Genomic DNA, 66,750 nt, shown 5'->3' with positions numbered 1-66,750 from the left:
ATAGGACCAGCTGCTTGGGCCGATACTCTTATGACTCTTGGCATTCCGACTGCATCTGAGGACGGGGGAATCGCAGGTATGCATGAGATCTTCTTGTCCCGGTTCTCCTTATTTGTCCAAATTTTCATTTGGCTAATATAAGAGTGTAACTATAGGACCGGCCGTTGGGCCTGATACTACTACAGTTTCCGGGGCTGAAGGTCTGCATAGAAGTGGCGTCTCCCCGCCCTTGCCGAGTGGTATGAGCAATCTGCCTGCAGGGGTTGATATACCCTCCATGACCACTTCTGCCGCTGTCTCAGAGCCTGTCGGACCTCAGCCTGAGGGGACCTCCGTTGGCGTTGGTATGCTCAGAGTTTGCCTTTGAATTTCCTTATCGTATTCGATAATCTACTGAACTTCTATGTTGTTGCTTGTAGGATCTCGATCCTCTCTATATGAGCGTGTCCGCGCCCTTTTGGTCGATACTGATCCTGACAGAGATATTTTTCGTACGGACCTCGGCTTCTTCACTGCCTTTTATAACGGCATGATCGAGAAACTTCTTCATAGAGGATACGGTTTCGATCAGTTCAGGCGTTCCTTTTCTCGCCACATGATGATGATGAGGGAAGAAGGATACCCGGAATTGGCCGATTCCTTCACCGCCGATTTCGCTGTCCTGGAGTCAGAGATCCGAGAGTTGAAGGAATTGGAGATTAATGGGGCTTCTTCTTTCGTGTCCTCTCAGCTGGAGCATAGGCTGGCACAGTGGCGTGACCTGAGATCTTCCATCGGATGCGAGCTTCAGTCACATGAGAGCTCCATTGCGCAGCTAATGGCTAATGTGGCGAGGAAAGATACGGATAGAGCTGAGTTACTCCGCTCTTTGGACTCGAGCCGCGAGGAAGTGACTAGGTTGAAAGAGGCCTTGAAGTGCGTCGAGGAATCTGCTGCTCTTATTGCAGATGACCTGGCTAGACTAGAGCGTTCTCGTGAGCAGGCACTCGAGAAGCTAGGATCCACCCAGGAGAGACTGATGAAGCTGAAGAGTGAAGCCGCGGAGATTTTAAGCAGTTCTGAAGAATCTGCTCGAGCTGATCTGCAGGCAGAACTCGAGCGGAGTTATGTAGATAGACTTTTTAGTTTAAAGTCTCATATCCTCGACCGCCAACTGCCTTCGGGCTAACGAGCTTTTTATTGTATGCTTTTGACTCGATCTATTAATAGAGACTCCGCATTTGCTTCTTTTGTGATCTTTCTGTATTTATTCTGAATGACAAGGTTTATGGGATTTTTGGCAAACCCCCAGCCATCAACGGGTTTGAAATGTCTTTACCGATTACCGTTTGAAATCGGACTAGCATGTGAATTATTAAACCCGTCTCACATGTAACGTTGTGCTAAGAAAATCACTTTTCTTAGACTTGATGCTATGATTTTGAATACATAGACTTAACCATTTCTTATAGGGAAAAGGCACCCTGCACCGCGTATTAGGCGATGACTTACCGTTCCACATGTAACGTTGTGCTAAGAGAATTGCTTTTCTTAGGCTTGATGCTATGATTTTGAATACATAGACTTAACCATTTCTTATAGGGAAAAGGCACCCTGCACCGCGTATTAGGCGATGACTTATCCCTTCTTAGGCTTCGGGATAAAATTCCCCAGGTTTAGACCCTGGTGTCTTTTTCAATCGGCGAAAGATTAAACCGACCATGTGTGTTAGACATAGACTTTGGGATTTTTGGCAAACCCCCAGCCTTCAACGGGTTTGATGTGCCTTTACCGATCACCGTTTGAATCGGGCTAGCATGCGGATTGTCTAAATCCGTTCCGCATGTAACGTTGTGCTGAGAGAGTGAATTCTCTAAGACTTTGTGCTATGATTTCGAATACATAGGCTTTGCCCTTGTTACAGGAATAGGCTACCCGGCAACACGTGTTAGGTGTTGACTCATCCCTACTTAGGCTTCAGGATAAAATTCCCCAAGTTTAGACCTTGGTGTCTTTTTCTTTAATCGGTGAAAGACTAAACCGACAACGCGTGTTAGGCGTTGACTTATCCCTACTTAGGTTTCGGGATAAAATTCCCCAGACTCGGATTCTGGTGTCTTCTTCAATCGGTAAAAGACTAAACCAGCAACGCGTGTTAGGCATTGACTTATCCCTACTTAGGCTTCGGGATAAAATTCCCCGTGCACCAAGTGCCCGGATTGGAAGTTGAGGAATCTTTACTCTCATTTGGACCAGAGAAAAATAAAGTTTTTGTTACCCTCAAATTTGGAGTGTAACTATAGTGAAGGGAAGGTAAGAGAACTTTCAATAGAAAACAATCGTGGAGAAACCATTTTACCTTCTATCTAACTTTTAATAATAAAATGAGTTAATAACATGCAAGGTTCTTTATGTAAGTTTACATATATTCCCTTTTCCTCCCTTCACTTTATTAAACTCCACAAACGAGGTGGAATAAGTTCTCATTGATTTCTATTACTAATTTCACAAACAAGTTTTACATGTTCCCTTACCTTCATATGTTCTCATGACTTCCCTTCACTATGTGCAAATCTAAATAAGCCCTTAAGTGCTAAATCGTCCCTCAAATTTCAACATGTGTTTTTAAGTCCCTCAAAATTGAAATTATCTTGCAAATTTGTCCCTCGTCTAGAGATTCTATTAATTTTCCCAACATCTAAAATTACCCAGATGTCCCTGAGTTTTTCACATGAGATTTTTTTTGACTCTAGTTGGGAATATAATCGTTGGAAAGAGCATTGGGTTGGGTTTGGGGAAGCTTCTAATCATTAGAGAGGACGTTAGTGCATTTTGGTTCTAGTTGGAACAAGTTGCTAGTATAAACCCATTATAAAAATGGGTTGGTAAGGTTTTAAATGGTGGGCTCAATTATGAGTGCGGGTAGTAACAGAAAAAACCTTCTAATTACGTTAAAGTTGGTAGAAGTTCACTCTTATAAATAACATCACCTAACAAGAGGGAAAAAATTGCAAGAAATTTGAAGATTTGACGGATTAATAAGCAAATATTGAGGTTGACTAGACTATTTGATAACTAAAGATGATTTAAGGGACTACTATGCAATTACCCCTTACAAATACTATCTCACATCGGGAAAGAAAATTACAATTATACCTTTCCACCTTTTCTGAAGAAAAAAGAAGCCATTGTGTTAATTTTAGGGGTGAGCAAACATTCAATTCAAACGATGTTAGCAATTTTTAGCTAAATTGAACTGACCCAAAATAAAAATTCAAACCAAACGGGACTAAGCCTCACCAAACGCAAGGCAAACACCGACTACAGCTTATATATATACTAGTGTGAACACCGTGCAAAGCACGACATATTTTTTTTCCCCCGCTACAGTATTTCTGGTTTTAACTGCTACAATATTTTTTGAATTGCTACATTACCCCGCTGCTACAGTATCCCGTGTGCTACAGTAAAATTTTCCAAAAGACTACATTGCCCAGTTCCATGTTGCTGCAGTAATGTTACTGTAGCATTTACTATAGTATGAATAGTGTATATATATACACACACTAGTGGGAACACCGTGCAAAACACGACATATTTTTTTGCGCCGCTATAATAAACCAGGTTTTAACTGCTACAGTTTTTTTAATTTTTGAATTGCTACAGTGTCTTGCCTCTGCTACAGCCCCTCCCCCCGCGCTACAATGATATTTTTCAAAAACAACATCCAATCTCATACGTGCTACAATAATAATGTTATCATAAATGCTATTGTAGTATTTACTGTAGCGTGAATAGTGAATCTTGAATTCTCTCATTTGTATAGAGGAGTGTATATATATATGTGTGTGTACAAATATTTCTTGAAACTCAAGCCTCGTCTAAGGGGGTGTTTTAGTGAAATACCTGACACAATATCGTAATTTAAAGGTTTCTGTATATTTTCTATAAACTGTATTTAGTTCAAAAAAGTTTTATAGAAATATTTTCTATAAAGTATGGGAAAATATCTCATTTTATAGAAATTAACTTCCTCTCAAAATAGAAGAAAATTGGTGAGAAATTTTACAATTCCTATTAAAATAATAATATAACAAGATTTACAAGTTCCGTTAAAACCGATCAAACCGACTCGGTTCGGTGCGGTTTTAAAGTGTGATCGGTTCGGTTCGGGTTCATACAAGTTCAACCCGCATTAACCGATCCCACCGAACTCTCTTCAAACACCGTACCCATTTTATATTACCCCGGCCCGTTCCGTACTCTGCCTAACCCTCTCTTCCAAGTCTCCGCCGCCGCTCCGTCCCTCACCGCCCTCAATTTCTCCTATTGTCAGACAGAATCAATCGCTGGAGATTTCTCAGGCGAGGGAGCTTCTCGAGCGAGGAGACTCCGATGTTGGCTAAGGAAAGATGCTCGAGGTTGGGGTACTTGTCGAAGAGGCTCGTGGTTGGGGATACGATCGCGAGGCAGAAGAAGGTTTCGGCCTGATCTCGATCCTTCGTCTTCAAAAGATTTGATCTTTTATGGAATCTGAATTTGTAATTAGTGATGTGTTGTGTTGTACAGGCGACGATCGTGGCCAAGATTTATCGGGGGGATGCGAGGGAGGAGCCGTGCGAAGCTGTGGGTGACCTGAAGTTGGATTCTTTGGTTATGGGTAGCAGAGGACTCACTACACTCCAGAGGTAATTTGGATTTTTAATGGTTTCAATCATTAGCAGCAGGAAGAAAGAAAAAAAAAACAATACTTTTCGAGTATAGAATAGACCGAGCCGCACCGATCCGAACCGAACCGATTCATTTCGGTGCGGTTTCGGTTGCTGCAAATAATCGGCGCGGTTTTTGTTGCCAAAATTTTGGTCGAAAGCCGACCGGTTGCTCACCCCTTTTCTATTAAAATAATAATACAACTAACCCGTACCCTATTTCACATCCCCATCTCAATTTCCGGCGCCCATTTTTTAGTGGAAAATTTGTTAGGGTTTTTCTCAAACCCCTCGTTCTCAATCCCACCACCAGTTCTCTTCTCCCTCAAAAATTTTGTGACAGGAAAGTGTCTTACTTTTGTAAATATTTGATTACATGACGGGAATTTCACTTCAAGTCTAGATTTACAATTTTTTGTTTGTCGTAGTGTCGAATGCCCATCGCTGGAGACTACTTGTACAGTTGGTGGGTTGCATCTGATGGTAGAATTGCAAAAGCCTATATCTGTAGCTTCTATGAGAGATTCGATTGGAAGTCCTCCAGAGAGTGGAGCAACTATCAAGCTCAAAGCTTCCATTGAGATGCCCGGTAGTTACCGTCTGGTAATGCTCTGATATGTTTCTGAATTAATTCTGATATTGTTACCATTTTTTTAATTTTTAATCTCATTTCATCAGGTTAAGCATTCGAAGTTCTTAACCTCGGTCGAAGCCCAAGACTACTCCAGTGACTCCTCTCACGTTGAACCGAATCCCCGTATTGAGGTTCGTCGCCACATGCATGAAAGCGCCAAATTGGGCAATTTGGATAAAGCTCTAAGAGCTCTGGCTTTCTTGAAACCAAGTATTCTTGATTACAACGGAATGCTTCATTCTTATTTCAAATCCAGTAGCATTTCATTTGAGCGTGTGACTGGAATTTTTCAGAAATTGAAGAGGTTTGGGCCGTCTCCAAACTTTTGGACATTCAGTATAATGTCTAATGGGCTATGCTCATTAGGATTGCTTAAACATTCTTCTTGTGTGGTGGAAGATATGTGCAACCATGGGTTTGTTCCTTCCTTCTATTTGTTGATGAAATTGATGAAGAAATCTTTGAGCTCAGATAGATTTGAAATTTCTATTCGAGTTTTGGAATTGATGCTGAGATTTGATTATACACCAAGTTTGGTAGTGGTGAACAGATTGATTGCTAGACTTAGTAGAGGGAACAGAGTCCATGAGGCGTACCATGTTTTTTTGGTAATGCTTGAGATGGGTTTGGTTCCTGATGCGTATACTTGTAATTCACTGCTCTTTAGTGTTTGTAGGTCCAATTGGTGTTGGCAGACATTGCCTTTGTTTTATAGATTCAGGAAGAGTGGATTTGTTCCTACTGAGTATTCTTATACTTCATTGGTTATGGGGTTTGGAAAAAAAGGTTTGCGGAGAGAAATTGACCTGATTATGGAGGAGATGAGGAGGGATGGATGTTTTCCTACAGTTGTTACTTATACTGTGCTTATTAAGTGTCTTTGTAAGTATAAGTTAGTCGACGAGGCATTGAGAATCCTTATTAAGGATATGAGTAATGAAGGTTGTGAGCCAGATGTGGTTACATACAATGTACTTTTCGGTGCGCTTATTTCCCTTAATAGAGTCAAAGATTCAGACCGACTGTGTTTGGTGATGGAGGAGAATGGTATAATTGCTGATCAGTATACTTACTGTGCAATCGCTACTAGTCTGCTAAAAAATGAACATGTCAGCAAATCACTAGATCTTTTGTACCAAGCAGTGAGGGATAATGTTATGGATATTGTCACATGGAATATTATATTACGTGGTTTGTGTGTAGAAAACAGAGTGAGGGATGCAATAGCAACATTGAGTTGTATGATAAAAAGAGGTTTTGTTCCAAATAATGTGACATGCAATATTGTACTTAAAGGGATTTGCTTGGAGTGTATAGATAAGTCGTATATTTCCTAGATTATTTCAATTGGGGAATAGATGGACCTGACATTGTCTCTTTCAATACAATTCTATCAGTAGCATGCAAGCAGGTAAACGATTATATAATCCAGGCTGTTGTGGATCGTATGAAGTCTGTGGGAGTTGTGCGCGATGTTGTTAGCATGACCTGCTTACTTCAGTATTTTGGTAAGGCTGGAAAGTTGGAGAAATGTTTGAACTTATTCAATTATATGATTGACAATGGATATTGGCCTACAACTGTGACCTATAATGTGCTTCTGAACAATCTTTGCAAGAAAGGGCTGCTGTTAGATGCAGAAAGACTATTCAACAAGCACATCGGGACATTTCCTGATACAACCTCATACAATATTCTCATGCATGCTTATGTTAGAAAGGGGGATTTTCATGTAGTTCAATCCTTGCTGATTGATATGTATAACCGAGGCCTAGTGCCTAATGCCATCACATATTCATTTGAGTTACTTCATCTGCAAAGGGAGAAGTGTAGATGAGAATTTGCAGAACGGATTCTCATACTTTGCTTCCAAGGGACGTTAAGTCTATCAAAAAATTTGAGAATTTGCAAGCCTTGGTAAGTTTTAGTCTAGCTTTTGCAGAGTTTTATTTTATTTTTATCTTTCTGGAATGGCTTTGGATCCTATAAATAATGGTTTTCGTTATTCCTTTTGTATGTTGGGCTACAGACTAGGGCCATCCGCAATGCACGAGCGGAGTATTCTGTGGAGCCAGCAAAATGGATATCTGCATCTATTGTTGCAAGTACCGATGTCCTGTACTATATATCTGTAAGTCTTTCTCAGAAAATTCACTTGATCATGTAAACACTTTGGGTGTTTGGTTCTTCAGAACACGAGAATAATTGAAAGCTAGATATGAGGATCCTCGTTTTCTAAATAGTAAAAAAATATAGGTGTTAAGTTTCTACTCCACTATTTGTGCATTTTCGAACCATTTTCTCTCCTAATATAAATGCGCAAATAATCCTATCTCGAGTGTGTTGGATGTAAATTGAAATGAGCAAAATCCCCTTTATTGTTTACATCATTTTCATTCTTTCTTTATGATGGCAGTCTTATACTTGTCTTGGCCTTCTGGATAAATTTGCAACGCAAGCATGCATGGATATAGGCAACCAGGTATATGATAGCGCAGCTGCCTCTTGATATTTTAAGTTGGTCCATGATTTATGCTTTTAACCTCAAAAAATTGGTATTTGTTGTCGTTGAATTAGCTAGGGTAGCTACAGAAATACATAAGTTTCCCTTATAGTTTGTTTCATTAATTATGCATTGTTGTTTGCGTACTCCTTGTCTGTCTTATCATTATAAATTTGTTTTTGCATATGCATCATTTGAATTATGTCATTCACTTCATTATTTGCCCACTAATGGATTCAGGTCCTAAATGCTTCATTTTTCAGTATAAATAATAATTATTTCTATTTTTCTGTATTTCAGTTATTGGAAAGTAAAAAGATTTGAAAAAAATTATGCTTCTGCTTCTTTCTCTGAAATTACCATTTTGTCATCTGCCCCCTCCTGCCATATCCAGACTCTAAATTGATCATTGTTGACTGTTTTGGAAATACTAGAAGATATTGTTGCTCTCTTTGCGTATGTAAATTTGCTATGAAGAAATACCTCTCTCTTTATCCAGACTCTAAATTAATCATTGGTGATTGTTTGGAAATACTAGAAGAATATTTTTGCACTCTTTGTTTATGGAAATTTGGTATGAAGGAATACCTTCACAGTATGCAAGTGTTTATTGTTTAGCTATGAGCCTATGACTAATAAAGTATCCAGTGCCACCTGGGATTTGTATGCATGGTCTGTATTGAAAATTTACAATGCCTTTTCACTTATGCTTGCTTTCTGGGTGGTTGTAACTTCTATGTATTCTTACTGTTGACAGTGAAAAACAAGTCTTAGGTCTGCTGTCCAGACTAGATCTCCAAGATGTTCATTTCATTGAAACAATCCCAGGTATATTTATTTACATTTCTTCCTTTAACTGTCCAAGTTTGCTAGCTTTCAGCTTTAGAATATGTTTTGAAGCGTATATCAATCTTATTCTCCAGACTACGCAAAACAATCAGTCCATCTTGTGGCTGGAGAAGGTTTGGAAGCATATCTCCCTCTGGCAGATATGGTGGATGTATCAACCAAAGTTCAACGGCTCTCTAAACGCATTCTGAAGATGCAATCAGAATATGATGCTCTCATTGTTCGTCTCAGTTCTCCTAGTGTATGATATTTTTCCTATGCTTGCGTAAATGCAGTTATATTTTGGGTTAATTGCAGTTAGACCCCCTCAACTATCCCCTGGATGAAAATCTGGACCCCCTTGAAAAGGCTCAACAATTTCCACTCAGGAGGCCTCTCTGCAGCCATTGAACTGCAAGGGTAGTAAGTTCAATTTGGCGGTAGTACAAGTGGTCTATCCGCAATTAAACATTCTTTTACTGTTTTTCGTGAATTTGCTCAAAGTTGAGCTACAACATAGAGGCCGCACATGAACATCGCATGGTGCACATGCATGCACTGGCAACCGTGCGCAGGGGGGGGTGGTATGTCATTTACAAAAATGGATAATTCTGTAGTGAGTTACAATCTGAGTAGTTGGAAACAGATTAAGGAAATAGCTACATATAGTTAGAGAAATTCATTTCATAAAAGCTTACTATTCGAAGGTCAGATGTGCGCTACATGAAAAACATGCAAAATGAATTCTGAAATTTTAATTTTATATGATAACGGTAAAAGCAACTAGTATGGGATATCTTGTAATCTACCTGAATGTTCTTTTTGTTTGAGAGGGGTTTTTGCATATACATACCCCAAATTACTCTAGAAATACATCTTTTTTGATTTGTAAGTAGAGAATGCAGCTTAAATACATCATTATGAAAATATTGAAGCATCCAATTAATTATTGAGGAATTATAGCTAAAGGCTACTACATACCATACAAATCATGTTTTTGATGCCATCAACAATCATGCAACTATTTCAAAAATTGACAAATCATTGGGGTGGTTTGCAAATGTCATTTTCAAGAAAAATTAAATGTCATTTTCAAGATAAATGTTTTCGCTTGTTTGGAAGCTGCCTGCGTTAATTCTGACAGTACTTTTGGAGTGGGGAGTAATTTTTTCTTTTTTAAAAAAAGTCATTTCATAGATGATAATATTTGGTTGAGTTTTTCGATTTTGAGGCCCTATTCTCTCTTTCAAAAAATTCTTGATATTATTAAATGCGACTTTTGATATAATTGTTTTAGTATGTTTGAGACAAGGGCCAAAACTGCCCCTCAAACTTTCTGGCTAGTCCACTGTGTGCACGTGTGTGCAACTTTATTTGCTAGGATGTTACATAAATGGAAGTCGTAGATATATATTAGGATTCGTACGTTGGTGTCAACTAGACAAGGATGAACAACGTCACATGATTATCTTTCATGCTGCAGTTTGTAGAGAAGGCACCTGAAGAGGTGGTTCGTGGAGTTAGGGAAAAAGCAATCGAGGCAGAGGAGAAGTTGAAGCTGACAAAGAACCGCCTTTCCTTGCTTGAATCATCGGTTTCTGTACGGGGCTAAATGATTTTGTACTTCCTTTGAGTTTTTCATATGAGGCTTTCTTTTCCTCCCAATTTGGAGGTTAATTGCTGCCAATATCACCACGTTTGCTCCTCCGGCCATATTGATCAAAAATGCAACAGCCAAATGATTGCATTCAAGGAATTAGGTGTTCTTGAGCACAGACTATTCTTGAGCTATTTGCAGATTTGTTCATCTGCCTGTTTTTGTACTACGGGTGTACCTTGATAGAATTCATCTTTTGATTATTATTATGATACTGTCTTATACCAAATTCTTGTATACGAAACGAGCATGACATTTTTCCTCACTCGATAGAATTGAGGTGCTATTTTATTGTGCCGGTCTATGAAGCACGGACACACATAACATGAAGTCGTGTCGTGTCGTGTCCGTGTCGAACACACGTGTCGAACACACGTATCCTATGTATTTTTTAGGATTTGCCTCGTGTCGGTGTGTCGGATGGCCGTGTCGGATCTGTGTCCGTGCTACATAGGTGCCGGTCTTTCCTCTAAATCCTTTTGTTTTCTGATCATTTGCCATGACGTTGCCTTTGTGAGAGAGCGTGTTCGTTACTTGCTTTGAAGTGTGTAGTACGGAGGAATGATTGTCATTTTTCTAAAAAAATCACTGTTGCAATATTTTTTTTCTTTCTGCTGGGATGTCTGTTTTAAAGACGAAGCATAAATTGGTCGCTGTGAGGACGTCTTTTCTGTTCCTGGCGAATAGCGAGGCTATAAATTGTGTTTGTTTTATTGTTCGCGGAAAATTCCTAGAGGGCCCACTAAGGAAAATAATAATGGAAGGAGATCCCCCAAACAACTGTTACGTCATATATTCTGAACTTGGTGATATTGTATCTGATACAATATTTGGATCGTATGGATACGATACCCAAGATCGTACTGTATGCTTTTCTATAGAGGATTTTTTACCGAAGCTATTTTTGGGGGGTAAATGGGTAAATTCTCATTATACCACTGAAGTATAACTACAGAGCAGACGCTCAAACTATAAGCTGCACAGGATGAACAAAAGCTAGCAAAAACTATCCATGATATCTATATATATAATGATAAGGAATTTTCAGGGGCTGTTTGGTTGGTTTCTTGTTGTCAGTTTTGCCAGCTTTCTTGCCAAAACATCCTTTTTAGTGGCGTTTTGACAAGAAAGCTGCAAAAAAAGCTGTCAGCTTTGGCAGAATCAGGGGCAAAAGAAGCAAAACAAACAGCCCTTCACTCCCGCTCGAAGTTTTTTTTCACCGTCAGTGAGGTTTTTTTTTTTATAACTAAATTGTCGGATTAGCTTTTTTTCCTTTTTCGTAATGAAAAATCGAGATTAGATCTCCGATTGCTGCATGGGCAGTGAGCACTTTAGAGTTGCTGTCCTGGATTCTTAAGGAAACAAAGCTCCTATTTCACTATCATAATTAATAAGGACATATCAAGGAAGATGAGATATCATGAGCTTGGTCTTAATTTGTGTCGGATATTTTGTTTTCTCTAAAAATTCTTACAGATATCATATCCAGCAAGAAAATTGATGCAGCCTGCTGTTGCTGGGGACGAGTCTGCCGAGGAAGTTAGGTCGTCTTTGCGCGCGCTGGCTACAGTGGGAACCAATAAATAAATAAAAACCATTTATATGATTATCAACTTCATCCTGAACATTTTTGCACTTCTCTACAGTTGTCATTTTCTGGGATGTATAACTCGATAAACAATATCTCAAGCTTCTTTCTGAATTACTGTTTAATCTCTCTACTTTAGTGGGGCTATTAAAAAAATCTTAATTTTCCCACAGTGATTGAAATAGACAAGTGTGTGTATATCAATATAGGGGGAGAACTCTCTCTATAGAAAATCGCATAGAAAAGAAAGAGATCATGCAATGATACAAAGTACATGTACAACTAGAATATTTTATCAGAACAATAATGTATATTGTATCATTGCAATCAGATTATTGGTATTGCATCAATGTAATTACCAACTTTGAAAAATATATTGCCACACATTTCCCGGTTTGCATTTTGGCAAGAATATGAATGTGGAAATATGCTCTAAAGAAAACGGCAACAATGCTCTTACCTTTAAATTCCTTAAACACCCCATTTTAAGGCGAGCAAAAGTACTAAGCATAGAATATCCACGACAATGCCTGATAGCAAACAAACATAAATCTAAATTTGCATGTTATTCCTTTGAAAACATTACATAATACATGCATGTGAATCAATAGTTTAAAGGAGATGGTAATGATGGTTGCTGCTACTGTTTACTGTAAAATGACTTTTCCTCAGCATCTTCAAAAGGAATAAAGAAGTCCAATCATGCACTTAATATTGTATTCATCTTTTTTTTTTCTTTTTTGTGTGTGGGTGGGGGGGTGTTGTTTAGCTGAGAAGAAGCATCAACAACAAACACATCAAAGCTACTTTCTTCTTTATTGGAACAGAACCAAAAAAAAATGGAAGAAAGCATCTCATTTCCAACAATAGAATACAAAGGAAATCCCCTCCTCCATGCCAACGCATTAGATTAATCTTAGATTCTTCTCTCAATCATATGATAACAAGACATCAACTAGTACGGCTTCAACTAGAAAATAATAATAGTAATAACAACAACAAACACAAAGCTAAGGGCTATGACGAGCCCAACAAACATCAACAAAAATGAAAACAGAGCGATGAGAAGAACTATGATAAGGTTTGGGATTACTGCCAGTTCTTTCTTCTTCTCATCAATAGTAAGAAGCAGAAGCAGAGTCAGGCAGTTCTAGAGCACTACCATCATGCGCCTCTTTCTCGTAAACCCTCGATGGGATGCGAAACCCTGAGAAGTCAAGGGTGCCGGATCCAAAACTGATGTCCTGGATCGACGGCGATAGCAGATGAAACAGAGAATTACTGGACTGAAGGGGTTCCCTCTGAGTGTAGAACTGGCTTTGAGCATAGAACTGGCCACTGCCACAATCAGCACTATCTGCCATATTCCACGGCGTCACAGAATTTCCATCAAAACCCAGATGCCCAGAATTACTGAAGATACTAGGATTTGGGTCTTGAAGAGATTGGAGAGAGAGGTGGAGATCTTGAGCTTGGGGAGAATTATTGACTTCAACAACATGAGGTTGTTTTTGGGTATCTGTTGAAGTGTTGGGATGCCAAGGGGGGAGTTCAGCGAGCTGATCTATGGCAGCCTTGGCATTCTTGATGAGCCAGTCGACGGCCTTGCTTGGCCTGTCATACCCGAGACGATCTTGAACATCGTAGAACTGGATGGCAGTGTGAGCAGATAAGCGCACACGGCGATCTCTCAGGCCTTTTGCAGTGCAGACTTTGCTGTGCCGATCCTTTCGACCGGTGGCTCGCACAATGTGGCCGCCTTGGAAGGGCACGATCTGCCCGGAGATTCTTGATTGTTTCTTGGTTGGCGGTTGAGATTGCTGATTTTGCTGCTGATACTTCAAGTCATGGATGTGGTGTAGTAGAAAGCTCTGGATTTGGGCTTCTTCATCTTGATTTCTTCCTCCCTCGCCGTTTCTTGGAACGGGATGGAAGTGAGTCTTCCAGGGATCCAGACTCCTGAGCCTCTTCTTCTTCTCCTCTTCCAGCTTTGGATTTGGTGGAATTATCACTGAGGGGTTTTCTTTTGCATTCACAAGGCTTGGCCATAAAACTCCCTTAATCCTACTGTTCCATTACTAGAAGCCTAGCTACAACACAAGACCCATAATTAATTTGTGCTGGCAATGAGTAGGTATAGGATAACAGGGGATGAGAGAGGCTCAGGGCTATAGAGGAGCTGGATGATGTAGGTTGGTACTGATTGATAAGGGGACAGGGATTAAAGACTCATCATCAGGTAATAGCAAAGTGCATCAGATGAAAAAGAGAGAGAAAAGCACTTCCTCTATCTTTGATACCTCCTCTCTCCTCTCGAAATCTCTGTGTTTCTGAGCCAGGACGGTGACTGTATAAAGCTTTTGGCTTCACTCTCTCCTTTATTGCTGTGGCTTTGCTAAAAGTAGGATCACATTTCCCCCCTTGGGTTTTGCCAAATTACGCGCCTATCAAGTCCTTATCCTTCTCATTTACTCAAGACAGTTTTCAATTGAATAATGAGGCTCAGCTGACATATTTGTTTGGATTCAACCCAATAACAACAAACAAGACATACTTGGAATATGTGGCATAAATGCAAGAATCAGACCTTCAGCCGACAATCACATATGAACATTTGTCTTTGGGAAGGCTAAGATAGCTTGACCTTAAACTTATTTGGTGCTAATAATATAGCTCAGGTGGAACCCACACCGATATATGCATGCTTTATTCCCATGTGACATGTATTTGTATGTGATTTTTTTGGGTTTTCAACATATGATATTTACTGATCAAGAATCAAATTTCAACGAAAAAAACGGCTGTTTATTTGACATCATCTTCAAAACCTCATCATTTGGAAAGAAATTCTGATGATGGATTTTACTGATGTGGTAGCAAAATCCAACTACGTTTTCTAATTTTCTTTCAAAGGTCCCTTCCACTGTAGCAAGACTCCGAAGTTATGATGTGGGATGAGGGTTATAATTCTGTATTCTAACATACATCCGCAAGTTAAGAGGCTTTTTATGGACGAAATCTAGACTCAACGGTGTCTTTTTTAATTTGCTTTAGAAATTTTTGGCCATCAAGATTCGGACATATGTTGCTCTGCTAACATGTCAAAGGACCCAGCCACTATACAAAAACTCCAGAATTATGGTGGGGGCTGATGATTAAAATTTTACATAACACCTTCAAAACAAAAAAAAAAATATTTGACATATGAATTTGGTTCTCCTTAAAGTATTAGTTGGCCATTAGCATGTCAGAGCATTTTGAGCCCCCAAAACTTAGGATTTCAAATTGAATTGGCCTAAATATTAAAGACAACCAATTCGACCAACTTGTTGAGGTTAGATTAGATGGATCGAGATCTTCACCAAAGCTGTTAGAAGGTGAAAATTAATGGAGCATGGACCTACCAATTATTGCCAAAATAAAGTGCTAAAGACAACAGGGAGGATTATTGATCACATGGAAGAACAAGTCCAAATCCAAGGCTAATGCATGCGAGATACTTTAACTTTCCAAATGTGTCAGTAACCACTTGGAAGCTATAGTGGGGTCGCCGATAACGGCCTCAGTCTTCGTCAATCTCGAGGCAGTGACAGCAAAGATGCAGCTGGTGAGCTAGATAATTTGCTGAAGCTGTGGTCAGAGCTTCACAAAGTTTCTCTAGTGCCACCGGTACAGCTGACTGCTCAACTAGGTTTAGTGATTGATGGATCATGAACGGTATTTTATGAAGAAGTATGACAATTTACATGTGACATATCTCATATCAGCAATCATGGGGGAAAGGGGAAGTAGAATACAAACCGAGGACTCATCTGACTAGAATGAACTGGTAATCAACAAAATACATGTGCACACTTAATCCTGAAAAGATGAATGAAATTGGTGTGGCTTTTGCATTAACATGTCTTATTTCAGAAAATCATTTTCAGATAGCTGTGTAGAAAGGACATAAAGCAAGCCATTCTCGGTGCATTGGTGAAGATAAAAAATTATGACCAAAAGGGACACTAAGGTGCACTTCTATATAAAATGATCAAAAAACTTAGAATAAGGAAAAATGAAAAAAAGTTTTTCACATACACATACGCTAGAGCTATTAATTCATAAAGCTAGCATAACCTATGGATGTCATAGAATCATGTTCTTTGATTATTATAAATGGGTCATCTACAAATCGACATAGAGTAGTGCCATAACTCCCTTTCCAATTATGTCACAAGTTAAAATCTCTTCAGGTTCAATGAACTGGATTTTATCCCAATAAAATTTACTGCATATTTACTATGCAAAGATTGGTATTATAATTATAAAGACTAGTGTGAACACCATGCAAAGCACGACATATCTTTTTTTTCACTACAGTAATCCCGGTTTTAAATGCTACGCTATTTTTTAAACTTTTTTGAATTGCTACAATATCCCGCTCTGTTACAGTGATTTTAAAAAATGCTATCTTGTTCCTGTACGGCACAGTAATTTTTCAAAAAATGCTGCATACCAGTTTCCTGATTACTACAGTAATAGTACTACAGTAAATAATTCTGTATTGTTTACTGTAGCATGAATAGTGAATCTTAGGTTCTCCCATTTGTATAGAGTAATAGATGTATTGCTTATCTTATAGAATAAATGCAGTATATGTTCATATTTGTACTTTCTGAATCAATTAGAATTCACAGAATTAAGTTGAGGGTGAAGATGACAAGATGCATAATTTAGCTACAGGAACGAAAAGATTAAAGGGAAAAGAGACATAAAGAAAATTCCAAGAACATGACTGAACTTGCAGTTAAAAGCAAAAGGTTTCTGTATGTGGTGAGAACGAGAAGTCAGCTGGAAATCTAGCGTTGAAAACAATGGGTGTCTATTATGTGGTTTGGAGTTTTTGCAAGTGGGAGGCAATACAATGAAGCTGATGTGTTTGTTCAAAGGAGTGATATTGGTGGATCTTATGAGGAAAGAAAGCTGCTGCAGTGATTCCGAAGAAAGTGGAGAAGCATAGAGTAAAAAAGAGGACAGAATGAAAGAGGCCTTAGCTCCTTTTACGTAGTTGGCATGGACAAGGTGCTTATCTGAATGAAATGCTCAAATTTCTGGAGAAACACTAAAATGTAATTAAGAATAATCCATCATTCATAACAAAAATAAATTAACTAGTTTCTGCATAAATGTATTCATGAATTAGGCAGAACTATACCATATTATGTCACTGTCTGCAATGAATACTGGTGTCGAGTGCATTACTTGTTTAGTGGTGTAATTTCTTAAATGTATAATTTTAATTAAGGGAATCCTGGTTGAATTCTATCTTAGTTCAATATCTTTGTTTTCACCTTTTAAATAAACAATTACCATCCCACTTTGTTTTGGAGCTAGGTCTGGCAAAAAGACAAACTGGTGGAAATGACTGTCGAAAGAGAATGTGCCTGCCAAGAGTAAAGGGGCTTAAGCAGTGCAAAGTTTGGCTTGATGCCTTAGTTTTGTTATTAAGTTCCTGGGCAAGAAGTGAAATGGGTGCTTAAGCACTGAAAATAATGGTGGAGAATGACGAGCTTAAAATAAATAAATGAAAGTAATAAATAATATAAGGTAGTAAAGGATGGTCCTTTAGATTTTCTAAAAGTATAAAATTTTCAAACTTGTGAATGTTGGCTAAAAGGTAAGATGACTAAATTACCTTTTTCGGAAAAACGTGCTAGAGCTGAAGCTACTCTTGACATTATACATTCTGATGTGTGCAGTTCTATAAATGTTAAAACAAGAGGCAGATATTCATCATATTTTGTAATATTTACAGATGATGCATCTTGATGTGGCAAACGGATGTGAAGATAGCTTTCTTGAATGGATATCTTAAAGAAGATATTTACACGCAACAACCGGAATGTTATGTATGTAAAGGTCAAGAGAAAGTATGGTTTGCAAATTGAATTGGTCAGTTTATGAACTTAAACAAGCTTCAAGGTGTTGGAATATTCGTTTTGATGAAACGATTAAGGAATTTGATTTTATCCAAAATCCTGAAGAGTCTTGCGTGTATAAGAAACAACAAAATAATTCCACTGTGTTCCTTAATTCAGAAACTAGGAGAGCTTGTATAGATATTTGATCAAGTTACATTATCCTATCCAACATCAAGTCTACATCTTGGCAAAGGACATGGATGAAAACAAGACGAAGAGGGTTTAATGGTGAATGCAAGTGTCACACGCTCGCGCGCACACACTTAAGACTCTTTAGTGATTAGCACTTATTAGTTCACTCCTCCATGAAAACTCTTGGCCTGAGAAAGAGAGACAGACCCTATCACAGACTCATTGATTTGGAAATTAGGTTCAAATATTTAACTCACGTCTATATCTAATAATCATAGTTTGAAGTGTAAGTGTCGGCTTTTACGAAGCTCTCCTCCTCAAACTTTACATGTAAATCTCCTCTGAGCGTCTACTAAAGTTGTCAATTTTGGGGTAAGATGAATTCTTACTCTATTAGACATTTCAACATACAGCTAGTGGGCATCAACTCATTTTTCTTTTCTTATCTCGTCTACTTTCATCTACTGTAATTTTTTCCACTTAGTAAAGTGAGATCATTGGGACTGGGCTTAGATCAATCATTTCTATCCAACTTTTGTGGGTCATTCATATCAATAAAACATATGGACTATGATTTTATCAGCAAATACTCAACCAAGGAATTAATTTTCTTCATGTATATGCACAAAAATATATGTAAATGAGAGGGTAAATACATAAATGTACCTTGGAGAGGAAGATTATTGGCTGCCGTTGATGAGAGTGTGAGTTACAAACGCTGGTGATGTGGTCGATCAAACTCTTATCTTTCTCTGATGGGGAAAAAGAAAATTCTATTCTTGGCGCGAATTTGGAAAGGTTACTTTTTTTTTTCTCCCACCCCCTTCGAAATTTCCTCTTCGATCGAGTTCGCCGTTATGTGTAGTAATTGGGCCGGGTCTAGCTTGGTTAGAACTGGGCCTCTGATTTTTTGTAAACATTTTGGTTTTTTGGTCAGAGAGTTTTCGTAAAGTTATTGCTATGTGCGTGCTATTGAAATCTGAGGTGAATTTTCTAGGCTTAATTGCACTTAAATACCTTATTGTTTTCCCTACGTTGAACTTATATATCCTCGCTTGTTTTTACAGCACTGAAGTTTTTGAAAAATTCATCTACATACTCTCACTTGTTTTCGACAGTATTTATATACTTTACGACAACAACAATAACAACAATAACGAAGCCTTTATCTTAAATGTTTGGGATCTGTTACATGGATCATATTTTTACATTCTATTCTATTATGGGTCATTTCATCTATTAAGTTAACCATTAACATATCCTTCTTAATTGCTCCCAATCAAGTTTTTTTGTGTCTATCTTTAAATCTCTTTGTCTTATTAACTATAATATTATCACTTTTTCTAGTATTTGTACACCATGAAGTCTTTAAAATTTCCACTTAACTATCCTAAATTTTTTAAAATATTCACTTAAATACCCTAAAGTTTTTATAACTGGCTTTTAACTACCCTAAAGTTTTTAAAACTTGCACTTAAATACCCTCAATTTTGCATAATTGATGGTATTTGAGTGCAATTTTTAAAAACTTTAGAGTATTTTTAAGTGCAAGTTTTAATAACATTGTATACAACTGCTATCTAACACAAGTGAGGGTATATAAGTATAAGTTTTAAAAACTATAGGGTATATATATGTATGTGCTGCTAAAATAATGTGAGAGTATATAAGTGTCTAGTAGAAGATATTATAGGGTATTGAAGTGCAATTAAGCCAATTTTATAGCACCAAAATTTTCTTATTGTGTTAGTAAACATTCAAATATTTCATTTAATTTTTAAATCACATTTTACAATATATCTTACTGTTATATTTAATTCTAACTGTAGTTTAAGAGCATAATGCATTCCTAATTCTCATTTATCTTCCTTCGTCTAAACTGTTTTCATCTCCTTCTCTTTAATAAACGATTATTTCCCATTGAGTATTGACTCAACGAGCAAAATTGAACCCCAGATGACGGTCTTATTAGCGTCAAAATTGAAAATAATGATTTAAACATTTAGTTTAAAAATAAACTGTACACTTAAACACTTATAATAGAATTATTGGAAGCTACAGCAATGAACACCACATATTAAACCGCGAAATACAAATTACTGAATTAGCTCTAAAATTAAATTATTGAAGTCTGGGCTTAAGATTGATTTTGGAAGTATACAGGTATAAAACTTTGCGCCAATGGGGAAAAAAATTCTTTCGCAAAGTGAGTAGATTTTAAACTTGGACACAACTTATTTACAGCTTGTGATGCCGTGATATTTGTTTGAAAAAGTTTAAAATAATGATATAAGAAATTCGTTTTAAAATACACTAAATGTAGCCATGAACAGAAGTTATAGCGGGAAACCCATTATTTTTATAGGGCACTGCTACAGGGACCCTAAATAGGGGACCCAAGTGGGGGCACAAGTGAGGTGTCCCCCTAATCGTATGATGCACTATTCATGAACAGTGCATCATGCGATCAGGGGGGACACCCCACCTGTGGCCCCACTTGGGTCCCCTATTTGAGGTCCTTGAGACATTAATCTTTTTTATATGTAGTAAAGTATCTATCTCTTCATTCTACTCATCCACACAAACTATATTGTTATGATAAAATCTAAGGATCAAGAATATAAAGATAATTTGTATAATTATGGTCGTCTTTTAGCATAGGACTGTCACATATCTGGATGAATATGACAATGAGATGCAACTTAAAACAACTAAAAAAATTGAGCATAAACTGAAAATGTGAAGATATAAGGGTTGCTATCAAATTACAAACAAGTACCCGGAGGCAATGGATTAATTACACCGATGATCTTGGATTTTGTGTATTTACAAGGATAACTTTGAGATTACTGATTGTATTTACACATCTGGGCTCTAGGGTCATTTGTGTAATCATACAATTTCAGGGTCATCTATATAGATAAGCAAATTTTAGGGTCACTCGTATAGTTATACCCCAGACTATCAGCTTGTAATTAATTCTTTAATAAGATGTTATTAAGCTAAAAAGTTTAAAAAAGAAAAAAAAAACTCTACACTTGAATCCCTACCTAAAACTTAGGTGCTTGCTTTACTATGCAATTGATGGAAACGAGTAATATCGTGGAAGATTATTTGCGCTTTGATAGTTTGATACCCTGAAGTATGCTGTTTTTAACCTTGTTATCCCAGACTTTTCATTTGACACTTTGACCTTGCAAAGGACAAATTTTGAAAAGCAATCTCTTTCCAAAAGTAATTGTAAAAAACGATCTATTTCAAAATTATTTGCCAAAAGCAATCCCTTTTCAAAAGTAATTGTAAAAAACGATCTATTTCAAAATTTTGAAAAGCAATCCCAGTTGGCTGAAACTGGGTCGTTTTTGGCGAAAAAAATACCAAACTTCACGGGACTTGAAGTCCCGTAAAGTTTTGTTGTGTAAAAACTTTACAGGGCTTCAAGTCCCGTGAAGTTTTGTTATGTAAAAAACTTCACGGGACTTCAAACTTGAAGTCCCGTGAAGTTTGGTATTTTTTTTTTAGCAAAAAACGACTCAGTTTCAGCCAACTGGCTGAAACTAGGTCGCTTTTGGCAAATAATTTTAAAATAGGTCGTTTTTTATAATTACTTTTGGAAATGGGTTAGTTTTCAAAATTTCTCCCATTGTAAACTTTACACCTTTGACACTTTGACATTGAAAAACTTTTCATTTGACACTTTGACATTGCAAACTTTACACCTTTTTTGACTTTAATACCTCCAAAAATTTCGGCCTACACTTCAATACCCCAAAGTATACACATTTTTCTCTATGACACCCCAAAGTTTACAAAACTTTGGAGCACCAAAGTTCAAAAGTTTAAACTTTGGGGTAACAAGTGTTGAAAATAAACTTTAATATATTAAAGGTAAAGAAAAATTAAATCTTTGGGACCTTTGGGATAGCTAAATATCAAGGAAAAATAACTTTGGCGCGTCAAAATTAAACATGGAGTAAACTTTGGGTTGCCAAATCGCAAATAAGAACTACAGGCCCACTTGCGTTCAGCTACCAAAAGCGGAAGCTCAATTCAGGGTTCAAATTCAAATAAGCTCCGGTGTTTTATCTTATAAATCTATTAAGCCCTTGATCTATTATTTTAACCTGATTTTGATTTTGATTCTAGTCAGCCTCAATAGTGGTTTAACACCCAAAACACTACCATAATCAAAACTGGTCAGAATAAACTTGGAATATTGCAAAATTAGTCACATACAATCCTTCGATTGGAATTGTGAGAGATTATTATGGGGGAAATAATCATGTTAATTTCCTCTCGTGCAATCTGAAGTTTGATGGGTTTATACTCATTGTTTGCTCAAAAAACTCTTTGATGAACTTTTGGACATGTACTGTGGCTCAAAAAACTTGACTTTTTTGCTTGACGACATTGCCGACGACTCCGCCGCCGTTCTCAGCGACGTCGACGAAGGTTAATTTCAGGTTAGGGGTCAGGATTGCTGACCAGAGAGAGCGTTGAAGCGCTTGGCGCGTGGTGACGTGTCGGTGGAGATTGTGTTTATTACTGATATATAAATAAGTTTTATTAGAAGAAATTAAGAAATTGAGATTGAAAAGTTTATTAGTTTCTCCTTCTCTGGACTATATGAAATGTTTATGAACGTGCAATGTAACATTGCTTTTTTCCCCTTCCGATCACCGGATACCATTATCAATACCTATCTATAAATTAGTAATTCTTTCCTTTTTGTATCCCATATAATCTTCTAGCATGAGGATTTTAACTTAGACAATTTTCATATTATGATCTAGTTAACTAAGTCATAGCATGCATACAAACTTAGTATATAAACATAAGTTAACCATGCTTTAAACCTTGATTAGAGATAACCAAATTATTAAATACCTAATGTGAAACTCTCTAATTAACATAGTTATTATATTTGTTCAGCCATGTTAGTGCGGGAAATTTTGCATAAAACCCCTCAACTTTGGCCAAATTGAAGATTTCTCTTCACATTGCCTATATATATGTGCACTCCACTTCTTCTTTTTGCCATAAAAGAAGAAAAATCACTCCAAAACCTCCTCCCTCTCCTCTGAACGTCCCAAGCTCATCTCCTCTTGTTCAAAAAAAAAAAAAGAGATTTCATAGATTTCCATAAGCATCATCTCTTAAGCTCTAAAGATTGAAGAAGAAGGAGAGGAGAAAGAAGATAGTGGAGGATTTTAGAGGAGAAAGTGGAGCAAGTCTTAATCCTAGGTATAATGCTCTTTTTCATGTTGTTATTAAGGATATTAAACTAAAATTATATGATCTAATTTGGTTTTGGCCTTGCATGTGAGGATTTTATCATTGCATGTTACTTTGAAGCAAGGATTGGCCCTTGCATGTCCATAATTAGTTATAAAAACATGATCTTTATATCTATGAGTATATAAAATATAATTTTTACTGGTTTATAAGCCTTATGTGATCAAGTATTAATCATCTTACTTTGGATTAGTGTAAATATGGGTTGCATGTCAATTTTATGTTGAAACAGAAATTCGTACAAAAATTTCCAGCATAATACTCTCCTAGTAAAACGATCATAACTTTCTTTGTACATATTCAAATGATGAAATTCTTTCTGTTATAGAAACTAGACTTTCGTGGCTTTCATTTGATACCCTGTTTGTTTAATTATAAAATCATTTACTAGTCTGAAAGTATGATTTAATACAGTACATGTGTCTGAAACTGTCTGCCTAAGTCATGTTCTTTGTAAAGAGCATATATCTCAACATATACCATGCATGCATGAAATTCTTTCTATTCCTAAAACTAGACTCAATTGCCCTTCTGTTGATATGAGTTTGAATTAATTTGAATAACATTTGGTAGGTCTAAACTGTGAAGCACGTGATGGTAGGGGCCACAATCAAGCAGGCCCACCCGAAAGGGACATTATAAATACCCTAGTGATTTCCTAGGGTTTTGAGCAGCGAAGTGAGGGGGTCCTTTTGGTGGCGGCAAAAGAAAGGAGCAGGAGGTTTGTTTTCGGCTGGGTATTTTTTTTTTCTCTTTTGACTGCGGATTGCAAGGTGGCAAATAGGCAGTGGTGGCTACAGTGTGCAGCGCAGGAGCAGAAGAATAGGGGCAGCCGACTTTGTGATTTTTTTTTTGTGCATCCCTCTTTTGTAGAGAGATATTTGTGTGAGGGATCTGAGAGTTTGTTTGAGGGTTTAGGTTGTGAGATTGTAAACCCCAGTTGTATCTCTCCCTCTAATAGTAGATCTCCCCCCTCCTTGCCCCGTGGACGTAGGCAGTTTGCCGAACCACGTAAAAGTTGTGTTCTTGTCGTGATTTGTAATAGCTTGTAGGATCCCTCGACGCGCAGTCCTAGAGCTGACGAGAGGAAGAGCAGATATCTCACTTTGATGAGATATCTGGCTTTCGGTTCTTGTTTCCTTTGAGAAACTAGAATTCCGTTGTGATCTAATCTCTTGTTGTGCACCTTGCGCACCGGAGGTGCTGCCGAAATTTCCGCTGCGCACAACAAGTGGTATCAGAGCTCCGGGTTGGACTTGGGAGCTTGTTTGAAGGATTCGCTGAAGGATTCCTATTTGAAGATTAGATCGACAACATGGGTGAAACAAGCACATCGGGATCGTCTCTTACGAAGACGATACACAGTTTGAGCATCAATAACATGAAGATTGATGTTCCGAAGTACGACGGCAAGATTAATTTTGGATTGTGGAGATGTCAGGTGATGGACGCATTGGACGCTCAGAATTTGGAGGACACTCTTGAGTTACAAGAGAAACCTGCCGAGATGGAAGCTAAGGTTTGGAAGAAGATGAATAGTAGGGCGTGTGGAGTTATTCGGTCATGCTTGACGCCGGATCTTATTTATGATGTGATGAACGAGACGTCGGCGAAGAAGATGTGGCAAACACTCAATGAAAAGTATCTTACTAAGAGCATTGAGAATCGGCTTCACTTGAAGAAGAGGATTTACCAGTTCAAGATGAAGAGGGGAGTTTCCATCAGGGAGCATGTTAACAACTTCACGAAGCTACTTTCAGACATGGCCAATGTGGATATCATGGTTGAGGATGAAGATAAGGCGATGCTACTTTTGTGTTCGTTGCCCGAGGATGATTATGGTACCTTTGTCCTAACTATGATTAATGGAAGAACTACTGTTAGTTACAAGGAGGTGACCTCAGCGTTAGTGAATTATGAGTTGAGGAAGAGTGTTGATGAGTCCTCCGAGAAGGCATCGGGAGATGCATTAGTAGTTCAAGACCGTGGTTCAAACCGAAGCAGAAGGTCGCGGTCTAGAGGTGCACATCGTGGGATTCGTAGGAATCAGTATGCATTTTGTAAAGAGGATGGACATTGGAAAGCCGAATGCCCAAAGTTAGATTGAGCCGAGAAGAATAAGGGGAAAGCTGTACAAGCTTCAGAGGTGAATGTTGTCAAGACTAGTGGCAACGATTCAGATTCAGATTCTTCGGGCTATTCGTTGTCTGCACTACCGTCAGTTTGTGTTGCTAACTCTACAGAGTGGATGTTGGATTCGGGTGCTTCATACCACGTTTGCCCTAGGAGGGATTGGTTCTCCAGCTTTCAGAAGTTGGAAAGAGAGGATGTTGTGCTCATGGGTAATGGACATGCATGCTCTATTGGTGGTATTGGTACAGTTCGTATTCGGATGTATGACGGAGTGATCCAGGAGTTGGAAGGAGTGTGGTTCGTTCCATAGCTGTCGAAGAACATCATTTCACTAGGAGCTTTGGTGGCATCTGGCTATAAAGTGACCTTGATGGATGCACGTTTGAAGGTCACATCGGGGTCCATGATTGTGATGAAGGGCGTCAGAAGGAGCAATTTATATTATTTGTGCTTTGACCTGCAGTTTGAAGTCCTGTGAACCCATTGGTATGAGCAAGAAGACCGAGGTAGAGTTTGGTACTTCTATCCATCATTCGAGGGGTCTTCTGAGGGGTGTTCATTCAGGCATTCGGGGGCCTTCCAAGGGAGCATTATTGGGAGGTAATAGGTATGTGGTTTCCGCAGTTGGGGATTGCTCTAGGCATTGGTGGGTTGCAACCAAGTCCCGTTGGTGTGAAGTCCTAGAAGCCCGCAACAAATGGAGGAAGTATATTGGCAGAAAGGTGAAGGTACTTCAGTCTGATGTTAGAGGAAGGTACAAGAGGGACCTATATCTGCATTTGTGCCGAGCTCACGGCAATAGGAGACACTTCATTGGTGTGGAAACTTTGAGGCGACGAGGCGAGATGGCAGATTCGGGCAGCTATTCCTTTCTGGAGGAGGATCGGCGTTTGATGTCGAGCAATGGCATTGGTGTGCAGGCTACGACATGTTTGGGCCGTCTTATGTATAGTTTGCCGACTGCTGCATGTAGAGATTTTGGATCTGGTGGAGCTGCTTCAGATTTTGGGTTGCGTCGGATGTTTGGCTACCCAGCACTTGGTCACATCGTGGATGTGAGATTTGATCCGATAGCACATTTGGGATTCAGAGGCGTGTTTGATTATCAGGTATTGGCTTCTAACTTTGTTCTGAGCAGGTATGTCACGTTTCAGCGGGTGGAGAGTGATGCTACTCCACGTTAGGTGGAGACTCCAGATCATACTGTATCATTTGGGATTCCAGCTGAGGTGACACAGATTGGGGATCATTTGGATTTGGATGCAGATGATGAGTTGGATTCGATTGCAGCTGATGGACTTAATTTGGATACGACCATTGGTTCACCTCAGATGGAGGTGTTTGATTTGTCTCAATTTGGGGCCATTGAGAGTGCTATCAGTAACAGATCGTTTGGTGATATTGAAGAAGAGTTGCAGACTTTTCTATTTGTTTGAGGGCCTTTGGAGGCCATTTGGGTGAACTACGTTCGGCTTGATTCCTTGGGCAAGAGGATACGTAGGCAGTCTTTATGATGCAGCCGGGTTTGGATTAGTTGATAGGGGTGAGATCGATTTGGTGAGCGACATCGACATTTGGGGTGAGTGTTTGCACTCCCATTTGGGTCTTAGCAAGTGAGGCATTTGGTGTAGTCGGTGTAGGCTCAGTTTGATTGGTGAGTAGACACTATTTGGTTTGAGTTGAGTGTTCGCACTCCCGTTTGGGTCTCGACTTGTGTTGATGGAGTCCGTTGTCATGAGTCCGTTGCCATGGCGTACTGGATACAAGAAGTGAGACATTTGTTTTGGTTGGTGTCGGCTCAGTTTTGGTAGAAACTTCGCCGAGGTGGAGAATTGTGAAGCACGTGATGGTAGGGGCCACAATCAAGCAGGCCCACCCGAAAGGGACATTATAAATACCCTAGTGATTTCCTAGGGTTTTGAGCAGCGAAGTGAGGGGGTCCTTTTGGTGGCGGCAAAAGAAAGGAGCAGGAGGTTTGTTTTCGGCTGGGTATTTTTTTTTCTCTTTTGACTGCGGATTGCAAGGTGGCAAATAGGCAGTGGTGGCTACAGTGTGCAGCGCAGGAGCAGAAGAATAGGGGCAGCCGACTTTGTGATTTTTTTTTTTTGTGCATCCCTCTTTTGTAGAGAGATATTTGTGTGAGGGATCTGAGAGTTTGTTTGAGGGTTTAGGTTGTGCGATTGTAAACCCCAGTTGTATCTCTCCCTCTAATAGTAGATCTCCCCCCTCCTTGCCCCGTGGACGTAGCTAGGTAACCTTTCATTGTTTCCTCTCAAGTCTTTGAGAGTTCGATTGATTACTTTCTTGAAGTTCCTGCAAGTTAGTTTCCCATGTTAATTGTATATCTTATTACTTTCATAATATTCCTATTTGATTCACTTCATGCATGAGCTCGTTGTTGATTGGTTAATCATTGCTATCTTAATGTTGTTTATTTCAGTTTTATACCTTCGATATCCTTGAATGATTTCATTGCAACAATTCGAATTGATTCGATGGTTCAACTATTGATAATGATATTATTCCTCTCTTTGTTAATGATTGATTGTCTATATTCATGGATTATGCCCTGTGTGAAGTAAGCTTCACCGGTGGATGATAATGGTAAAGTGTCCCGGGGGACAATGCCCTGTGTGAGGACGCTCACCGGTGAGTGTATAAAGGCATGCACGGTTTATTGATTATCCCAAGATTGGGGAGTTTGGGATCCTGAATATTAGACCTTGATTGTTCATCTTTACATGTTATTTCACTTCGGTCAATGATTATGATATAAGAATGGCAACTTAATGTTGAGATCCCTTTGTTCAAGTTTGATACCTATGTCTATCATTTTCATTCGTTCCCTTGAATTGTACCCGAGATTTTTATGGTTACCTATTGGGCCTTAGGCTCACCCCTACTGTTTCTGAATCCACTCGTAGGTCATACAACTGGCAAGGATAAAGGCATTGCAGACCCTGAATTTGATGATTAGCTCCGGAGGAAAATCTTAGTAGGGGTTAATTTATGTTCACTTTTGTAGTACTTTTGACTTATAAAACATGTATTAATGTTGTAGCCACTGCTATTATTGTAATATTTTGTATTACCCTTTAGTTCCCTTCTATTTTGGTATTCTATGGACTCTGCTGTCAACCTCGTGATCCTGGGTATTGCTTATGCATCTCCACTGCTTTATTTTTCGCCCTTCAGTATATCTATGTTGTGATGTGCATAAAGATTTAGCAGGTCGACCATTCTTATTACAGATAGGCCATCCTCAAATTTTTATGTACCTCCCAAAGGAGGGGCGTTACATGCAAAGTGTAGATTTGCTCAATGTATGTTTAGTATTTGTACTTATTGGATCAGTCATCATTGTATAAGTATATAAAGAAGATATGTTATCTGTTATGTCATCGGAAACATGTTAACTTTCTTTATTCGTTTGTTAAGTTACACTGATAATATGTTAACTTTCTTTGTTCGCTTGTTAAGTTACACCGATAACATGTTAACTTCCGTAGTTCGCTTGTTAAGTTACACTGATAACATGTTAACTTTTGCAATTCGTTTGTTAAGTTAAACTGATAACATGTTAACTTTCGCAGTTTGCTTGTTAAGTTACACTGATAACATGTTAACTTTCGCAGTTCGCTTGTTAAGTTAAACTGATAACATGTTAACTTTCGCAGTTTGCTTGTTAAGTTACACTGATAACATGTTAACTTTCGCAGTTCGCTTGTTAAGTTACACTGATAACAACACTGATAACATGTTAACTTTCGCAGTTCGCTTGTTAAGTTACACTGATAACATGTTAACTTTGGATGGTAAATTGATAACTATATTTAGTAAATTGTTAAGTATAATCTATTTTTGTTTACTATTATTTGTAATCTATTAACTAACACCCTTATTTTGATAACATGTTGGTTTTTACATTTAACATGCGTTCATATTATAGTTAACATGTAAGTTGTGATAGTTATCAGTTTATATAACATGCGTTCATATTATAGTTAACATGTAAGTTGTGATAGTTATCAGTTTATATATAATAGTTAACATGTTAACTATATCATATTATAGTTAACATGTAAGTTGTGATAGTTATCAGTTTATATATAATAGTTAACATGTTAACTATGTTAACATTTTGATTTAACCTATTTATATATTAACTGATAACTATCACAACTTACATGTTAACTATGTTAACTATTATATAGTTCTCATTTAACGTGTTAACATATTAACTATAACACGTTAATATAGTTCATTTACGTATTATAGTTATCAATTTACGTATTATAGTTTTTATTTAATGTGTTAACAAATTATGTTAACATGCTACGTATTATAGTTAACATGTTAAATGAGAAATATATTAACGTGTATATGACCTGAAATAATAGTTAACAGATAAAGAATTATAAATAACAGTTACGGTAAATGACAATTAACGGATAATAGATTACAAATAACAGTTAACAGATTACAATTGGGAGGGGGAGAGGAGGATGTACGGTTAGGGTTAGGGTTTGGTCGGATATTGGGGCTCAAGAAGTTTTTGTTTGGGGTTGGAGAATGAATAGGGGAGAAGGGGATATTGAAAGAGGAAAGGCGGTTGGCGGAGCTCCGACAGCGGTGGTGACGTTGGTCGTGTAGAGAGAGGAGGAAGAAGAAGTGTGATTTTGGGGGAGATGACATTGATTTTGAGGAGGGGTAAAATTGGGTTTTGGGGAAAACATGAGCTGGAGTCATGATAAAGGGGCTTGGGCAAACTTTTTTCAAAAATTTAGGTTGCAGCACATTATAAATAATGTGAGGGGCTGGGGCACATGACTTTTTAGGTTTTGGGGCCTTGAAGGAATTTTTCCTTCAATATATTATACTAAACACCAGTGATTATTAGAAAATCGCAAAAAAGGTGTTAGAACAATTTTTCAAAACAGCCCCATTTCAAAAAAAATTTAAATCGACCTTTTTTTTTATTTATCAAAACCGACCCGATTTTTTGATTAGCAGCTAATCACCATCCTAAACAGTCGGGGTTGCCAATCCCGACTATTTAGGAGGGTGTTAAAACCTAATTAGAAGCATTAAACCCTAAAAATAAATGTCCTAAATAGTCGGGGTTGCCAATCCCGACTGTTTAGGAAGGTGATTAGGCTGCTAATCAAAAAATCGGGTCGGTTTTGGTAAATAAAAAAAAGGGTCGATTTAAAAAATAAAATAAAATGAGACTGTTTTGAAAAATTGTTCAGGGTGTTAACATGGATTGGAAAAAGTCTAAACTATGACTAGATTGGTGCACCTTTTTCTTCCACATGAATGTTCATTAAAAAACCATCACGGATTTTGATTTGTCATAATCAAACTTATTACTCCATCCGTAAGCCAATGGCTATGAGATTACAGTTCAGGGGTTTTCTTCGGTTTGTAAATTTTATGGGGATCTTTTACAAAACACCTAGGTCAGGGGATTTTGTGAAATTTACCCACGCTCGCGGAATGAAATCCAACTGTGAGTGTTTATTCGAGTCCAATTCGATCCCGAAACCGATCCTCAACCCGACTTTCCATCGCCGGCGATTCCGAGAATCCGAGTCCACACCCAGACGCAAACCCCAGAACCCGATGGATTCGACTCGGAGACTACTGAACCTAATCGAGCAGCTCCGCATCTACAAACCTCAGCAAGATGAAGACGACGGCATCGCCGACGGCGAAGACGTTGGCGTGGACGAATCCGCCGCGGGTCGGTTCGAACCCCTACCGGCCCGGTTCAGACCCAAGAAGGCCGCAGTCCTCATCTGCCTCTTCGAGAACGAGCTCGGCCAGCTCAGAGTCATCCTCACTAAGAGATCCTCCACCCTCTCAACTCACGCTGGTTTTTATCTTAGATTCCCGACATTTCTAGTACAATCTTCGAGAAAAGGGGGGGCTTTTTTTGTTAAAACAAGGTTTTTTTTTGGGCAGGTGAGGTGTCGTTGCCAGGTGGCAAGGCGGAGGAGGGGGATGAGGATGACAAGGCGACGGCGTTGAGAGAAGCCAAGGAGGAGATCGGATTGGATCCTTCTCTTGTTTGTGTTGTTGCTGTGCTTGAACCCTTTTTGTCTAAGGTAAATTGATTCATTAATTTAGTGTTGGATTTGGGAAATTTGAGGTTTTGGTTGCTGGTGGTTAATTACTTGTTTGCAGATGAAATTTTACCGATCAATTTAATCGAAATGTTAGGTGAAGTATATTTAATCAAAATGCATTTGCCCAAGAGAAAAATAACCTTAACTATGGAAATCGCCCATTTAGGATAGATGCAGCACTTCTTAGAGTGTAATTTCTCATTTTGGTATAGTCGTGTCCATGCTTCGAATATTCTCATTAATTCAAGTCATATATGCAGGAAAAGTGTATAGCTTAATCATTGGAAGTTGCCCTGTATGATATTGGCCAAAGTTGTAGATACACCTTGTTCGGTCAGTACTCTTTTTAAGTGATAGACCAGTTCATTAGGACCTACAATGTACGGCATTGTCCATCATCTCTATTATGTGTGGATTATTGTCTGCCAACATTAGGGACTACAATTCTAAGATCTGATAACAATTTGTCATGATCCCAATCAAACTAAAGATTGAAAGTAAATGACTAAAAAACTTTCTAGAAAAGAATTTCACATTGAAACAGCTAACCGAATATCATCTATTGTCGATCTTACATCGAAGCTTCGTACTGTCCAATAAATTTTCCTGGTATTCAAAATCCAATAGAAGTCATCCATGGAAATTGTTCAACTTGTATATCAGTTACCAATAGCTTTCAAATAATTCCAGCCTGTAGAATGAATTTAGATCGTTGGTATTTCCAAGTTTAAAATCTCTTTGCCATGCCTTCAAATTTTTAAATTGTTCATGTTGCCATATTTAATTGCTCGATACTAACTAACATTTCAATAAACAAAGATCATATTCAGAGGGGGGGAAATCAGGTTATTATATCATAGGAGTAGAACTTGCATCTGTGTGCTTCCTTCTCTTCATTGTTCTCTGTTTTCTGACAAAACATGAAATTGGTATCCTCGAAAGTAATTCTAAGGTTCTTCTATCCAGCATTCAGATGGATGCAGCCAGTACTATTCATATTCAACATTCTGAAATGTTCATGTGTACTATATAGAACAGTGGTGAAGCCACATTTAGTGGGCAAAAGTTCTATAACTCATAACTTCCTTGCACTAATCCATGACCTTTTCTCACAAAAAGAAAAAAAGGATTATGAAAATATTTGTCAGATTAATCAGCCCTCAGCTATTTGTATGAAGACGATCCAATATCTGAACCTAATAATAGCAAAAAGTTCTTTTTGATATCATGTATGGAACCTCTAACCTTTTCTGATTAGTTGAACTTGAACTTGATCAAATTGACCATCAAATTCTTGTCATGTTTATTTGACGACTAATCTTTCTTGATTATGAAGCTACTAAGAGAACCCAATAGTCAACATTTTTCTGTGTTCATTTTTAAGAAAGAAAGCTGATTTAGTTTGTATCTACTCTGTAGCATCTTCTCAGGGTTGTTCCTGTAATTGGTATACTTTCAGACAGAAAAGCTTTTACTCCTGTTGCAAACAGTTCAGAAGTAGAAACAGTGTTCGATGCACCATTAGATATGTTCCTCAAGGTTAAATTTACCTCTCAATAAATGCCGTCTGTTATTACCTCCTTTTCCAAAAACAATTAATTTCATTGATTGTCATCAGGATGAGAACCGGAGGTCAGAGGAGAGAGAGCGAATGGGCTATAAATTCCTGATACATTACTTCGATTTTGAATCTGAGAGCAGAAGGATTGTAATATGGGGATTTACTGCAAGAATATTGATTCGAGCTGCGTCAGTTGTCTATCAGATGCCACCTGCTTTCCCTGATGGGAAACCCAAGTTCAAAATACAGCATATTGTAACCAAGAATAATACATCATAACCTCTAGATTAAAATTGTAATTGTAATGAAACAAATAGTTGTAAGTGTAACTAATTCATCTTCATACCAAATAGCTCCACAATAATTTTAGTGGTGGGTATTTGAATCTGAGGGCACATATTTGTACTAGCTCTTTAAAAAGCATTCAATTGAAAGGGACAAGAAAATCTGTACAATTTTTTTTTTTTTGCATATATTACATAAAACTTTCATAGAGTTTCAGTGAAATGATAAGTACTTGTGTAATCTATCCTTATGCAATACATACTTGTGACCCAGATAACCCAAGCACTTACTTTTGTAAAAGAATTTGCACCGCAATATACTTTAAATATTGCATAGATGACATAAAACATCTATAAAGAAGTCATAGAGAACCCCTTCAAAGATATCAGTAGTAATACTTTTCCCCTCAACACTTACAAAATATGTGAACAAAAAAATTTATATCTTTCTACTGTATGAATATCTTGATGAAAAAAAGATATGTTCGGTAAATTTTACCAACCCCCTACGATGTGAAAGTGTTTTTACATCACTACCCTGAAGTTTATAGATATAATAATATGAGAAAATTTATCTTTCAATATTATACTAAACACCAGTGATTATTAGAAAATCGCAAAAAAGGGTGTTAACATGGATTGGGAAAAGTCTAAACTATGACTAGATTGGTGCCACCTTTTTCTTCCACATGAATGTTCATTCAAAAAACATCACGGATTTTGATTTGTCATAATCAAACTTATTACTCTATCCATAAGCCACTGGCTATGAGATTATAGTTCAGGGGTTTTCTTCGGTTTGTGAAATTTATGGGGATCTTTTACAAAACACCTAAGTCAGGGGGTTTTGTGAACTTTACCCACGCTCGCGGAATGAAATCCAACCGTGAGTATTTATCCGAGTCCAATTCGATCCCGAAACCGAACCTCAACCCGACTTTCCATCGCCAGCGATTCCGAGTCCCACACCAAGACGCAAAGCCCAGAACCCGATGGGCTCGACTCGGAGACTACTGAACCTAATCGAGCAGCTCCGCATCTACAAACCTCAGCAAGATGAAGACGACGGCATCGCCGACGGCGAAGACGTTGGCGTGGACGAATCCGCCGCGGGTCGGTTCGAACCCCTACCGGCCCGGTTCAGACCCAAGAAGGCCGCAGTCCTCATCTGCCTCTTCGAGAACGAGCTCGGCCAGCTCAGAGTCATCCTCACTAAGAGATCCTCCACCCTCTCAACTCACGCTGGTCTTTGATCTTAGATTCTCGACATTTCTAGTACAATCTTTGAGAAAAGGGGGGGCTTTTTTTGTTAAAACAAGGTTTTTTTTTTGGGCAGGTGAGGTGGCGTTGCCAGGTGGCAAGGCGGAGGAGGGGGATGAGGATGACAAGGCGACAGCGTTGAGAGAAGCCAAGGAGGAGATCGGATTGGATCCTTCTCTTGTTTGTGTTGTTGCTGTGCTTGAACCCTTTTTGTCTAAGGTAAATTGATTCATTAATTTAGTGCTGGATTTGGATTAATTACTTGATTGCAGACGAAATTTTACCGATAAATTTAATCGAAATGTTAGGTGAAGTATATTTAATCAAAATGCATTTGCCCAAGAGAAGGATAACCTTACCTATGGAAATCGCCCATTTAGGATAGATACAGCACTTCTTAGAGTGTAATTTCTCATTTTGGTATAGTCGTGTCCATGCTTCGAATATTCTCATTAATTCAAGTCATATATGCAGGAAAAGTGTATAGCTTAATCATTGGAAGTTGCCCTGTATGGTATTGGCCAAAGTTGTAGATACACCTTGTTCGGTCAGTACCCTTTTTAAGTGATAGTCCAGTTCATTAAGACCTACAATGTACGGCATTGTCCATCATCTCTATTATGTGTGGATTATTGTCTGCCAACATTAGGAACTACAATTCTAAGATCTGATAACAATTTGTCATGATCCCAATCAAACTAAAGATTGAGAGTAAATGACTAAAAAACTCTCTAGAAAAGAATTCCACATTGAAACAACTAACCGAATATAATCCATTGTCGATCTTACATCGAAGCTTCGTACTGTCCAATAAATTTTCCTGGTATTCAAAATCCAATAGAAGTCATCCATGGAAATTGTTCAACTTGTATATCAGTTACCATTAGCTTTCAAATAATTCCAGCCTGTAGAATGAATTTAGATCATTGATATTTTCAAGTTTAAATCACTTTGCCATGCCTTAAATTTTTTAAATTGTTCATGTTGCCATATTTTATTGTTCGATGCTAGCTAACATTTCAATAAACAAATTTCCAGGTTATTATATCATAGGAGTAGAACTTGCATCTGTGTGCTTCCTTCTCTTCATTTGTTCTCTGTTTTCTGACAAAACTTGAAATTGGTCTCCTCGAAAGTAATTCTAAGGTTCTTCTATCCAGCATTCAGATGGATGCAGCCAGTACTATTCATATTCAACATTCTGAAATGTTCATGTGTACTATATAGCACAGTGGTGAAGCCACTTTTGGTGGGCAGAAGTTCTATTTTTCATAACTTCCTTGCACTAATCCATGGCCTTTTCTCACAAAAAAAAAAGATTATGAAAATATTTGTCAGATTAATCAGTCCTCAGCTATTTGTATGAAGACGATCCGATATTTGAACCTAATAATAGCAAAAAGTTCTTTTTGATAGCAAGTATGGAACCTCTAACCTTTTCTGATTAGTTGAACTTGAACTTGATCAAATTGACCATCAAATTCTTGTCATGTTTATTTGACGACTAATCTTTCTTGATTATGAAGCTACTAAGAGAACCCAAATAGTCAACATTTTTCTGTGTTCATTTTTAAGAAAGAAAGCTGATTTAGTTTGTATCTACTCTGTAGCATCTTCTCAGGGTTGTTCCTGTGATTGGTATACTTTCAGACAGAAAAGCTTTTACTCCTGTTGCAAACAGTTCAGAAGTAGAAACAGTGTTTGATGCACCATTAGATATGTTCCTCAAGGTTAAATTTACCTCTCTTAGCGCAATCCTTTAGTTTGATATCACCCTTCTCTCTTTCATTGACATCAATTTTCCATTCTAAAACTGATCAGAATGAGAACCGGAGATCAGAGGAACGAGAATGGATGGGAAATATGTTTCTTGTTCATTTCTTTGATTTTGAGGCTCAAAACAAGAAGTTTCTTATATGGGGTTTAACTGCAAGCATATTGATTCGCGCTGCATCGGTTGTTTACAAGCGGCCACCTTCATTTCCTGAACAGAAACCAAAATTTAAGATCCCTCGATTGTTACCTGAGAATTGTCAGATGCCATGATATAATGCTTTATATTTTAACGAGAATAAAAAAGCTGTCACTGATGGTATTTTTCAAAAGAATGTGGATCACTACCAGATGAAGCTGGTCTGCTGAGTATTTTTAGCTTGGTAGGCTGCTAACTGTCATAGTTGGGTATTATATTCTGAAAAACTACTTTTATTGGTGAATATGATCAAGTTAGTTATAAGTTTTTTAACCAGAATTTGAGATTTTATGTAACATTGATAGAATATAGCAAATACCTGTATAATCTACGAGTTTGAAAAATCATTTTGCCATGGATGAGAGTGATAGTTATGAGATTGTTCATGGTTGTTTTCTTCTTACTCTTCCTCCTATTCTTGGTGCCTCTCATTATTTCTTTGATGCATGTTTCTATTCGTGTAGAGATACTTACCTCATTAGATAAGTCTTTAATTGATTATAGACATACGCAATGTAGCCCTATGTATCTCCCTTGCAAAAGAATTTTGGTCTTTCATTGCTTGAAAGTGCAACTATATAGGGCAGAAATTGGAATAACTTTTTTTTAAAAAAAAATAAAAAGAGCACTATTTGGGTTACATTCAAAGAAACCATTTGAGAAGTTAAATTGCTGATTTGCTTTAAGTTTAAGAGATTTTGATGTATGAAAAAGAGTTCACTTGTTGAAGCATAATGAGCTTGTGTTCTGCTTGCATCTTTTTCAACGCAGCACCGAAGCCTTCATCCTCCTACCTATGGACACAATTCGAGGTTTATAACATACTTAATATGGCATCATTCTTTCATCAAGCATGGAACCATTCCCTTATTATGAATAGAGATTGGATGCACAGAGTTAGAATTGAGTTACGTCACAACCAAAAGTTTAAGTTTATATGGTTCACAGGTTATGCTATCTTTAACCAACATAAGAACCTGAAAGCTTTTGGTCAAACAGAGCATGAAACACTGGAAGAAAGATGAAAATAAAGACATAACATAAAAATGCCAAGAGAACTAGAGATCAATAACCTTTGATGATAGTACCCTTCATTCAAGAAAGCCCAATTAGCAAGATGTCTGCAGATAAAAGAAATTTGACAATCTTATATTCAAGAAAATATCATGTGTATGATTCTCTCCTCTTAAATCCATGCTAGCTAAACTTCTCGTATACAAACATAAAACGCTTAAGGAACTCATTACACCGAGAAAATAAGGCAACAGTTCTACTAGAAGACATCAAAATCAAGATAATTTCTCCAAAACAGTAAACAAGCATCGCATCTTTCACCTCATCAAAATCCTTCAGCTAAATACCTCATAGAACTTCTCTATAACAAGCACCCCAGAATCAATAGACTCCAAAGGATCCTTCCTCAGCCTGTGCCTCAAACAATTAGGAATCACAGTTGCAATATCTTCTGCTATAACCTTATCCCTCCCCTTCAAAGCAGCTAAAGCCTTTGCAGCTCTATTAGTCACAATATCTCCTCGCAATCCATCAACGTTCAATTCAGCACAAACCTTAGAAATCTTCACTCTCAAATCATGATCAATCTGAACTGAACTCAATGAGCTCCGAGCTGCACCAATTTGTTGCTGGAGCTTCTCTTGCTCTGCTTTGTATGATTCTCTGAACCCCTTTGGATCTTTGTCAAACCTTGCTCTTTCTTCAACGATCTTTACTCTAAGTTCTGCATCTCTAACAGTTCCAACTTGAGCATGCATACCAAATCGATCAAGAAGCTGAGGTCTGAGTTCTCCTTCCTCTGGATTTCCTGAACCAATTAGAATGAATCGTGCTGGGTGAGAAATTGAAATGCCTTCTCTTTCTACAGTGTTCCAGCCAGAGGCAGCAGAATCTAGAAGAACATCGACTAAGTGATCATCCAATAAGTTGACTTCATCGACGTAGAGGATTCCTCTGTTTGCTTTTGCTAGCAAACCTGGTTCGAATGCCTTGACACCCTCGGTTAGGGCTTTTTCAATGTCAATGGTGCCACATACCCTGTTGATTTAGACATGTATGATATCTTTATTAGAGATTTTGAGACACGAAGAACAAATGTACTTTCAGAAGTCAAATTATTGATTGGATGTAGATTAATTAGATTGTAAATTCGATAATTCAAGAAACAAAATGTATGCCAAGGTAAAATCAAAATCAAACTAAATGGGGGGAAAATCACCAGTCTAAAATGGGCACTTTCAATGTTAATGCTGCCAAAACTAATTCTTTATTTGAGGCAGTTCTCCTATGTTTGTAAGAGACTTTAGGATAAAAATGTTGGATCTAGACAAAAGTTAGCTATTCAAGAGTCAATCAATAATCCACATCTTGTAAAAACTACTCTACTTTGATTGCAATAGTTTCCAGTTTGCACAAGAGACGTATTTCATGTATATTAAATGCAGTCATGCTAAATGCACAAAATATAACAAACATTTGATTAACATTGAACTGCGTTACGTATCCTTGTTATGCTGGGGGGGGGGGGGGGGGGGGGATCAACTACTGTTAATAGTAGGTCACATTTTCAGATTGGTTGTTAAGTTATCATACTGTGATTTTGATAATTCACAAATTTTTATGTATGCCAACCTAAAACCCAAGAAAATGAAAACAAAAGAATCACTACTCTTAAATGGGTATTTAATGTCAATGCTTCCACAAAACCTTTGTTCGTTCAAAATAGCTATTCTATGTTGGCATGAGATTTCGAACAAAAAATATTTGGTTGCTAGACAAGAATTACCACATTCAAGATTCACAAATCTGCCTCATATAAGACTACGCATTACACTTCCCAAATTGTAGAAGGGATTAGATTCATGGATATTAAACATAATCCAACTTAAACGATGATAAACAATTCTTCAACTGGCATCAAACTGTTACCTATCCTCAGTTGCACCAAGGGGAAGATCAACCATGGTAATCTTAGTAGTACTAGCAGGAATGGACTCCCCCATAGCAACCCGATCTCTCACTTCAGGCCCCATTGACTCTGGATCCTCTGGGTCCGAATTAAACGGGTCGCCCACAACAACCTTGATCTCTGGCAAGAGATCGACCAAAGACCTCACCGTCGTTGATTTCCCAGTTCCTCGATCCCCCATTATCATCACTCCCCCAATCTTGGGGTCAATCACATTAAGAAGCAAACAAAGCTTCATCTCATCTTGACCTACTATTGCTGCAAAAGGGTACACTGGGCGTTGGCTCTCTTTGGCTTTCTTCTTTGCCTGCAGATTGAAATTACAGGCAACATTTGCTGTAGGAAATTACGTTCAAGTCTGTCACTGGGATATCTGTATTTTGTTATGAGAAATGCATTCTAATGTAAATTCAGATTTTGCAACTTTTGCTCTAACAAATGCCTGTACACTGTAAATCAAGTGGTTGTTTGACTGTAATTGTAAAATCATACAGTTTATGAGCTGGACTCTATTAAGTTGAGCACCCGAGTTAAATTTTCAATTTTTTATTTGTTTCATGAAATTTCAGCATTTATTGTAGCCAAACTGATTATCGCAGTTGCTGATTTTTTTTCTTCTACAATATGGAAATAGACTACATTTCCGTGCTAGCCAAACATTGGATATAAAAAAAAATCTATAGAGTTTGCTACTCAGCTCTATTTACTGTCAATTAAGCAAACAGCACCACATAAAAAATGTCATCAGAATGAGATTTTGCAAATTAGGGAGAAACTTTGTACTTCTTCGGTGGCGATTTCGGTTGCAGCGACATTTGAGACACGAAGAGGGACGCGGATTCTGATTCCTTTGTGAGATATTCTACGACCTGTGGAGAGAAATTGAAGAGTTAGGGTTTGGGCATTGAGGGTTCGAGAGTGAGAGTTTGGTTTGCTTACTGGGGATGGAGACGATGGAGAGTGGAGCTGAGGAGCGAAAGGATCGAACTTTGGAAGTGAGAAGAGGAGAGGACGCTGAGTACTGCGCTGAGAGGCCCGCCATTGATTTGTTCTTCTCTGTTCTTTGCTCGCTCTCTCTGCTCTTCCTTCAAAAAGAGAGCTGCATTAGAGCGTGCTGCGATTGGAGATAAGGGATAGGATATTGATCACGTTTTCGAGGTTTTTGTCTATGTACCCCCAACATCTATTCTCTTTGCAGACTTGACCCTGATGACTGCATATTTGCTAATTAATCCCCATATCCTATTCCATCAACTATACTCTGTTGCCGTCTGGTTTAACAATTAACACAATTAAAATTCAAAAAAGGGTGAAAATGCAAATTTGGTGAGTAATATGAAAATATTTGGGGATATATAGGAAAAATAATATTTTATTTTCTCATTTTATCTCTTGTCAATTTGAAATTTAACGAAGTAAAAAAAAGGGTTATCTACTCCTTTATACAAAAAGGAGGATCAGAGAATCACTATTCATCAAACAGTAAATTAAACAGTAGAGTGTAACTGTAGCATATACACGAATTTCAATACCCATTTATTGCACCGCACAAACAAGACTTTCTACAGTAATAAATAGCAGCATATCCAAAAAAAGGGCAATCTGTCAAAACCAAGGCTTGCTACAGCATTGTGGGCCCCACATATACCACTTACAAAATTCTTCAGTTTACACCTCTTATACATATATATACATGGGTAACCAAAAAAACAAGGGAAAAATGTGTCCAGGCCCCAAAATCAGAAACTTCATGTGCTGCAGCCCCTCCTAGTTTCCCCCATGTGGTTCAGCCCCTTGAACTGTGACATTTTGTGCTGCAACCCCTTTTTAACATTTATTACATGCCAGCTAAGCAAAAATCCCCAAAATAACCTTATCCACCCTCCTCAATCCTTCAAACCCAGTTCTCTCTCTCTCTCTCTCTCTCTCTCCTCTCTCTCTTTAAAAACAAGGGCTTTCTCAAACTCGTCGCCCTGGCCCTCGCCCTTCTCGCCGTCACCACCTCCGCCCAGGCACCAAAAGCTCAAACTCAAGTAGCTTCCGAAAGTATAGATTTGTACCTGTCTTCCATCCAAGCAACACTGTATAAATCTCCCAAACAAGTCCAGTATTCTGGAGGAGGACTAGGTTACTCTCCGGGGCAGTAAGTTCCCCAACTACTTTAATTTCCACAGCATTTGAGGCTGTTGTTCCATAAACATTTATATTTTCCGGAAGCAAACCCTCAAAAGATACTCCCAGATTCACAAGCTTCAAGATAAAATACCTTAAACAACAAACAGGACAGTTAATTTTCCTAAATAGGACAAATAAAGTTTTAACTATGGACAGACTGAAAATCACGATTATAACATTGAAGATCAGTGAGTTACCATGCTTTTGTAAGTTCCCATGGCATGCTTTTTCTTTAGTGTAGCTACCAAGTCGTCATCATAAAGGTAAGGATAGGTAGGCATACCTGGAATATATCACAAACATAAGAGAAGTATTCAGTATCATTGTTGAAACATCGTGAATGATAACTAATTAAAGAAGGAAGAAGCAAGAATATAAAAAAGGTTATGTGCTAGGTTTCCAATTTTCTAAGAGTAAAAGAATATGATGCATATTATTAGTAGTGAAACGTTTATATTGTAATCGTCAATATCAAACGTGGTATAAAATAGAACTAACATGGTATAAATTAGAACTAACGCGGTATAAAATAGAACTAACGTGGTATAAATTAGAACTAACACGCTACAGAATAGAACTAACTTTGTGTAGATTAGAACTAACACTCTACACATTGTTGAAACATCGTGAATGATAACTAATTAAAGAAGGAAGAAGCAAGAATATAAAAAAGGTTATGTGCTAGGTTTCCAATTTTCTAAGAGTAAAAGAATATGATGCATATTATTAGTAGTGAAACGTTTATATTGTAATCGTCAATATCAAACGTGGTATAAAATAGAACTAACATGGTATAAATTAGAACTAACGCGGTATAAAATAGAACTAACGTGGTATAAATTAGAACTAACACGCTACAGAATAGAACTAACACTGTGCAGATTAGAACTAACACTCTACAGAATAGAACTAACACTGTGCAGATTAGAACTAACACTCTACAGAATAGAACTAACACTGTGCAAAATAGAACTAACACTCTACAGAATAGAACTAACACTGTGCAGATTAGAACTAACACTCTACAGAACAGAACTAACACTGTGCAGATTAGAACTAACACTCTACAGAATAGAACTAACACTGTGCAGATTAGAACTAACACTCTACAGAACGAAACTAATACTGTGCAGATTAGAACTAACACTCTACAGAACAGAACTAACACTGTGCAGATTAGAACTAACACTCTACAGAATAGAACTAACACTGTGCAGATTAGAACTAACACTCTACAGAATAGAACTAACACTGTGCAGATTAGAACTAACACTCTACAGAACGGAACTAACACTGTGCAGAATAGAACTAACACGCTACAGAATAGAACTAACACTGTGCAGATTAGAACTAACACTCTACAGAATAGAACTAACACTGTGCAGATTAGAACTAACACTCTACAGAATAGAACTAACACTGTGCAGATTAGAACTAACACTCTACAGAATAGAACTAACACTGTGCAGATTAGAACTAACACTCTACAGAATAGAACTAACACTGTGCAGATTAGAACTAACACTCTACAGAACGGAACTAACACTGTGCAGAATAGAACTAACACTCTACAGAATAGAACTAACACTGTGCAGATTAGAACTAACACTCTACAGAACAGAAATAACTTGGTATAAATTAGAACTAACTTGGTATAAAATGAGAACAAACTTGGTATAAAATAGAACTAACTTTGTATAAATTAGATCTAACATTGTATAAAATAGAACTAACTTGGTATAAATTAGGTTTATAACGTTGTAAAAAATAGAACTATCTTGGTATAAATTAGAGCTAACGTGGTATAAATTAGATATAACGTGGTATAAATTAGGTTTATAACGTGATATAAAATAGAACTAACTTGGTATAAATTAGTAAATTAGATCTAACGTGGTATAAATGAGATATAACGTGGTATAAATTAGGTTTATAACTTGGTATAAAATAAAACTAACACAAATTAGATATAACGTGGTATAAATTAGATATAACGTGTAATAAAATAGAACTAACAAGCCATCACACGCTACAGACTTGAACTAACACTGTGCAGAATAGAACTAACACTCTACAGAATAGAACTAACACTGTGCAGATTAGAACTTGAAAAGTAATTAGTAGAGGACTCGCTCTGCTCTTTCGTGCAAAACCCTCTAAACGAACATAAGCTTTTGAATGAGAATTTGATGTGGAAAGATTGTTGATGTTGGATTCATTATATTTCTTACAATTTCTAATAATTCCAAAGGACCCCCTGATTTCTTGATTGGTTTATGAGGAAAGACTGCTCCCTTTTAACTTTCTTTGAATTGACTAGCTTCTTCTGAGAACAAAAAGGTCATGGAGTGTCTACAATAGTCACCAATACAACCAAACTTCACACTGGTCATGCTTCCCACAAGAACATACTTACATCTACTCCTTTATACAAAAAGGAGGATCAGAGAATCACTGTTCATCAAACAGTAAATTGAACAGTAGAGTATAACTGTAGCATATACACGAATTTCAATACCCATTTATTGCACCGCACAAACAAGCATTTCTACAGTAATAAATAGCAGCATATCCAAAAAAACGGCAATCTGTCAAAACCAAGGCTTGCTACAGCATTGTGGGCCCCACATATACCACTTACAAAATTCTTCAGTTTACACCTCTTATACATATATATACATGGGTAACCAAAAAAACAAAAGAGAGGCAATTTGTGGAAAAATTAAGTGGCAAAAATAATCAAACTTGCTGCATACCTCTTCAAAATCAGGATCTGCTCTTCAACATTTCATGAGCCCCCACACATTCTTTTACAAACTCACCAACTTACACCTCATATACATATAAATTGGTAAACTTTAAACAAAAAAAGAAAATAAATGGCAATCTGTGAAAAGAAAATTATTCAAAGTTCTTGAATAAATCTTCAAACCAATCGTCGCTACAGTAATTTGTGGGCCCCACACAAGCCACTTGCAAAATTCTGCAGTTGACACCTCATGTACATATAGATGGTTCTGCTCTTCACACCTCATGTACATATAAACGGTTAACCAAAAAAAACAAAAGAGGCAATATGTGGAAAAACCAAGTGGAAAAAGTAATCAAACTTGCTACATACCTCTTCAAAAACGAGTAGCTACAGTATCTTGCGGGCCCCACACATTCATCTTACAAAATTTTGAAAATAACCACCAAAATGTTAAATGCAAAACTCTTCAAACCATCTGTTCAAAAGAGCGGCAATCTGAAAAAAACTTTAAACAAAAAAAGAAAATAATTGGCAATCTGTGAAAAGAACATTATTCAAAGTTGCTTGAATAAATCTTCAAACCAATCGTTGCTACAGTGTTTTGTAGGCCTCACACAAGCCACTTGCAAAATTCTGCAGTTGACACCTCATGTACATATAAATGGTTAACCAAAAAAAACAAAAGAGGCAATACGTGGAAAAACCAAGTGGAAAAAATAATCAAACTTGCTACGTACCTCTTCAAAAACAGGCGTTGCTATAGTGTATTGCGGGCCCCACACATTCAGCTTACAAAATTTTGAAAATACCCACCAAAATGTTGAATGCAAAACTCTTCAAACCATATGTGAAAAGAGCGGCAATCTGAAAAAAGCGGCAAATCTGAATTTATAATATATTATAAGTTGTCAGGTAATAAAAGAGCAATAAGGAAATACATGTATACACTCTAAACTCTACTGCAATAACCTCTGCCTTGGGTGAGTTTTTTTTACCCTCTCAATTTTCTTCAACATGTTCTTCAAATAACAAAATTATGCTAACTTATGCTATTTAGGTTTCAATTATATAGAAGTGGAAAAAGCTTTTGGACTTTTGGAATCAATCCTTAAATCATTCTGTAAGTATACTATGCACCTTTCAGTATATTTGTCTTTACATTCTGTAAGCATAGCATCACAATTTATCAACTGTTCAATTTTGAGGTCTTCTTTGTTCTTTAATTCATTTTAATTCATGAATATATACTTCTGGAATGTTAACTTATTGAATATTATTTGACTTTGATAGAACCTGTACACAATTTATATCTTTTCTTTAATTCTGTTATTGTTCTTTAATTCTGTAAGTATACTATGCACCTTTCAGTATATTTGTCTTTACTTCTGGAATGTTAACTTATTGAATATTATTTGACTTTGATAGAACCTGTACACAATTTATATCTTCTCATCGTCTCATGATTCAAAGTATGTTATTTATAAACTGGAATGTATGATACACATTTAACACAACTTTTTGAGCATATGTGGAATGTATGATGCACATCTTTCGGAGCATATGATGGAGAATAATGAGTATATAAGCGAGTGAATAAGGTAACTTACCCGACATCTTTCTGAGCATATATGGAATGTATGATACCATTTACCAGAAATTCTCTCGGAGAATATTTCAATTCGCACTTTCGGAGAAAATCTCTTTCGGAGCATATATGGAGAATATAAGTAGCAGCTCAATGGATGTTACACCTCAGGACTTAATATATGATTCTAAGAAAGCAAAGCCATTTAAGAGTGTCATGGAATTGAGCATCGGAAGGTATGCTTAGGGCATAAAATAATATTATCTCTAGTAAATTTTAGAGTTATTTGAAGGCTTTGTCTAATTTGACAAGAAGCCATCTGAAGTTTCTCCCAGAACTGAAAGGGCAGTGGTAATTTTCGTTATGCTTCATTAAGGTCCTATCTATGTCACTTAGCAATAACCTTGTTTTTTTTTTTTTAATTTCTTCAGTCTAGGTTCATTTTGGTCCCCATCCCTAGTCTTTTCAGATGTTCAAGTACAATCCTACAACCTCTAGATTGTGTGCTCATCTCTCTTGCATACAAATAAATGATAGGTCATAAGCTGGAGAGTCTTCACCAATCCAAAAGATCATTTACTGTATTTAGCAAATTCCTTTCTTAGACTGAAGAAGTAAAAAAAAAAAACAAGGTTATTGCTAAGTGACATAGATAGGACCTTAATGAAGCATAACGAAAATTACCAAAAAAAAAAAACAAGGTTATTGCTAAGTGACATAGATAGGACCTTAATGAAGCATAACGAAAATTACCACTGCCCTTTCAGTTCTGGGAGAAACTTCAGATGGCTTCTTGTCAAATTAGACAAAGCCTTCAAATAACTCTAAAATTTACTAGAGATAATATTATTTTATGCCCTAAGCATACCTTCCGATGATCAATTCCATGACACTCTTAGATGGCTTTGAGTTCTTTGAACCATCTATTAAGTCCCGAGGTGTAATATACAAGATATATTAGGCTTCAACTGGTGCTGGCGGTCTTGTTCGAAGCAATTATACTATTACTTGTGCTGGCGATTCAACTGGTGCTCCTGAGTTGGGAGGGTTAGCAAGCCTTGAAGTTGTACCATCAGTGGAGAAAGATGAAAATGTTGAGAAAGCTGAAGCCTACATGAAGAAACCTGATGATGTGAGTATATTGCCCATTTCATGCGTCTTACTTATTTGGTTGTATGAATAAGTCATTCCTTTTCTCCAAAAGAAAAAAACACACATTGAGATAGAAAGTGCGAAGAAAAATAGATACAGTAAGAGTATTTCAACTTTGAATACCTCTACAAGTGATTCCTTGATGGTTGATAAATAAAGTTTGAATTTCATATTGACCATTCTAGTCAATTTTAACGACATTATGAAATTATAAATTTGGAGCTAGGTTTTGTGGATAAATTCTCAGCATTTATTGTGGTTTATGGTTTCCATTTTCAATTATAACTAATATCAACGTAAAGTGATGTTTCTAGATCCACAGAAATATATTAGCATACAAAATGCAAAATACTTGTAGGTGCCCCTTATTCACATAGTTAAGCCCCTTGCAGTGTAGAACAACTGGGGTTCACATTCCACTTGCACTTTTTATGTGGCCATTGGGTCGGAATTGATGAAAATGAACAATATAGTAGGTTATAACCTATAAAAATAGCCAATTTTGAAGTATGCATAATTAGTTGTCGTCAGCCAGAGGAAAGCATCTTGCCGGCGACGGCGAGCTCGTTATGGAACGCCCTCTCGCCTTGAAGAGAGACTGAATCCATTAGCTTGACGACGATCTCCTAGCAACCAGAGAGGGACCCACGGAACACGGGCCCGAACCCGCCCTGGCCGAGCTTAAGAGAGGGGGAGAACGACGACATGGCACGGCTGAGCTGTGAGTAGGTGAACCGGCGAAGCGGGTTCGGATCCGAAACAGCGGTAGTGGGTTTGAGATCGGACGACAAGGTCGACGCTGTTTGATTGCAGCGGAAGCGGCGATAGAGGAGTTCCTCGTCGGAGCCTTCTGAGACCAACTATAACTGAAAAGTTGATTTATCTAAAATATAAAACTAAAAGTCGATTTAAAAAGAGTCGTGGTACTTCTAGATATGGGTTCTTCCAATATTAGCCCCCTAAATCATCAATATTTCTGTTAGACCCCGAAATCTTTGAAATTGTTCTCAGATCCCCTCAAATACCAATAATATGTTGAAATAAGCCCCTTTGTTAAAATTGTTGAAATGGAAGGAATATTCTATTTACTTTTACTTTTCCGGTGATTTGGCAGTTATATCTCTCACACAAACCCAAAACCATCAACAACTTTTAACTTATACATAGTTAAGATCCCCAATTTCGCTTAATAAAACCCTAACTCAAACACATTTTCTACTTTATCTTCTTCAACGTCTTCCCCAATAACTCTCTTCAGCACTGATCCCAATTTTATAACATATGGATTCATATTCGGGAAGATGTTGGAAAAAATAAAGTGAAAAATGAGTTTTAGTTAGGGTTTTATTAGGCGAATTTGGAGAACTTAATGGATGCAAGTTAAAGTGGTTAATCAGTTTTGGTTTGCATGGGAAAAATGTACTTTGTAAATCATCAATGAAGTTAAACTAAACAAAATACACCCCCTGCCCCCCGCCCCCAAAAAAAAAAAAAAACCACCACCAAAAAAAAAAAAACCACCACCACTACCAAAAAAACAAAGATTTTAACACTATTATGGCTTATTTCAATATATTAATAGGATTTTGGGGGGGTCTGAGATCAATTTTGAAGATTCAATGGGTCAATATCAAAATATTGAGGATGGGGGGGGGGCTGAGATGAGATTAATTTTAATGATTTGGAGGGCTAATATTGAAATACTAAAGATTTTGGGTATAATATCGAAATAACTCTTTAGATATACGTTTTTTTTAAGTTAATTTATTTAGAACATGACACCAAATCATCATACCAATAAAAATAAGCATCGAATTATCGTGATTTTTGAAGTATCTAATCAATATTCAAAATTTTACGTCATATACACCTAATAATTACACAAGTCATTATTAGTTCATTTTTTGCAAGTTCAATTTCAATTATGGAGCTGTTTGATTGGTTTCTTAAAATCAAAGAAAAGGAAATTAGAACATGGAAATTATTAAAATATTATTTTCATTCATTTCCATCTTTAAAACTCACTCACATCATCCAATAATATGGTGACAACTCATCTCATTCCATCTCATTTCTTACTTTTAAAAATAAATCAAACACAAGAAATGAGTCACATCATCCAACTTATCTCATCTAATCTCATCTTTAAAAATCACATACATCATCCAATATTATGGTGACAACTCATCTAGGGCTGTGCAAGCGGTCGGTCAGTTTGGTTTTTATCAAAATTTGAACAAACAAACCGAACCGCCCATTATTTAAAATTGAACCGAACTGCTGCAAGTCGGTTTAGTATGGTTCGATTTGTTAGGTTCTAACCAATTTGACCAGAAAGAACGCATGCGAATCACCGATATCTAACTTCATAAATTCCAACAAAATAAATAAAGAATAGAAAAATAAGAACCAAGAAACTCACCATCTTCAGATACTTTAAGGACATTAGACTTCCTCAATGTCTCCGCCACCGCCAACGCTTTCTTTCTCCTCCGGAACCGCCTCCTCCTTCACCTCACCCAATCCAAGAAGGGTTCTCATCCGAGCAAAGGAACATATCAACCACAAACTCACCACTACAAAAAAAAAACAAGGATTAGAACGACAAAAATAAAGCTTTAAAAGAAACGATTTGATCTTGAAGCAAACAAAGCATACATCCATCTTCGCTCTCTTCAACCTTTTGTTTCAAGAACTTGTCCCTCGGAAGATTGCTGTCACTGAAATAAAACTCCACCTGCGACAAAATCCACAAAGAAGAAAACATCAAAAGTCGAATTTTTACCGGCCCCAAAAGGATTAGGGTTTGGATTGAGAGCGACCTGGCGGAGGACTTTCGCGGCCGTATTCTCGTCCAAGGAAGCGACCACCATTAGAGGATCGGAGGAGAACGGAGCGCCATTAGAGGATCGGAGGAGAACGAAGCCAGGGATTTGGGGGGTCCTTGTGAGAGAGAGGAACTGAGGAGTGAGGAAGAGGAACCGAGGGAGTACGGCTGTGAGTGCGGCTGGATTTAGGGTTTAGGTTAATATATGAGGGAAGGGAACAGGTCGGGTTTGTACTTTGTAATGAGTAGTTATTAGTTGCGGTCCGTTCGGACGGAAATTTTTTTTAACCCGACCCGAACCGACCTACAAATAAAACTGATCCGAACCGTAAATTTCGGGTCGGTTTTTCAGTTTGGATCGAACCATGCACAGTCCTAAACTCATCTCATCTAATTAATATTTCCTTTCTATCCACTTTCTCAAAAAAAAAAAACAAAGGAAATTAGTTTCCTTAAGTATAAGTCGAATCATCCAATAATATAATGGCAATTCATCTCATCTCATCTATTTTATTAGTTTTAAAAATGAACCAAACACAACAAAATAACCTATTATAAGAAATAAACAACCTCAAAACAAGTTTTCTTAAAAAATCACCCACATCATCTAATAATATGAAGACAACTCATCTCATTTCATCTTCTTTTTCACTTTTAAGAAATCAACCAAACACAAGAAAAAACCTATTATAGGAAATCAATTTCCTATTCTTTGATTTTCTTCTTTTTTAGCCAAACAATTAGCCCCTATATGTAAACCAAAATTGGTATGTTTATTAACACTCTTAGCTCGTGCGTCTTTGACGTAACAAGCAACAACTGTTAGTTTTGATATAGATACGTAAGATCAAGAATTTGGCGGTCAATATTTATGCCATGCTAACAATATATCAATCAACAAGATGAAGAAAGACATTAATTTGTCTTCAGATATATCAATCAACAAGATGAAGAAAGACATTAATCAACAATATATTATTATTAAGTTTAATAACTAATTTTGCTAGTTTCAAAAAAGACTTACGTACTTAAAAGTTAATACCCACTATTAGTGACCCCGACAATTGGAAGGTTCAAACATAGTTTCTACGGACTCGAATTTAAATTTGGGCTGGCTTATAAAAAAAAGACTTAAAAATTAATTTAGTTTCTTAAATTAATTACACAATTATACAAAATTGTTTCTAGCTTCAACCTTCATCAAAATTCACAAAAATACAAAATTTCACAATGACCTTCATGTGAGCTAGTAAACTTACACCCATATTAATAACAAAAAATAACAACCTTCATCAAAATTCACCATAATCAAATATCATCTTCCCCCGGTTCAAAAATAACATTCAAATAAATCACACATTTCCAGACATATCTCAAACAAAAAACTGAAAATGCCTAGGCCCCTAAAAATCTTGATGTCTCAAACAAAAAACTGACAAAGCCAAGACCCCTCCTAATAACCTGGGCTTTTGAGGACTTCCAAATTTTAAATAACTTGAGGTTTCAGCCAAGTACTTGCACTCAGGTTAACCAAAGAAAAACAGAAAACAGCAGACAACACATATTACACTATCAAGTTGGTAGTTCAATTATTAATGAATTTAACATAACACCACCTATTTGGATGTGGGAGTGAGGTAGTTAGTTAACAATTTATTTGTAACTCTTCCAAAAAATTGAAAATGTGTGTGTGAGAGAGTAGAACAAAGGGCTGACTATATTATCTGAATCAAGATTAGCCTGATATAACTATCAATATTATCTGAATCCAAATTTGTACATGCTTCAAAACAAATGGCTAGAAAAAAATGGTTCATAATACCTTTAACTATTAACAGATAAGCAAGTGCAACCAAAAAATTAAAAAAAAATAAAAAATATGCAAAAAATGAAATATGTGATGTTAACAGCGGATCAAGAAAATTAGATCAAATTTCGCTTCTACATCTTTTTCATGCAATTCCTCAGGTAATTTCCTCAAGTAAGTTCAGATCTTCCTAAACATTTATGTTACTCTAAAATCTCAAAAAATATCCTGCAATTACAAAGTTCAGATTGAACAGCTCAACAAAGTTTAGACCCACCACCCTCAAATTCTCAGATAATTGATGTAAATTGAAATTTTAATATGAAAATTTTAAAAAAGTAATTTTTACCTTGATTTATTAAGCAACAACGTCGGCGAAGATCAGATCTAAATAGCATGGACAAAGATCAGACGCCCCTCCCCTAATTTTTTCAAATACAGCCACAAAGAATGTCGCGGGAGTTTATGGCGGGAGGAGAGTAAGGAGGTAATTATAGCTCACCGAAGAAATCAATGAGGAAGACCAAAATCCGACGTGGCCAGGGTTTTTGCCGATTTTACTCGGTTGGGGAAGAAATTGGGGGAGAGGAAAAAACCTAGGTGGCGGTGATTTTTATCTCGTTTTCCCTCTTCAGCCCTAGCGAAACAAAGATGGGAAAATAAACCGACGGAAATGAAAAAACCAACGTGACCCCCAAAAAACCAACGTGGAGGTGATGTAAAAGTTTTCCACGGGGTTAAAAAGCGAACCAAATAGCCCCTTATAAAAAAAAATTGATGTAATAGATTTTTGTGCTAAACTGGGATATCATAATTGATTTTCGTAGAAAAAGATATCAATTGACATAATAATATCTTCAAGCAGAATAGTAAAAGAAAATAAGTTAAATTGATATTACATGTCATGTTCTAAACTTTAATAATCCCAAGTTATAGTATGGAGTCAATGATGAATAACAATATCATTATGAACTATAGTTCTAGCAATAAAAAAATAACATTTCTTATTGCATTAAAAATTGAATTACACTGCACTTTTCAACATTATAAGCTTATGTTTTATAATAAACAATCTCAAAATTAAACATTAAAAAAAGTACAATAAACATGATATATATATATGAGATCTTAGCCTACTTTATTTGATAGACTTCAAATAATAAAAAGACAAAAACTAAAGATTAATGGTAACTATAGTATAATTTTATGTGATAAAAAAAATAACATAAGCATACAAAAATACTAAAAATTTTGCATGAAAAATCCTTCAAAAAATTCCTAATTTTACTAAAAAATTAAGTTATAGTATAAAATGTTCAAAAAACATTATCATTTATTCTTTTTATTTTATATTTTAATTGAGCCGAGATCAATCTTTCTCCACATTTATCTTTTTATTGGGTAATTCTAGAGTAGCATCTTCATCATCTATATCAATTGTGATATCATGTTGGAGTTAAAATTTTTGAATTTAATCTCTTTAAATAATAAAGTCCAACACCAAAATCAACACATTTGTCTTCTACTCCCCCCTCAAAAACCATAACCCTAATCCATGAAATGGATTTGTACATAATGAAGAACAAAAGACAATGTCAAGAGACAAAAAAGAAAAAAGAAGAAATTGAATAAGAATCGCTGGCTTTGTACATGATAAAGAGCAAAAGACAAGATAAGAGTCCAAAAATATATTAGGATATACTTGGATCAATTAAAGTATATTACTATTCATAATTGATATGCATAAGAGACAAAATGTGTTGACAATCTTAAACTATAAAACAGACTGTACAGGTCCTCTAACATAATTTTTTAATGCAAGCAACCCCCAAAATTACTTTTGAAAATCTCTTGGTTTTGTGGAAGAGTTTGGGTGTAAAGAACAAATGTTAAATTATCTAATCCGATTAAAGTAGGATCATATAAGTTAATCACATACATAAAATTTATTTTAACCAAAACTCATATATTAGTATTATAATTGGTATTAAGATCAAAGATACGTGTGAGATTCTCTTTGACTTTTATACAAACAATATCTATTTAAATAATAATAGTATAATTAAACTTTGTGATCTGAAAAAATTAAACATATAATATAATTAATTATTTTAAAATAGTCTAATCTAATTTAATAAGAAGAAAATAGATAAAAGTACTATGAAAGTTGTTGCAATTTTATAATTCATAATTCTTAAACAATCTAATCTATTATAATAAGAAGAAAATAATAAAGACACATACTTATTGAAAGAGATAAAAGTACTATAAAATTTATTATAATTTTTTGATCTAAAAAAGATCAAATATACAATATAATTAATTACTTTAAAATAATCTAATCTAATCTAATAACAAAGGCACATGCCTGTAGAAGGAGATAAAAGTGCTATAGAAATTATTATAATTTCTTGGCTTATATATATTGGTATATGATGTTGCATGTGAGAGGATAATAATTATAAAGAGAGTTCTATTTAAATATAATTAAATTTTGAAACTAATTATGCCGTACTTTGAACTACTTCTATTTTAGTCGGTGAGATATCGTCACTTTGTGTGTAATTATTAATCATATAGCATGTGAATAATTATTTACAGATTGACATTATTAATCATGTAGCACGTGAATAATTATTTACGGTTTGATCATTGATCACATATAAGAGCGAGGGTGTAAATTTGGTATTTAATAAATTATCTAATTAATCTAAGTGTACCATGAACTGCTTGAATTTTAGTTGGTGAGATCGTCACATTGTGTGTAATTATTAATCATATAGCATGTGAATAATTGTTCTCAGTTTGACATTATTAATCATGTAGCACGTGAATAATTGTTTGCATCTTGATCATTGATCACATATAAGAGTGAGGGGGTAAATTTGGTATGTAATAAACCGTCTAATTTATCAATTTATTCTTACTTAATGGATTAATATTTAAATTCAAAGGATATTTTTGTCTACTAAAAGATTTTCTGGAACTCTTGCTTTTAAAAGGGAGTATGATATGATTTTCACCCACAATCAACGGCTAAAATCTTCTCCGAATTCAAACCCTCCCCTTCCTCCATCAATAAATACGAACAAAAGACCCTCTAAAATTTCCAGATTTTCCTCCTTTTAATTTGCTTTCTTGACCAAAATTAGGGCTAGTCTTTAAACAAAAGATGACGTCGACTCGTCGAGTGTCGATCTCTTCGTTGTTGGGGCCATGACGCCTCCTCTGGCGAAGAGGCGAAGCCGTCGACTATCAGGTGCTGGAAAGTCAGCAAGGAAGTGAACCAACTTGATAGAGAAGGGAGCTGAGGATTTGGAAGCTGGAGAAGAATTAGAAGCTGAGGAACTGTCAGTCGAAGTTGGAGACAGAATTGTGAAAGCTATAGCTGAGGATTTGGATAAGAGTGGACTGATATGCAAAATCCTGGACTAATACGCAAAGAGCAAAGGCTATCGGACAAACGCTATGTAGTTCAAGGACTTATGTGTAATAAATGCCTTTAGTTAGCTGTTAGTCTGTTCTATTAATTCAGTTGTGCATAATCACTGTGTGTGCACGTGCACGGGTTGAATTCTCAAATGAGGGATTGAATAAAAGGGAGATTGTAAAGATTAATAAGGAGGCTGAATAAAAGAGTATTTTTCTCCTCTAAATATTCAACTCTAGTTCCCCTCTTCTCATCTTTCTCTCAATTCTATCTTTTTCTAGCAATTTTCTTCACCAATTCAAGTTCTAATGGCTAAAGATAATTTCAAAAGGCTCAATCGAGGATTCAAAACCTCACAGTTGGTACCAGAGCAGCTTGAGTCTAAAGCTATTGATGAAGACTCTATGGCTGATCCTGAAGAAACTGTTAATGAGAAGGCAAATCAAGAAGAGAGATTAGTACGAGTGGAAGATGTCATCCTTCAACAAAGCTTCAACACTCAACAACTATCAACAAGGATAGAAGAATTATCTTTTCAATTGACTTCTCAATTGTCTTCTCAACTGAATTCCCAGTTCCAGAATATTGTCAAAGAACTCAAGAATTCTAAAGATCAGGGCCAAGGAATCACAGGATCAGGAGCAAGAGAAGAACGAAGAAACTTGAGTTCAGAACCAAGAAGTGATAGGGGATTATTGGGGCCAGGCATCAAGAAAATGGGAAGGAATGATTCAGGCCAGGGACAAAGCATTCTTCATTCACAAGGACATGTAGATTTCAATAGGTAATGTCAGCCAACTCAAAATATGGGTAATGCTTCCCATAAGAACTCTTTTTCAGTAATCAAAAATTGGTCCAACCCAAATCCCTACGTTTAGATTTTCCTTCTTTCTCTGGGAATGAAAATGTAATAACCTGGTTAGAACAAACTAAACAAATCTTTGATTATTGTTTGATGGAAAATTTGTAGTAACAAGAAATGAAATAAAAATTAATTTGTATTCTCTCGATCTCAATTACAATTTGAATTCCCGATTACAAAAGAGAGGAGAATTGATTTGGATTCTCCCTTTTGTTTAATTCTGGGTTCTTCACGGTAGCAATGGAGTGCCTCCTTTGAATGCTTACGTCGAATTTGCTCTTCGTTGACGATTCAACCGTCTTGTCTCGTGGGAACAATTATCTTATGTAATAAGTTTGATGGATAACTCTTAACGAGTTTAAGAACTCAGAATGAGTTAAAACTCTGTGGAAAGAGTTGTTAAAACCGAATAATTGGTTAAGAAGCCAAGTAGATTTATTTGTTGTTGAAATATGCTCCAAGATTAGATATTCTTGTTGCTGAAAATCCAAGAGATCTCTCCCCTTAGGTGATAAAAGATCCGATCTTATCCCCCAAAGGAACTAATCTCCAAAATCCGAACCTCTATGTTGAAAAGATCCAACCTAAAAACCCCCCCTCTCTCTGTTGAGTTTGTTGAGGTTTTATAGGAGGATAAGGGGTTGTAACTGCCCCCTTAATCCGTTCCTAAGTGGGCGTGATTTCCTCAGATCGTGAGAAAAATGGTTCTAAAACCGTTTGACTCATGTTTGAATGAGTCAAACGCCCAATTTGACGTTCAGGACCCTAACTCCGTGTCCTAGGATTGAGACGCGGAGTTGGGTGTTGACTGAACATCAAAAACGCGAGGACCGCTCGCGTTTTGCTTGTTGTAGTTTTGAAACACGGGGGTCGCCTGCGTTTCAAAAATTAAAACGCGAAGATGAATTCCGCGTTTAGAAGGGGTTAGTTGACTTGTAACCTCTTTTGTAGAGCGTTGCAATGACCATTATTCAGTAATCTTTACTTTTGCTGTTGTGGGGTGTGAAAGTCATCAGATTGTAACTCTCATTGTTGATTGTGAAGATCACTGAATAGAGTTTTCATCAGTTGTCGAAAGTATCTTTGAATTGTAACTCTTCTGATCCATATGAAAAGTCCTCCATTTACAATTTTCATTTGTTGACATGAAAGTCATCAGATTGTAACTTTTATCATTAAAATATAAAAGTCGTCGAATCGTAACTCCTATCATTGAAACTTGATGGGGATCAGCTATCTATTGTGATTTTTAGACATCCTACACACATGCTAGAATTGGTAAAGAAATTTAAACTTGTGTTCCAAGATTTACCTCATCTTCCTCCAAATAGAAGTATAGATCACAAAATTCCACTTGAGGAGGGAACAAAACCAATTTGCATCAGGCCATATAGACATGCACACTTCTTAAAAGATGAGATTGAAAAATAGGTGGAAGAGTGTCACGCCCCGCTTCCCAAAATACCAGGGAATCGGGACGCGAGCAAGCCCGCGACGTATTAGATTGAGAAGAAATGTACTCTATCTTTTTTTTTCTTTTTCTTTTCTTCTCAATCCAATACGCTAAGCGTCTGGAAATAAGTACAATGCGAAGTCACAGGTCCCTGATCACACATAGCAAGAATATAAAGACAACCCAGAATAAAAGAATACATATCATATCACAAATGAATATCATCCGAGACATAAAATACGGGTCAAACGTACCCTTATACAAATCTGAACAAATGAATACTAAAGAGATACAAAATCATCAAAGAATAGACTTCGACTCCTTCTTCTGCTCCGTCTACAAGATACTCCTGCTGAGTATCCTCGGCTCTGGCGCATCTCCAAGCTGAACCTGTTCCTCCTCTAAGTCTGACGTACACCAGAGAAAACAGGTGTACATCAGGTGCATGGCGCACAGCAAGACCCGACCCCACAAAGAAAAATAGAACGAACGAAAATCCAATGCGAAAAACGATACGATAACATAGACAACAAAAGAACGTACAATTGAAATCCACAAATCAACATGAAAACACTACTAAATTATGATAACAATGAGCATCCAGAATCGATCAGGTAACAAAATCATGAAGCTAGCGACCAGTCTAATCATCCAAGTCACAAGGGCATACACTAGATGGAATTAATACCTAAAAATCTACAACTCGAGACGTAGTACGTCGAGCGAAATAATCCAAACAAGGAAACCCTCATGTATATACCATATGTCTCGAATTGTAAATAATTAAATATCAATTCCGATCTATGTATGAAAAGAAGCAACACTGGTCTACATCTCAACAAAACTAACAAAGTCCATCATAAAGCACGCAAGTATGTTATTCATGTTTTACATGTTATTTGAATTGGGAAGAAATATTTGATGTATATAATCGGGTCGCCCGTAAAGTCGTCCGGGGGCCGCTTAAGTCAAGTATTTGCCCTCTGGCCCATGTACATAACACTCTCGATATCACGATAACAAGAAAGGCGCTGTGCCCGTTTATATACATGCTATATTCTCGTCCAAATCCCCCTTTATAACCCATGTTTGTCATATTAATTACACAACTGTACATGAAAATATTATGCACTAGTCACGGAGTTACCGTGGAACAACTTCTGTAAAACTATGAACATAACCGTGACCCACAACACGTCGCGATCAAGAGTGCATCGTCTAGTCAATGCTACAATAATAATAATAATCAAGGAAACCTCATACCGGGATATCGATATCGAGGGAACTGCGGGACTCCTCACATCGGGATATCGATGTCGAGCGAGTATAGCCATGCTTTGAAACACGCTTATAAATCATACTTTTAACAGAAGTCGTCTTCATGTACAGTCTCTCCTATTGGGTAACAACTAAGTGATAACACAACAAGTTTCCACACAGCTATTCATGTCAAGCAATCCCACGCATGAATAATATATCACAGACTAATTTAATTAATCAATTACTAACAGATATAAATATTGAAATGACAAGTCAAGGGAAAGCAGGATTTGCCTGCGAGACCGTGGGGTCTGACGACGAGGCGACAGCGCCGATGCGGACGCGGTACGACGGATCTCAAGTGACGTCTGTGGTGGGTCTGGACTACGTCGGCATATCGTCGAACAGGTGGCGTGCGACAAAGGAGAGGCGTTGGTGGTTGCGGTTGGTGGTCGTTGGCAGCAAACTTGGGCGTCGGGGTAGTGCTGCGGACTGAGGGAGACGTCGTCTCTGCTGCAGATGAGTCTGAAACGGGTGGATGTCGAGGCCGATGGCAAGGCAGCGCTGCTGACGACGGGGATGAAGGAGGACAGTGAGGCGGAGTTGGGGTCCTGCGCGGGGCTGGTCGGCGAGTCGAGGGGAGGAGTGAGATGCGGAGCTCGGGCGGCGTGGGCTCAGGGCGTCGCTGAGGCGTCGAGGCTGAGGGACGACATCAGAGCTGAGGATGGGCGTCGTTGCTGGCGTCGGCGGCGAAGTGGGAGCGGCGGGCGGTTCTCCAGATGGTGGCGTCGGACTGTGAGGAGAGAGGAGGGCTGGGCTCGTCGGATCTGCGAACAGTTGGAGAGAGAGAGAGAGAGGGGTACGGTGGAGATAAAGAAGATTTATTTTATGGAAGGGGAGAGAAATATGGGAATAAAATAAGGAAGGTGTATTATGTGATATGATTTGAATTGATTGGGGAAAATTTGGAAGGAATTCAAATTCAAATGAGAAAAATAAGAGAGGGAAAATAAATTCGAAATTTCATATAATATCCGAATTATATTAATAATTAATAATCAACTAAAAATCTTTTTATTAATATTTATATACTACTGTACTATACTCAAGTTTACATTAATAATAACAAGGTTATTAATAATATTAATCACCAAATGATTATATATAAAAAATCACTAAACCGTAAATTAATATTTAGCAGAATTAAAAATACAAGACTATATATTTTATTATTTATTTATTTTGAAAACTCAGAAAATTCCAAAAATTAGGAAAAGTATTAATAAAATATAATATATTATTTTAAATACTAGAAAAAATTTATTTAAACACGTATCAAAATTCACGATTGTTACAAAGAGATGCTTAAAAAGGGGATTATCAGACCTAGTAATAACCCTTTCTCTTCACCAGTAGTCATGGTCAAAAAATCTGATGGGAGTTGGAGAATGTGCATAGATCATAGGTCCTTAAACCAAGCTACAATCAAAGATAAATTTCTCATCCCTGTTATAGATGAGTTGTTAGATGAACTACATGGAACACAATTCTTTACAAAGCTGGATTTAAAATCTGGCTATCATCAAATAAGGATGTATGAATAGGATATCCCAAAAACTGCTTTCAGGACACACAATGGCCACTTTGAGTTCATGGTCATACCATTTAGACTCACCAATACTCCTTCAACCTTCCAGACTCTTATGAATACCATTTTTAAGGATTTGCTTAGGAAATTCATCTTGGTTTTCTTTGATGATATATTGGTATATAGCAAAGGGTGGCAGGATCACTTGCTTCATCTGAGATAAGTATTTCAGATAATGAGCAATCATAAATTGGTGGCCAAAATGTCTAAATGCAACTTTGGACAAAAACAAGTAGAGTATTTGGGACATGTTGTATCTCAAGAAGGGGTTGGTGTTGATCCAAAGAGGATTCAGGCTATTGTTGATTGGCCAAAGCATAAAATACTGAAAGGATTAAGAGGCTTTCTAGGCTTAGCAGGGTATTACAGGAAATTCATCTATAGCTCAGCCATTGATATAGTTATTAAAGAAAGGAGCCTTCAATTGGGATAATAGTGCTGAAAAGGCTTTTGAAGCTTTGAAGATTGCATTAACCCATCCACCAGTTCTAGCAATACCAGATTTTAGTTTAACTTTTATCATTGAATGTGATACTTCTGGTTCAGGAATTGGTGTTGTGCTAATGCAAAAAGAGAGACCTATAGCCTATTTTAGCTTTGCATTGAAGGGAAGAAAAACCACACTGTCAACTTATGAGAAGGAGCTTTTAGCAATCATTCTTTCTACAAAAAGGTGGCAACAATACTTATTAGGGAGGAATTTTATGATTAGAACTGACCATCAAAGTCTCAAGTATCTACTTGAACAGAGAATCCACACGGGAATTCAGAATAAATGGCTTGCAAAGCTCCATGCCTATGATTATAGTGTGGAATATAAGTCAGGGAGGCTAAACAAGGCTGCGGATGGGTTGTCTAGGGTCTATGAAGTTGAAGAAGAGACACTACCACAGGGAATTGAAGCCTCATCAATTACTACTATCAACAGTGAGTGGCTCGATGAAATCAGGCATATGTGCTCCACAAATGATTATTTCACAGAGCTTGATACAAAACTACAACAAGGGCAATTGGAAGCTGGCAGATATCACAAGGAGGAGGGAATATATTACTACAAGGGTAAGCTTTTGATTAGTCCTACTGCTCAAAATGTTAAGGCCTCCTTACTTAAGGAGCATCATGACAGCCCTACAGCAGGTCATTCTGGAATTATTAGGACTTTGCACGGATTGAGAAGATCTTTCTATTGGAAAGGAATGAAGAGAGATGTTCAGAAGTATGTACAAGCTTGTGATGTTTGTCAAAGGACTAAAGGAGAAAACATAGCATCCTCAGGACTTTTACAGCCACTACCTATTCCAGATTATATTTGGGGGGATCTATCAATGGATTATATTACCCATCACCCAAAGAGTGGAAACAAATCTGTTATCTTTGTAGTAGTTGACAAGTTATCCAAATATGCCCATTTCTTTCCACTCTCACATCCCTACACTGCCCAATCAGTTGCTCAAGTCTTCTTTGAAGGGGTATTCAAGTTACATGGGATGCCTAAGTCTATAGTGAGTGATAGGGATTCCTTGTTTACAAGTTTATTTTGGAGGGAATTGTTTAAAGTACAAGGACGCCAATTGAAATTCAATTCAGCCTATCACCCACAAACTGATGGGCAAACTGAGGTCATTAACAAAAATCTTGAGAGCTACTTGATGTGTTTTTGATGTCACAAACCTAGAGAATGGAGTAAGTGGCTGCCTCTTGCTGAATTTTGATATAATACAACATGGAAAATCTCTACACACCACTCCTTTTGAAGCAGTATATGGTAGACTTCCTCCTTTTCTCTCATATGTTCTCAAGAGTTGTAAGGTTGAGGCAGTGGATGAAGTTCTTTTTTCAAGAGATATAGCCTTACAGTTCATTAAGGACAGCTTGAAGACTGCGGCTGATCAAATGAAGAGATTTGCTAACAGACATAGGAGTTATAGGAGCTCTGAGGTGGGTGACTGGGTTTTCCTTAAGCTTCAATCGTATAGGCAAATCAGTGTGTCTTCGTACAAGACTCAAAAACTCTCTCCTAAATTTTATGGGCCTTACCGGGTCCTAGAGAAGATAGGTGAAGTTGCTTATAGACTGGATTTGCCTGAGCAAGCAAAAATCCAACTAGTTTTCCATGTATCTCAATTAAAGAAGAGAATTGGAACTGATGTTATTCTTCAAGTTGATTTCCCTAACTATGCGGCAGAGATTGTTGATGAACCTGAAGCAATCCTGGATAGGAGATCAGTTATCAAGGGAAATAAACTGATATCTGAAGTTCTCATTAAGTGAAAACAATGCAACTCTTTGGATTCTACCTGGGAACCGTATTGGGACTTGGTTAAGAAATTCCCTGCTTTTGACCTTGAGACAAGGTCCAATTTAAGGGGAGGGATTTGTCAGGTGCTGGAAGTCAGCAAGAAGTGAACCACTTGATAGAGAAAGGAGCTGAGGATTTGGAAGCTGAAGAAGAATTAGAAGCTGAGGACCTGGCAGTCGAAGTTGGAGACAGAATTGCGGAAGTTGGAGCTGAGGATTTGGATAAGAGTGGACTGATATGCAAAATCCTGGACTGATACGCAAAGAGCAAAGGCTATCAGACAAAAGCTGTGTAGTTCAAGGACTTATGTGTAATAAATGCTTTTAGTTAGCTGTTGGTCTGTTCTGTTAATTCAGTTGTGCATAATCACTGTGTGTGCACGTGCACAGGTTGAATTCTCAAATGAGGGATTGTATAAAAGGGAGATTGCAAAGATTAATAAGGAGGCTGAATAAAAGAGTATTTTTCTCCTCTAAATCTTCAACTCTAGTTCCCCTCCTCTCATCTTTCTCTCAATTCTATCTTTTTCTAGCAATTTTCTTCACCAATTCAGGTTCTAATGGCTAAAGATGATTCCAAAAGGCTCAATCGAGGATTCAAAACCTCACATCGGCGGAGGCTCCGACTGTCACTACAGGCTAAGAAGAGGGTTGCGCTCGGAATTTGACCAATCAGGCGGTTGCATCGAGGGGTTTTTCTCGAGCTCCGGCGTCGAAGGGGACCAATGTAAGTGAATTTGGTAACTGACATTAGGATTTGATATTAGGCCGTTTGCCTTGTGATCATCTGTTGATGCTGGTCGACTCTTCTTTCTAATTTTTTGTTAGTGTTGCTGAAATTGGGTTGTGTTGTATTTAGGGTCTTCAAAATGTGACATATAACGATATTTTTTTTCATGAGTGGTGCTATTTCGAAGTGTTGGTTTTTGTATCTTTTATTTAAATTCTAGCGTAGTTACAATGACTTTATTGCTTCAGATAAATGAACAAGGATTATGGTATTTTACTAAAAAAACAAGTTGGTAAACTCATGGTGTGTCTTTTTGAAAAAATCAAAAGAAGTGTAATACTGAAAGTTCGTGATTGTTTATAACTTAGTTCAATGCACCCTTGAATCAAGTAGCTATCATTCCACAAACATCTGATGATAGAATTGTGCTACAGGGTTGACCTGTGCCAAGTTGTGATTGGATGTATGTCAATTAAGTCCTAATATAAGTAAAATCATCATGTTTTCAAATGCACCGTGTTTTTCATAAATGTTGTACGAATTAATGCGGGAAATAGCCCCCTGTTAGCTGCACACCAATAATAACGCCTCAAACGGAGACGTAATACACAGAATAAAGGCACAAAAAATTAATCACAGTACTCACAGATATATGTAGTTCACTCTTTCGGAGCTACTCCACGGTGCAACGACGACGCCAAATTCTTTTATATCCCAAAAGAATAGATCAAAGAGAACACCCTCTCTTGATCAGATACACTCCAAGAACTCTCACAAACTCTCTCTGTGTTCTCTCTCTTACTCTTCTATAAGAGGAGTTGTTTCTGGGATGAGTTTTCCTTAAGAGTTTAGGGCCCTATTTATAGTGTTTGGGAAATATTATGCACAAATAAAATATTATTAGTGGAACCCGCCACTAATAATAAATAATTGTGGGACCCACATCCTTTTTCTCATTTTCAAAGAAATCGACCACCGATTTCTCAAACGTCAAAAAAGGACTACTGGGGTAAAAAAAAAGGGCGGCTGGTTAACAATCTCCCACTTGAAGATTTAATTGAGTATCAATCATATCTTCACAGCACTCTTAGTTACATCATCCGGATATCTTGTATCTTTGGCGTCTTGCACGGCTCTCAATGTTTTCAACGGAGGCCATATGAGGCTGCACACAGCCTCACCTTCTCGAACGGAACTGGCTTGGTCAGCATATCGACTGGATTGTATCTCGTATCAATCTTCACAATCTTGAACTCGTTTCTGCTTTGCCATCTCCGTATGGCATGGTGCTTCACGTCAATATGTTTGGTTCGAGCATGGAATGCATCGTTCTCTGACAAGTGAATGACACTCTGACTGTTGCAGTGGATGAAGTATTTCTTCAAGCTTACTCCAAGCTCGAGAAGAAAAGCCTTCAACCATAGCAACTCCTTTGCTGCCTCTGCTGCAGACACGTACTCGGCTTCGGTTGTCGACAAAGTCACAGTATCCTGTAACTTGGATCTCCAACTTATCGCTCAACCACCCAAGATAAAGATGTAGTCGCTCGTACTCCTTCTCGAGTCTATGTCCCCGGCATAGTCTGCATCACAAAAGCCCTCTAGCTGCAAATCTACCCCGCCATACTCAAGACAACGGTCAGACGAGCTTCTCAAGTAGCGTAGAAGCCACTTGACCGCACCCCAGTGTTGTTTCCCTGGATTGCTCATGCAGCGGCTCACAACTCCCACTCCTTGTGAAATATCTGGTCTCGTGCACACCATCACATACATCAAACTTCCGATGACAGATACGTATGGTATGTTGGCCATGAACTCATGCTCTTCAGCATTCTCTGGAGCTTGGGTCTTTGATAGCTTGAAATGACTCGCAAATAGCGAGCCCACTGGTTTAGCTTTCTCCATGCCGAACTTTTCAAGAATCTTCTCAATGTAGGCCTTCTGAGACAACCTCAGCCTCTGCTGATCTGTCTCTGATGATCCTCATCACCAGAATCTGGTTTGTTGGACCCAAATCCTTCATCTCGAAGCACTCGGAGATGCTCATTGAGTTCTACAATGTGGTCCAAGTCGGGCACTGCAATCAACATGTCATCAACATAAATCAAGAGTATCATATATGATTCGCCATATCTCTTGATGAAGCAGCAGTGGTCTGTGTCGCATTTGAGAAAACCGTTCTCCTCCATAAAGTTCTCAAACTTTATGTACCAGTGTCGTGGAGCTTGTTTCAGGCCATACAAGCTCTTGCGCAGGCAACACACGAGACCCTCCCTGCCTCGTTCCTCGAAGCCTACTGGTTGATGCATATAGATCTCTTCCTCCAAATCTCTATAAATGAATGTCGTCTTCACATCCATCTGCTCTAGATGGAGATCTCGAACTGCCATAATGCTCAGCACAGTTCGCGTCTTCACATCCATCTGCTCTAGATGGAGATCTCGAACTGCCATAATGCTCAGCACAGTTCGGATCGTGGTCAACTTGACGACGGGAGTCTAGATGGAGATCTCGAACTGCCATAATGCTCAGCACAGTTCGGATCGTGGTCAACTTGACGACGGGAGTGAAAACGTCAGAATAGTCTATCCCTGCTTTCTGCTCATAGCTCCTCACTACAATCCTTGCCTTGTATCGTCTCCGTCCATTGGCTTCATCCTTGACCCAATAGATCCACCGATTGTGAAGAACCTTTTTCCCTCTTAGAAGCTTTACGAGCTCCTAAGTCCCATTCTTCATCAATGATTTTATTTCTTCCTCTATGGCAGATTCTCACTCGTCTCGAGCTTTGCCGATCTGCTGCACCTCCTCATAGCTTTCTGGCTCACCATTGTCAGTCAGGAGAAGATAATTCATGGTGGAAAGGTACCTCTCTGGCACCCTTGCATTTCTTGGAGCTTTGCGAATTACGATCGGCAGCTCTGCTGGATCCTGCTGCTGTACATCCGGCATATTCTCTTGGTCTCCGTCTTCTATGCTGATATGTATTTTACCGCCGTCCTCACTGTCAGTAATATCTAAGAAAAGAGGGGGATATAGCTGACTTCCACTAACCTCTTTGTTCTTGTACACCGCATTCTCATGGAACACGACGTCACGATTGCGCACCACCTTGCGCGCATCGTGATCCCAAAAACGGTACCCATACTTATCTCTAGGG

At 37.4% G+C, this 66,750-nt stretch overlaps 5 protein-coding genes across 11 annotated transcripts; 2 read left to right on the top strand and 3 right to left on the bottom strand.

Moving 5' to 3' along the window:
- Positions 4,105 to 8,786, top strand: LOC109848187 (pentatricopeptide repeat-containing protein At1g06580-like). 3 transcript variants are annotated; one of them, XM_020417572.1, is made up of 8 exons: positions 4,105 to 4,458; positions 4,529 to 4,667; positions 5,117 to 5,291; positions 5,367 to 7,239; positions 7,352 to 7,453; positions 7,739 to 7,804; positions 8,583 to 8,653; positions 8,749 to 8,786. In XM_020417572.1, the coding sequence occupies exons 1-4, from the start codon at positions 4,392 to 4,394 to the stop codon at positions 6,657 to 6,659; spliced, it is 1,674 nt and encodes a 557-aa protein (XP_020273161.1). In that variant the 5' UTR covers positions 4,105 to 4,391; the 3' UTR covers positions 6,660 to 7,239; positions 7,352 to 7,453; positions 7,739 to 7,804; positions 8,583 to 8,653; positions 8,749 to 8,786. The 3 variants fall into 3 exon arrangements, with proteins under 3 accessions (XP_020273161.1, XP_020273167.1, XP_020273174.1); XM_020417585.1 differs by having other exon boundaries at positions 4,106 to 4,458; positions 4,549 to 4,667; XM_020417578.1 differs by lacking the exons at positions 7,739 to 7,804; positions 8,749 to 8,786.
- LOC109830049 (transcription factor PCF5-like) lies at positions 12,789 to 13,973 on the bottom strand (the record flags this gene model as incomplete). Its single annotated transcript, XM_020397208.1, has 1 exon — positions 12,789 to 13,973. A coding segment is annotated over one exon (960 nt), but the record flags the coding sequence as incomplete, so codon positions are not given.
- Positions 30,811 to 36,904, top strand: LOC109848138 (nudix hydrolase 15, mitochondrial-like). 3 transcript variants are annotated; one of them, XM_020417503.1, is made up of 4 exons: positions 30,811 to 31,299; positions 31,389 to 31,531; positions 32,972 to 33,091; positions 33,171 to 33,503. In XM_020417503.1, exons 1-4 carry the CDS (start codon positions 30,816 to 30,818, stop codon positions 33,390 to 33,392), a joined length of 969 nt encoding a protein of 322 aa, XP_020273092.1. In that variant the 5' UTR covers positions 30,811 to 30,815; the 3' UTR covers positions 33,393 to 33,503. The 3 variants fall into 3 exon arrangements, with proteins under 3 accessions (XP_020273092.1, XP_020273083.1, XP_020273101.1); XM_020417494.1 differs by lacking the exon at positions 33,171 to 33,503 and adding an exon at positions 36,479 to 36,904 and having other exon boundaries at positions 30,812 to 31,299; XM_020417512.1 differs by lacking the exons at positions 30,811 to 31,299; positions 31,389 to 31,531; positions 32,972 to 33,091; positions 33,171 to 33,503 and adding exons at positions 34,294 to 34,642; positions 34,734 to 34,876; positions 36,268 to 36,387; positions 36,479 to 36,904.
- LOC109848118 (magnesium-chelatase subunit ChlI, chloroplastic-like) lies at positions 37,758 to 40,741 on the bottom strand. Its single transcript, XM_020417464.1, has 4 exons — positions 40,552 to 40,741; positions 40,396 to 40,481; positions 39,573 to 39,919; positions 37,758 to 38,681 (listed from the first exon to the last, which is right to left on the bottom strand). Exons 1-4 carry the CDS (start codon positions 40,652 to 40,654, stop codon positions 37,979 to 37,981), a joined length of 1,239 nt encoding a protein of 412 aa, XP_020273053.1. The 5' UTR covers positions 40,655 to 40,741; the 3' UTR covers positions 37,758 to 37,978.
- On the bottom strand, positions 44,510 to 50,305 carry LOC109848125 (la protein 2-like). 3 transcript variants are annotated; one of them, XR_002248708.1, is made up of 5 exons: positions 50,099 to 50,305; positions 49,935 to 50,013; positions 49,699 to 49,852; positions 45,277 to 45,403; positions 44,510 to 45,044 (listed from the first exon to the last, which is right to left on the bottom strand). XR_002248708.1 is itself a non-coding variant. In XM_020417479.1 (4 exons), the coding sequence occupies exons 1-3, from the start codon at positions 50,147 to 50,149 to the stop codon at positions 49,722 to 49,724; spliced, it is 261 nt and encodes an 86-aa protein (XP_020273068.1). In that variant the 5' UTR covers positions 50,150 to 50,305; the 3' UTR covers positions 45,137 to 45,403; positions 49,699 to 49,721. The 3 variants fall into 3 exon arrangements, 2 of the variants coding, with proteins under 2 accessions (XP_020273068.1, XP_020273061.1); XM_020417479.1 differs by lacking the exon at positions 44,510 to 45,044 and having other exon boundaries at positions 45,137 to 45,403; XM_020417472.1 differs by lacking the exons at positions 44,510 to 45,044; positions 45,277 to 45,403 and adding an exon at positions 46,815 to 47,234.

The sequence above is a fragment of the Asparagus officinalis genome, chromosome 1 (assembly GCF_001876935.1).
Source record: "Asparagus officinalis chromosome 1, Aspof.V1, whole genome shotgun sequence".
NCBI classification, from domain to species: Eukaryota; Viridiplantae; Streptophyta; class Magnoliopsida; order Asparagales; family Asparagaceae; genus Asparagus; species Asparagus officinalis.
Note: the sequence above shows the minus strand (reverse complement) of the source record. Positions and strands in the feature narration are given on the sequence as shown.

Coding starts and splice junctions, on each gene's coding strand:
- LOC109848187 (XM_020417572.1), top strand. CDS start 4,392: ATGCTCGAGGTTGGGGTACTTGTCGAAGAGGCTCGTGGTTGGGGATAC. Junction 4,668..5,116: donor GGACTCACTACACTCCAGAG/GTAATTTGGATT, acceptor TGTTTGTCGTAG/TGTCGAATGCCCATCGCTGG. Junction 5,292..5,366: donor TGCCCGGTAGTTACCGTCTG/GTAATGCTCTGA, acceptor TCATTTCATCAG/GTTAAGCATTCGAAGTTCTT.
- LOC109848125 (XM_020417479.1), bottom strand. CDS start 50,149: ATGGTGGTCGCTTCCTTGGACGAGAATACGGCCGCGAAAGTCCTCCGC. Junction 50,014..50,098: donor CCGCGAAAGTCCTCCGCCAG/GTCGCTCTCAAT, acceptor ATTTTGTCGCAG/GTGGAGTTTTATTTCAGTGA. Junction 49,853..49,934: donor TGAAGAGAGCGAAGATGGAT/GTATGCTTTGTT, acceptor TTTTTTTTGTAG/TGGTGAGTTTGTGGTTGATA.
- LOC109848118 (XM_020417464.1), bottom strand. CDS start 40,654: ATGGCGGGCCTCTCAGCGCAGTACTCAGCGTCCTCTCCTCTTCTCACT. Junction 39,920..40,395: donor CCGAAATCGCCACCGAAGAA/GTACAAAGTTTC, acceptor TTCAATCTGCAG/GCAAAGAAGAAAGCCAAAGA. Junction 38,682..39,572: donor CTTGGTGCAACTGAGGATAG/GTAACAGTTTGA, acceptor CTAAATCAACAG/GGTATGTGGCACCATTGACA.
- LOC109848138 (XM_020417494.1), top strand. CDS start 30,816: ATGAGATTACAGTTCAGGGGTTTTCTTCGGTTTGTAAATTTTATGGGG. Junction 31,300..31,388: donor CACCCTCTCAACTCACGCTG/GTTTTTATCTTA, acceptor TTTTTTGGGCAG/GTGAGGTGTCGTTGCCAGGT. Junction 31,532..32,971: donor TTGAACCCTTTTTGTCTAAG/GTAAATTGATTC, acceptor TCTACTCTGTAG/CATCTTCTCAGGGTTGTTCC.